Source organism: Hesperophylax consimilis, chromosome 14 (genome assembly GCF_061612785.1).
Source record: "Hesperophylax consimilis isolate HC1 chromosome 14, BYU_Hcon_1.0, whole genome shotgun sequence".
NCBI classification, from domain to species: Eukaryota; Metazoa; Arthropoda; class Insecta; order Trichoptera; family Limnephilidae; genus Hesperophylax; species Hesperophylax consimilis.
Genome location: NC_142849.1, coordinates 19,146,532 through 19,218,620, shown reverse-complemented (window position 1 = coordinate 19,218,620; position 72,089 = coordinate 19,146,532). Strand labels below are relative to the sequence as shown.

General features: G+C 35.1%; 3 protein-coding genes and 1 long non-coding RNA gene across 6 annotated transcripts; 2 read left to right on the top strand and 2 right to left on the bottom strand.

Annotated features, from left to right (window-relative positions):
* Window positions 1-5,621: 5,621 nt before the first annotated feature.
* On the bottom strand, window positions 5,622-6,432 carry LOC149418004 (uncharacterized). Its single transcript, XR_016303138.1, has 3 exons — window positions 6,322-6,432; window positions 6,060-6,176; window positions 5,622-5,926 (listed from the first exon to the last, which is right to left on the bottom strand). It is a non-coding gene; the product is annotated as an uncharacterized LOC149418004 (long non-coding RNA).
* A 7,516-nt stretch (window positions 6,433-13,948) lies between these two features.
* Tti1 (Telo2 interacting protein 1) lies at window positions 13,949-51,340 on the bottom strand. Of its 3 annotated transcripts, XM_089639583.1 has the most exons (17): window positions 51,239-51,340; window positions 50,551-50,667; window positions 46,959-47,170; window positions 45,304-45,446; window positions 44,531-44,708; window positions 37,717-37,900; window positions 35,480-35,841; window positions 34,261-34,463; window positions 31,161-31,358; window positions 29,746-29,952; window positions 27,733-28,158; window positions 26,426-26,568; window positions 24,946-25,041; window positions 23,851-24,142; window positions 22,800-23,112; window positions 21,966-22,194; window positions 13,949-18,879 (listed from the first exon to the last, which is right to left on the bottom strand). In XM_089639583.1, exons 2-17 carry the CDS (start codon window positions 50,560-50,562, stop codon window positions 18,403-18,405), a joined length of 3,675 nt encoding a protein of 1,224 aa, XP_089495709.1. In that variant the 5' UTR covers window positions 50,563-50,667; window positions 51,239-51,340; the 3' UTR covers window positions 13,949-18,402. The 3 variants fall into 3 exon arrangements, with proteins under 3 accessions (XP_089495709.1, XP_089495711.1, XP_089495710.1); XM_089639585.1 differs by lacking the exon at window positions 24,946-25,041; XM_089639584.1 differs by lacking the exon at window positions 50,551-50,667 and having other exon boundaries at window positions 51,239-51,337.
* A 286-nt stretch (window positions 51,341-51,626) lies between these two features.
* On the top strand, window positions 51,627-55,690 carry LOC149418002 (protein FAM185A). The gene has a single exon (XM_089639277.1). The coding sequence runs from the start codon at window positions 51,760-51,762 to the stop codon at window positions 52,873-52,875; it is 1,116 nt and encodes a 371-aa protein (XP_089495403.1). The 5' UTR covers window positions 51,627-51,759; the 3' UTR covers window positions 52,876-55,690.
* Window positions 55,691-65,742: 10,052 nt separating this feature from the next.
* LOC149418001 (uncharacterized) lies at window positions 65,743-67,952 on the top strand. Its single transcript, XM_089639276.1, has one exon. It carries the CDS (start codon window positions 65,925-65,927, stop codon window positions 67,608-67,610), a length of 1,686 nt encoding a protein of 561 aa, XP_089495402.1. The 5' UTR covers window positions 65,743-65,924; the 3' UTR covers window positions 67,611-67,952.
* Window positions 67,953-72,089: the final 4,137 nt, after the last annotated feature.

Here is a 72,089-nt window from a genome sequence, read left to right as displayed (position 1 = left end):
AGACATTCAAAGAATATGTGTGCATGAATGAAATAGATATTAAACCAGGCAGCGTTTACATACATACTTCAAAGTTGTGGCGAATACTACATTCTACATCACAGGTGTGACTGAGATGACAAGATATGCTTACTCACTTACACTAAGACGAATAAGGAACCTTGTATGAAAAGACCTACTTCCATTAGGTTGTACTTCTTATACTTATGTGTTGCTACGTCTCCTATCTCACTTTCTCTAATGGTGCTGAAAATCTTCAGGAAACAATCGAAATAATTGTAATTTTTATAATAATAAATAATTTGCATGTATTACGAATGAAATGTTTTTCCATGGCTTTTTCTAGTGTTTGCCGTGTAATGCGTGAATTTTGGCTATCGAGAGATGATTAATGATTTTTTATGGCTGGAATTGGATGGTATTGATTTGGACAATGTTTGCTTTCAACAAGCAACGAAACCATTGATCTTTTACGATTGAATATCAAAATAACACCTCTTATTGGAAAACCCTGTATATGACACCATTTGCTTGATTGCAAACCGTTGGTTGCACTATTTACGATATTTTCATAGGATTTAGCAGTGGCGGTTCTTCACAAGGGGACCGTGGGGACAGTCCCCACTACAGATATTCCAGAAATCTACCAAGAAAAAAAATGACAATTCTTTCAGTTCGCAAAAAATAATGAATGCATTCTTTACATGAAAGTAATTAACAGTTGCAGAAATTTCAACTAAAAATTCATTAGGGAAATTTTTAAGCTCGAAATTTGAAAAGTTTCTTCCGACGAACGTGCGACTAGCCTCCTCTGTTCCTTGCAGCATACTAATTACTAATATTACTAATACCAACGCGACCGACGAGCCCGAACGAGCGGATTCGGGACTAGCGTCCAGTTTGCGCAGAACGTTCTGCGCAGTTGGGGGACAACCCCAGCGATTTATTCCTACTAAAATGATTCTTCTACTTGGACTGAATACTCTTGTATGAGATTTTAAGAATTTGCGCATGCGTATTTGAATCTTCTAACGAAATCGCAGGGGACAGACTTGAAGATCCCCTTGTGATCGTTTGTTTTAGTTCTAATTATTGAAGTAGGTCAGTTATGCACGGGTCAGAATATGCGTTAGTCGTGTTAAAATCGTTTGTGACGTTTAAGTAAAATAATAGTATTGATATCGATTGATCGGATCATTTCTTATTTCTATAGCGCCGTTCTCGTGGTAAAAGCGCTTTAAACTGAAGTATCTACGATTAACTTGTGTTATTTTTTATTAAACGTAATATTTATGAATATTTGGTGTTTCTGGTTAGGTGCGTGACTTATCTTCCTATCTAATAATAATTTTTGTTAGAAATTATTCGAAAAAATGAATGAAGTCGACTTTTTACTGAAAAATAAATTCAGTACGTTAACATTTGGGTAAAAATAAATACTAGTAGTTCATATACCTAGGTAGTAGAATAAATATTATGTCATGTAGATAGTCCCCATCCCTGATTTATCTTAGACTTTAGACCTTAGAATTAGGCACAGTAAAAAACCTATTCGTGTATATATTTATATTGGATCTCGTACTCCCATTTTCTGGCAATGAAATGTCAGTATCTACACATAAAAAATAACAGTCCCCACCACCGAAAATGTGCTCGAGCCGCCACTGGGATTTAGGCACAACAAAATATAAACTGGCATTGAAATTTAATACGGTAAGTTCACAGACATATGAATATTAATAGACGAGAACCTAAAGGCGAGGGGTTAAACCATCTGTTGGGGAACGCAGAGGGGAAAGCTAACTGTGATTCGTCAATAAATCAATCTGACAGTATATAGGCATCTCGCATTATAATATCACCATTTAGTTCAAGTAAAATCTGCTTTTGAATGAATAGACATTTTTACATGGGAGCGCAAATTGCTCGCCACGTTATGAACAAATTTGCTAAGTCCAAATTCGACAAAAAAAAATTCTTCTATTTTCAGAGTCGAATATTTTGTTTCCTTATTTAGTTAAGACACTTTTACAAATGTTCATTATTTACTTACCCCAGTAAACAGCGACGAGCACACTTGACAATCGCCACATTCTAACAATGATCTAGGGTTGTCACAACTGCTCTGTTACTATTAATAATAAAATAATGTAATTATCACTTTTAATTAAAATTAATTTACGCGAATTATTTCAAACATTATTTAATCACAATAATATGTAGCATTTACATTATTATTTGCTCCTTGTTTTTGTAGATACTCTCAGTATCGCCCCAACTACTTGAAATGGCTTTAGGCGTGTTCAGTGACCAGATTTATATAGCTAGGTACTTCTCACCATCACATCGATGCATCGTGTAGGCAACAACTCCCCCCCCCCTCTACCTCTCGACTTATCGGGGTTCTGCAAGTTGGATCGTACGTAGCCAGGTGTGGGGTATTATTTGGGAGTATTTTGTCGATGAAGGTGCTTTTTATTTATTTTTTGTAGGTACATTTAAGCATAGTAATATGTCTGCAGAAAATTAGTCTAACAGTATTATATACGACATAATAACAGTATTCTAAGACTATGCATAATATTACTAAAAAATATACGAGTTATATATATAAACATATACGGACAATGGAAGAAATCAAAAGAAAAAGACAAAAAGGTTTATAATTAAAGTATATTTGTGAGAACAGCATCCAATAGACAACTTACAGGGGTTTAAATAATGTACAAAAATAACAGCACAGTTTAAGAGAAAACAAACATGTACAATAGTTATATTTTCGATGCTAGATAAATAATAACAGCTGAATAAAAATATATTTTAAAGATGAACCAACATAGAAAGAAGGTATTAATCTGTTGACTGTGATGACGCCCGTGACCGTGAGAAAAATTACACACCGAAAAATCAAAGATATGAAGGTCTCTAATATATATACTTTAATTATTAACCTGATTTTAGTTTGGAGGACTCCGGAGTCCCTCCCACAGTTGATAGGTTAATAATTGAATACGATCGAAAACAACATAATACGATAAACGATAATTAAAACAGAACAGACATTGTCTAGTGAGGCGGGTAACTTACTAACATTAACTAAAAAAAATATAATTCAATAAACGCCCTTTTTACCGGCAATTAAATAAATTAATATATATTTTTTCTATAGAATAGGTGCTGAAATTTCCAATTTTATGTCCAGGTTAAATCTTCCCCATAGGAAAAACTAAACCCTTTCACACACTTTTCCACAAATTATCATCTAGTCAAAATAATTATGAAAATAATTCACCGACTCCAGATATTTTCATATCAGAGGGTTCGGCTCGGTAGAGCTCTATTATTTGTTATTATTTCTAATACACCTGTGTGTAAATGGTAAATTAATCTTTTACACAGATGACATCTGCACAGTTTCGCAAATGAATATACCAAAGATAACATAACAGGTAAAGATTTCGATGCATAAAACCAGAATTTTTAATGATATTATTTTATTATTATTTCAAATAATTATTTTTGGTAACCTATTGTTTATTACTAAACCTTGTGTAAAAATGTAAACAACACGTACCCGTGATATGTATAAAATAAAATGAATAAAATATTAAGTAAATAAATATAGCAATTTCAGTTCCCAGAAAATAAAATCGCTTTCGCATAAACTTGTCTTTTCGATTTCCCTGAATTAGACATCAATTTTGAAAAATAATGTAGTCTAACATCGGTATATTTGTCAGCAATAGCTCTTATAAGGTCGTGAATGTGATTTTCGGTAGGAAATTGATCGAATTGATGACTGTACAATGAAATAGGTTTGTAGCTAGAAATGCCTTTAAAATTTTAACTACAATCCAAGATTTTTTAAATTTTGGTGAAATAACGGTTCCTCCACTTTGTGCCAGAAGTTTTTTTAAGAGGACTTCTGTTTTCCAACAAACATCAATTACATCCTTTGAAGGATAAAGTAATCCACCTTTATCTTTAATTACTATCAATCTATGTTCATGGTATATTTCATTAGAAAACAGAGCGTTAATGCACTGATTGCAGTGTAGTTTTTTTCCTAAGTGTCGAACGATAAACCCTGAAATGTATGTCACAAGAATGAGGTTCAATTGAACGGTAACTAAGTCTTGGCTTAAATAATTATCTATTTCGTCAAAATAACATATGCTATCGTCATTGTCGCTACAATTTTCAAAATATGTACCAGATGTAATATTTATTCTTTCTACTGCCGATGAACAGTTTAAAACTGAAATTTGTTCAAACGGAATACAATTGCCTGTTGTTGTTTGTTTTAGTTCCATGTGAACTAGCGATTTTTTATATATAGATATAAATTGCCGAGCTGTTGGGTTATTGTTAAATCCTCCAGCCGATCTGACGTTGCAAAAAAATAATTCTAAATGGTCTTGTGAGCATTTATACAAAGGTATGTATTTTAATAGTTGCCTCTCTTCTATTCAAGTATTGTACAACCGTTTTGTGCTTTCTATACAAATACAAAAACCGAGGAAACCTGTTTTTCGATTCGTATTTATAATATTTTTGTTGTTTGCTGCAATGCGTATATTTTGTAAGTAATATATGGCTTTATTCAAAAAATTTATATTTGTATTGTGATTTTCAGCATTTATCGGCTTTTTAAAACCAAACTGATGCAAATTACGCGAATTTAAATATCAAATAAATCATTTATCAGTCTTAAAAAGAATACGATTCCTTCTACACCGTCAAATTCTTTTAGTTTTAAATCGTTTCTAAAAAATTCTAGAGCATTAGCACAGCTATTGCCAAATAATTGTGAAGCTAAATTAACCTTCATTTTGTTGTAATGGAAATCAATATGAATTGGCCTCAATTTATTTGCGAAGTGGAGTTTTTCACGCACCTTAATCTCATTCAATTTACAAAGGTAATTCCAATTTATTTCAATTCCTTTACTATCAATCAATATCTTTTTGGCTTCGAATGCATTACGTACTAGCTTCAGCATGTGACAAGCGTCAAGAAAAATAGCCACTTCTTTTTTAGTAACCGGATGAATGAAGGATGGTTTCAAGTTATTACTCTCTTAGCATCTTAGCCATAGAAATATTTGAGGGACAACCATCGAACGTCATGGACACATATCAATACCCACTTTGTCAGCTTCCTCTAAACACTCAAGCACGAGGTCAGCTCTTTGCCGACCAGATACGCCATCCACAAGAAAGTAACCAACGGGTACTTTCCAATTGGTGTTTATAGCAACAATCATGAAAACGAGTGCCTCTTTTGAAACGGACTGACCATGATGGAGTTTGTCTCCGCCAAATCCAAAGTCTACGTAGCCATGATGATTATTTCCATCCCACTCCACAAGTTGCCTTATGGCCATCTCGTCTATGACCAAATTGCAAACAAGTTTATATCCTGTAGTCGACGCTTTTAACTCCAAAGCACGAAAAGACTCTTTTGTAAAACCAGGTCGTCCATCAATCACTTGAAGCCATTTACACAATGTTCGTGGGGCAGGAAGGCAAAAATCAAAATATTCTCTAACGTACTGATAAGCTTTGGGAGAATAAAAGTTACGGGTAAAAGCAAATTGTACTCTAAGTGATGCGGAATATTTTCTAGATAACTTAAGCTTTTGGTTTTTTGTTTCTACTCTTTTAACGAGCTCAAAACATTTAGAATTAGCTAAAATATCGCCATGTGAGGTTGGGTTTGATGTACATTTTTCCAGTTTGCAAGTAAGTTGCGAGATTTTACGTTTTTAAACAATGTTAATTTTTTTAAATTTTCTAATTAGTAACTTACTTTCTAATAATAAGTTTTCCATTTTTTTGTAATTGACTTCAATTGGTTTATTTTTTTGAGTGGTTTTTGATATTATAAGTGGTTCTTCCATAAAGACGGGTTGGGGCTTCTGAATCTGGGGAATAGAGACATAATATTATATTTTTAGGTATAAAACATTAAATCGGTTACTAGGGTGATCCGCGCACGACATTATAATACAATATGTCTTTGAAGTCATCAAAGGTCAATAATCAATTGGTACTCACAATGCTTTCTGGAATAGGAGTGGGTAACATACAACTGACGAGCACACATGACTGTGCAGCTGCAGCTACGGCCTCGATCTCCGTGAAGCACATAGTCATAGGTTCTGGTTCGCATTCCTTTTCGTAACAGGACAAAGTTGACAATATTAGGTATATAGTCATTATTTATAATTCAATAATTTACATATTTATTACAAATTTGTGAGATGCACTATCAATAAAATATTTATAAAAGAATTATTAAATATAAGAATGAACTCACGACATGTGTGCTGTGTAGAGCAGGTGAGCAAGAAACAAGAGAAAAATCAGAATTCTCTTGAGGGTTCATCCAATAAGTATTTTTTTTTTTAAACTTCCGATTTAGTTGTCTGGGTTAAGTCTTCCCCAAAGGAAAAACTTAACCCTTCCACTCACTTTTCCACAAATGATCATCTAGTCAATCAACATTATGTAAGTGCATTATATAAGCAAAATAAATACAAAACAATACAAGAACAACACGTCAAATCACCAGAGATCAAATGGGAAAATAATTCACCGTCTCCAGATATTTTCATATCAGAGGGTTCGGCTCGGTAGAACTTCTAACAGGGCCTATAAATCCTACTGATCCCTCAACATAAATATTTAAAAAATCTTTTGTTATCCTACATGTATTCAAAATGACCGACTTTTGCATCTTTATATATAATTTTTTTGATAGATCTAATACGCCTAAATTTTTAATTAGAGAGCTAGGTATAATGCCAGTAGCCGAAATAACGAATGGTAATATTTTTATAGTCTGAGAATGCCAAATTCTTTTTATTTCATTTCCTAAATCTGTGTATTTTCTTATTTTTTCACTAACAGATTTTTGAATATTACAGGAATTTGGAATAGCGACATCAATGATATAAGTTATTTTTTTAATTTTGTCATGTAAAACTATATCGGGTCTATTATGACTAATCGCTCGGTCTGTTAGTATAGTTTTATCATAATATATTTTATAAAATTCGTTTTCTAAAAATGAATTTGGTTCGTATTCATAATATGGTACTACATTACGGCAGTCAATCAAGTTATGTTTAATTACCAAATCTTGGTGAATTATTTTTAAAACTTGATTGTGCCTAAATGTATACTCGGACGGTGCTAATATAGAACATCCCGATATAATATGTTCTATAGTTTCCGGAAAAGCCAAACATTTTCTACACAAATCATCAATTTGATTTGTATCTTTGATTATATGCTTTCTATAATTTTTAGTATTAATGACTCTATCCTGAATGGCAAGCATAAATCCTTCTATTTCTGCGCTCAACTCTCCAATACTCAACCATTTGTTTGACGAAATTTTGTCAACATACGTTTGGTTGAGATAATTGAAGTGTTTTGCGTGTAAAATTTTATTTGATTATTATTTATTATTATTGTTTATTGTGTTATTTTAAGTAGGTACATAGTTATCTATGTCCTAATACAATCCTTATATACATATACATATAATTATGGTAACACATTTAAAATGAATCAATCACATATTTTCTTAATTTAATTTTAAATGTTTTTATGTTTTCTTCTGATTTTATTTCTTCTGGTAGCTCTCCAAATATCTTCAACGCTCCGTACATCAATGACTTTTGACTCTGTGTTTTTTTCCTGAAGGGGAGTCTCAATTCATTTCTTTTCCTTGTCTCATGTGTGTGTTTGTTCTGTAGTTTATCAATTTTTCTTAGGAATTCACTAGACGTATGGCCATTTACCATGTCTTCTTAGGAATTCACTAGACGTATGGCCATTTACCAAATCTTGTAGATGCCACACCTACTTATCTTGTAGATTAAAAATATGGTATTAAAGTAAATAATTTGTTTAAATGACAAGATATTTAACTCCTTCAACATGTTCTTAATTTTTGTGTATCTATTTTTCTTCAATATGGTTCTCATTGCTCTATTTTGTAGAATTGTCATTTGTTTCATTAAACCCTCGTTGGATAAGAATAGAATGCTGCTACAGTAATTTATGTGTGGTACAATAATTGCGTTGTACACATTTTTACTGGAAACTGTGTTAAGGAATCTTCTTATTCTTCCCAACAGTGAGATTTTTTTGGCTATCTTTTTAATAATTTGTTTTGTATTTTGAGCAAAAGTTAATTTGGAGTCAATTATTACCCCCAAATATTTCATTTCAAATACTTCTTTCAATACTTCACTGTCTATCAATATGTTTTTTTTTGTTTGCGTTACTCGTTTTCCAATGTTCATGAATTTTATTTTGTTTACATTCAATTTAAGTTTATTTTTCTTCAGCCATATTGATATATTATGTAGGTCTTCATTTAGATGGTTCATTATGAGTTCATAATCTTCTCCTGTTATATATATCAGTGCGTCGTCTGCAAATAATCTTATTTTACAATGTTTCAATACTTTTACCAAATCATTAATGTACATTATAAAAAGAATAGGTCCGAGAACCGACCCCTGTGGTACTCCCAATGTAATCTTTACTGGTTCGGATATTGTCTCACCCACTTTTGTGGTTTGATATCTATTACTTAAATAATCCTTGAACCATTTCAATGCTTTCCCTTTTATTCCATTTTTAGATAGTTTTTTAATAATTATATCTCTATCTATCGTTTCAAAAGCTCTTTGAAAGTCCAGGAAAACCGCGATCACATCTTTATTTTTATCTGAGTCTTGTTTCCAGTCCTCCAGAACTATATTGAGAGCCATTTCACAAAATTGGTTATTTCTAAATCCACACTGTTCATCACATAATATATTCCATTTTTCTATAAAATCAACAAGTTGTTTTTTTATTATATGTTCAAGTATTTGTTCATACTTAGGGAGCGTGTTCACTGGTCTATATTCTTCACATTTTTTTGTATTTTTTATTTTCGGTATTATGACTCTTGATATTTTCCATGATTGAGGGAACTTTCCTAAGGTGATAGATTCATTTATAAAATTAAGTAAGTAATTCTCAATGATTGGTAATGATTGAATTATTAATTGTATTGTTATTCCATCAGGACTGTGTTTTGATGGAATAATGTTGGCCCTTTCATCAGCTAGATAAAGACATATATATGATTTCTCAGAGAAGTTGTCGCTTAATTTCTGAAATGGATAGATAATAAAATTAAAATAATTATATGTAATGAATAACTACAAAAAATAATTATTAGTCATTAAAGAATTAATAAACTAACGATAATTCTTTCTGTAACAGGTGACAAAGAGACCGATGGGATCGCACCTACACGTAGCACATGTGTGCCATGTTTGTTTATTATAAAATCTGTCTCTTTGAAATGTTCTGAGCAGATACGAAGGTTACGAACACTTGTCTGCTCACTTTTACCGGATGAAAGCCGCCACATTGTCTTCAAGTCTTCTTTTTTGGGAAATCTTTAAGAAAATATATAACATTTCACTTTTAAGAAGATAATAGAAAAGGAAAACAATTAAAAAAACAAATGAAATTATATACAAACAGCTTTTACCAGCGATTCCTAAGAGTATTTGTAGTAAAAATTTGGACATCATTTTGCCGTCCGATGACACTTTTTCAATTAAAAACAAAAAACATGTTTTTCTATCACACATCGCCACTCGGTATAACCCAAAGATATTAGAAGAACGAGATATGCTATGTTGGCCGCCGGACCGTAGGCGGAGTACTACCTAATTAGGGTACTTTGAACGGTATCGGGACGTGTACGTACAGAAATCTGTTCTATGTATTACAGGGTGGCCACAAAAACCGGATTTCAAAATTCCCTGATAATTCCAGGTTTTCCAGGGCAGTTTCTATATTTTTCCCTGATATGTTTTATTTGGTATAAGGACATATCGTTCAAAATTTTATTTTTGAAACAAGATTTTCATCTACGCCAGATAATTAGAACAGATACATAAATAAAGGGAATTCCGTCATCTAAAGCATTTATTATTTCCTTGCACCACAATGATCTATTCAAAACAAAATACACTTATTACAAATTTTTGATATTTCGCCTGAAGACAATTTATGTACAAATGAAAAGACCAGACAAATAAACAAAAGTAAGTACAGTAGAACCCCGATAATTCGAAAAAACGCGTAATTCGAAATTTTCGCCAAAAAAATTTCCGCAGAAAAATTTTTTCATACAAAAATTTTTTTAATTCGAAATTCGTTAATTCGTAATTCGAAATTTATTTTTTTCCGCGCACGAAAATTTGTTCGTGAAATTCGAAAAAATTTGATTTTTGCGAAAATAAATCATAATATTTCGAAAAATTTGAATCTAAAAGTCAGCCGTGGCGGTATAACGCCGAAAAATGTATTTTTACGTGGTTATACATCGCCCTAATTAGTATTATTATTTTGTAAATCTGAATCGATTTACACTGGAATGTTGTATTTTTTAAAATTTATTTCGAATATCCGAGTTTGAAGGGCCGAGAAAATACGTTTTACGCGGATATATGTTGTAGTTTTACGAGTTTACACCAAATATCTGTATTTAAAGGGTCGGCCGCGACGAAACTCGGCGGCGAAATTTCGATTTACGCGTAAATGTATCGTATATTTACGAATTTATTTCGAATATTTGAATTTAAATGGCCCGCTGCGACGTAAATCGGGCGCGAAATCTCGATTTACGCGTAAATATATCGTATTTTTACGTATTTATTTCGAATATCTGAATTTTAAAGGGCCCGCCGCGACCGAAATCGGACGTGAAATTTCAATTTACGCGGAAATATATCGTATTTTTACAAACTTTACTTCGAATATCCGAGTTAAAAAATACGGCGCGACGGAAATCGGCCGAAAAATTTCGATTCACGCCGAAATATGACATATTTTTACGAATTTTCTTCAAGTATCTGAACTTAAAAGGCCGGCCGCGACGAAAAACTGCCGATAAAATTCGATTTACGCGGAAATATTTCATATTTTTACGAATTTACATCAAATATCTTAATTTAAAGGGTCGGCCGCGACGGAAATCGGCCGCGAATTCTCGATTTAAACGGAAATATATCGTATTCGACGGAAATCGGCCGCGCATTCTCGATTTACACGGAAATATATCGTATTTTTGCGAATTTTTTTCGAATCTGAATTTTAAGAGCCGGCCGCGACGGAATACGGCAGCGAATTCTCGTTTAACGCGGAAATATATCATATTTTTACGAATTTAAATACAGATATTTGAAATAATGGGCCGGCTGCGACGGAAAATTACCGCGAAATCTCGATTTACGCGGAAATATATCGTATTTTTACGAATATCTCAATTTAAAGGGTAGGCCGCGACCGAAATCGGCAGCGAAATCTCGATTTACGCGTAAATATATAGCATTTTTACGAATTTATTGCGAATATCTGAATTTAAAGGGCCCGCCGCTACGGTAATCGGCCGCGAAAATAAAGAAATAATTGGTATTAATACGAATTTACAGCTAAAATACCACCCGGGTTTGAAGAGGCGGCCGAGAAAATCGATTTTCGGCGTTTTTTTTTATCATAAAAATTCGAATTACGTGGGAATTCGTTATTTCGAAATTTGATCTTTGATGTCCCGTGGATTTCGAATTAACGAGGTTCTACTGTATTGACAATTTGTAAAAATGTTGATAATGATGATCTTTAAATTTTATTACGACCGTACTGGGTGTCCGACCCTTTTGACACTTTGTTGTAACTTTGCTAGCTTTTTCTTTACAGATTTCGCACCTACATAGTATAGGGGAAAAACCAAGGCGGGTGGTTTACGACATGATTGTGTTGCAAGGGCTATTTACGAAAATAATAATAAAAAAATACCTACTTATCTAGTTTGTCTTTGTCGGCATATCTATTGTTACACACGCCGCAAGTAAAAGTAATAAAACACAACTTCGGGACTTCACAAATCGTAAATAACGAATTTCGTTTTATTTTTGGAATTCCCTGATATTTTAAGAATATTTTAAAATTCCCTGACATTTCCCTGATAATTCCCGGTTCGGTAAAATTCCCTGATAATTCCCGGTTTTCCCGGTTTTCCAGGTCTGTGGCCACCCTGTATTAGTGCGGATACCTTAGCGTAAGCGAAGGTTTGCAGTAGTATTGGTGAACAAAACCGGCGACACTCGGCAAAACAATTCCACACAGTATGAACTGCTCATAGCACATCTCGTTCTTCTAATATCTTTGGTATAACCTAACGCATTACGTGATATGCACTCCTTCTTATTCCAGCAGTACCGTACATACGAAACAACGCGCATACCTAACACGTGGTCCGTTGCGACGTGTGATAGTATGATCCAAAGATAATATATGATCGGTGGCGACGTAAGATAGAAAAATATAATATTTTTAATTTTAATAGATAAAAATATCATCGGCCAGCAAAATGACACATACATTTTTCATTCCAAACACGCTCACTGTATCTACATTTTTCTTCCAAGCATACCAATTTTTCACAATTGATAACCAATCATTTATCCTATATTAAGTGTTGTTTATGAATTGTGTAAAATTCAAAACTCGTTTAGTAATAACGCCATTAAAGTGGAATAAATGTAAAAATGATTAGTTTATTATCCTTTATTAATACGATGGAGTTCCAGCAAGAAATAACAGATGAAAAAATAGACGTTCCAAATGATACTATTATGTCAACGACCGGTCAGTGGTTGAGTGGGCATAGCGCTTTGGTCTCACCCGAGCGTCGCGTGTTCGATTCCTCGGCTGGCTAAGTCCTCCATCACAACACAAGCAACATTTTCGGCTTTCTGTGGTGGTAGTAGGAGATTTTCAAACATTGTTGGGTTATTCGTAACCCGGGAATGTTTGTCTTTCTTTTTAAAAAAAAAAAAAAAAAATGTATTTTATGAAAGCGCAAAAGGCGAAGGCACATCCCTGATTCTTGTGCAAACGGCTTTGTGTTTCGCGTCCATCGCGTGATAGTATATGTTTCTAAAACTGATCCATACTATACGATGTGAATAAGCTTAAAACAAAGTAAAATAATGCTTACCTATGGAATGTAATACGACAATTGGGTTTATTCTCTTTTTCACTTCTATTTTTACAAGTTTTCATAGCGCAAGCCACCATTTTGCCGTGTTATTTCGTAAAATGAACTCGACCATAGCTCGATGCTAGTTCGCACAAGAATGATGACGTCACATTCTCTATATTCACGGGAGGCCATACGCGAGCACAGCCGGCTCCAATGGAACCGGAATGGGGAGTGGGGAATAATACGCTTTTAATCACTTAGGGCAGGTCTACTAATATTCATATGTCTATGGGTTAGTTACATGATAAAATTACACAGAAGTGAATTTCACATACCAATAAAAAGCTAGATTTACAAACAGACTGAATTAAACGTGACCGAAATTACATATGGAGAGTTTACATCTACTCAAATTAAGCCACCTGGAAATTACACACATCAAAACACCTAACCTAACTTTAGATTTTTTATCAAATATGAAATTTATTTAGCGCACAATTAAAATACTCGAATTTGAGAGAAAGTGTAATTCTCTCCGTGTGTAATTCTGGCAGAGCAATATTGGATTTGATACCATGTAATACACATTAATTTGATGATATAGATAGATGGTTTAGACATGTGGAGCGGATGAACAGAGAAAGGAGTGCCAGGAGAATACATATAACGGGAAAGTGAATAACAGAAGATATAGTGTGACCAAGTGAATCCAATACTCAAGTTGGGTCACTTGTCGAGTCGGAATAACAGAAGAGCATCTATGAGATCTACATAGCAAGCAAGTGGTGTTTGTAGTTAGGATAAATAATTAAAAACAATTTGCATTACACTTGTTTATTTTTTTTAAACATGCATAAATGTTTATGACACAGAAATAATGACTATATTAGCGACTCAAACGAAAATTTTCCGTTTCAAATTTTCATTTGAGTCACTAATATTGTCATGTATGACAAAGATAGACATTCAGAGAATATGTGTGTATGAACGAAATAGATCAGGCAGCGTTTATGAACAACAAAGTTGCGGCGAATACTACATTCTACATCATGGGTGTAAATGAGATGACAAGAAACGCTTACTCGCTCACACTAAGATGAATACGGAACGTTGCATGAGCTGACCTACAGACAGTAGGTTGTCCTTCTTATTTAAATATGTGTTACGTTTGATAACGAAAAATTGAAACAGAAAATTTTCATTCAGAGATTCGCTAATATTGTCTTCTATTATAATTAATTAAAGTCAATTTTTTATTAAAAAATCAAGCAAAAAAAATTTCTTCCACATGTAATCACCGGTCACTCAGCTTAGTAAACGACCAACACCTCAGTCCGATCCTGACTGATCAATACCTACTGTTTTTTAATGTTTAAAGCTAATAAAAAAAGTCAAAAGTCACCGGATTCCAAAATTTAATTTGCATCTTTACTCCAAATAATGACAGGAATCACTGGTCAAAATAAGTCAAGTACACCCCTTAACGCAATATGTTGGGGGTACAGTTAGTAAAATAATAAATACTCGTATGTATTTATTATTTTACATATATATGAAAAGGAGCTTATAGATATCAGGTAGTATGTATGTAAAAACAATGAAGTTATTTGGACAACTGTTTGTATAGATTGATATCCAAATTTTTTGGATCATCTATTATTCTTAGTGGAGTTTTAAAAATTTTGACTTTATTTTCAACTTGAAGAGGATTATGAAGAAATATCTGGATTATAAGTTGACTGATTGCATAGTAAAGCTTGAGGATGGTGCTTTGTTAATGCATTTTGTGCAAGAATATAACATGTGTGTTAAAAGCACCTTTAAAATATTACTCCGCACACTTTTCCAAATAAAATCAGTTACAACAGATGTCCTACGATGTAGGATGAACACATCTATTATTGTTATATCGATTTATAGACAATTTTTTTATAAACAAATAAGTTTTGTTCACTGTTTTTATTTGACGTTTAAGTAACAAATAAAAGAGTGTATGTTGCCTGACTTTACAAGCAAATCTCCCGTTTCAGCAGACCTCTCAAAAAATGGAAACATTGTCTACGGTAATAATTTTATCAAAATGAAAATTCAACACACCTTTAAAATACTTATGTAACCTATTTCACCTAGTTTTTGTTTCATCACTTTATATTACTTTTTGTATGTGTGTTGAATTGCCATTTGATGACATACCCGGTCACAGGTAATATCATGTATTTTTCACATTTAACATTTAAGAAGTTGTATTTCAATTATTCTGCAATAGTTCACGGGGTGAGGTTTGTCCAGGTCTTGACGGCGAATACGTCTGCCCTCCTACTGCGAGGCGGGCTGGATCAGGAGAGAGCGGTTGAGAGAGACCTTTTGACCTCTCCAGCTAGACTATCTTGACCCATCGCCTTGCGTCGCATTGGGAGAGATAGATTAATACATCCATTCCTCCAGGACACACTGACTTCCTAGAACTTCCTTTCCTTAAAAATACCCTTACCATAGCATCCCCAAAGATGGAGCTGATGTAAAAAAAAATATCTTGGCATTCTCTGACCAATCTGTCACTGCCAAAAACAATACCTCTTTGTTTTTAGTAGTTTACATCATACAAGTTATTACAAATCTTATTAGATGCAATACTGATAATTATTATTGATAATAAATTTCGCTACCTCGAAATGAATGGACGAATCAAAATATGTACAATTGTAAAAAGTAGAAACATTGAAATTTATTTATACATTATTGAAAAAAGTAAAGTCTGAATTCTCTACACAGTTCTAATTTTGAAAATGGCAGATCAAATCATTACAGACTTTAAAAAAATATATATGCAGTATATAATATATAGTTTATTCTTAATTTAAATTTAAACATACCACACGCACCATCTTATATCACTCTATGAACAAAGTTGTTCCAAAAATTCTATTTCGCTTAATTTTTTCCATTTATATGTTTACCTTTTACTACAACCATCTTGCGTCTCTTAAATTGAATAAACAATGCAAACAAAGATAAAATAATGAGAGTAAACAGCATTCTCAAAATATTATGATTTATGAATAAGAGTTTTAATACTGTCTTTCTATGAAATTAAATCAGTACAAGCACAATAACAATTTTATTCAAATTTGACAGCCTTTATCAATGACATTACAATTCATCTAGACCCGTTATGTCTCACAAAATTAAAACAAAATGTAATAAGAAATAAACACTCATATGTTTCTGGTAAATTCTTATTTCAAACATATATGACAAAGATAGACATTCAAAGAATATGTGTGCATGAATGAAATAGATATTAAACCAGGCAGCGTTTACATACATACTTCAAAGTTGTGGCGAATACTACATTCTACATCACAGGTGTGACTGAGATGACAAGATATGCTTACTCACTTACACTAAGACGAATAAGGAACCTTGTATGAAAAGACCTACTTCCATTAGGTTGTACTTCTTATACTTATGTGTTGCTACGTCTCCTATCTCACTTTCTCTAATGGTGCTGAAAATCTTCAGGAAACAATCGAAATAATTGTAATTTTTATAATAATAAATAATTTGCATGTATTACGAATGAAATGTTTTTCCATGGCTTTTTCTAGTGTTTGCCGTGTAATGCGTGAATTTTGGCACTTTTTATGCAATTTAGTTAGAGCATAGATACATAACCTTACGTGACTTGTAACAGTTTAGTACTAAAACCACTAAATCGAAAGTACGATAAGTACCATATCTTTCGTTTGCCACTTTTGAGATCTCTAAAACTAGTCTGTAGTGGTACAACCACTACTCGAGTCGGACGGTGTCAAGTACTACTTAGTACACAGTGCCAAAAGCGAAGGTACCTAGGCTGTCATAGAACATACTGAAAATTTCGGCCGTTGCTCAGAGTTACGGGTGGCAATATTTGTAGCCATAGCAACTAGAATGTTTGGAAATTTTCTTAGGTGCAACTTGAATCGTATTGGCACCTTAGATAAGCGACAGCGGGAAGGTACTCAGCCAGTCTACTACACGCTACGTTTTAACGCGGTAATCAAAATAACTTACTCCTTTCGATAAATAATCTTTGCTGTAATAAATCTATTATTAAATATTACATGGTTTACTTTCAACACCGAATATATTTTCAACCTTCGCAACAAGTCTATAGTTTGTAATGTCATTGGTCTTTAAATAAAAACAAAGAGGTAGGAATCTATTTACAAAATATTACATTTGAAGAATTCAATAGGAATTTAAGTATTCCTCCAACAATATAAGTATGTAACGTGGAAACATTGGGTGTGAAACTGGATATATTTAGTATGACAAGAAGACACGCAGGTCAACAATATAAAAAAAAACAGGAACATAAGATTAGGGTGTAAAAGTAATTTAAATGTCAAAATCACATCATTTTAATATAACTACATAACTATGTGGGTATTTTCCCCAAAGTTTGTACATGATTTTACACTTTTCATTCCATTACTTTTACGTTTAATTTTTAAGTTTTCACCAAGACCAGATTACTAAAAGTAGCGATTTTTTTTAGTGAAGTAATTCTGGGACTAAATATCAAAATATTTACTTCTCATTGCCCTGAATAATAATGGGGGGAGGGTTATAAAATGGATTCTTCAGTGGACATTTTCAATTTATAACTTAATAAATATGAAAGATTATTGCTGGGGCATATGTAATTAAAATAATAAAAAAATGTACAACAGTAATTTAACTGTTTATAATTTTATAAACCATTCCCAAGTAAAAGCCTGCAGCCAGCCAGCAGTTGTCATTATATTCGGCAGACCGTCGGTTATAATGACAACTGTGCATCATGGAACAGTGAGCGAAACAACTCTTACTCACTACCGCACTACTCGGCAAGTTATCAAGGCACTGATTTTCCAACAAAACATTATTTTCCACTGCGTTCGATAAAAACTTATATATTTAATCCAATACATAAATGTATTGCTGAGGAACGCCTAAAATACGAACTTTAAATGAATTTGTTTAGTATATTTACAGAGATATTGAAATAATTTTATATGTCTAAACATGACAGCACCGGGAAGGAAAAGTTAACAACATCATTAATGAATTGAAACACAGTCAAATAATAATGAATTCAAAAATATTTGTAAATCAAGTGAGATCTTTAAGATTAAATAAAATATAAGTATGTATAACATTCAAGATTTTTCTTTATTTTGACAAATAAATGAAAACCTAAATTGAGGTTTGCATTTCTAAAGTAACACATCTATTTCATGTGGAGGCCAAGTTAATTATACATACGATAGAATATTCTTATAAATTCCCTTCTCTTTTTGTTTAATTTTGATTTGTTTCCTCTTGTTTAATTTCAACTCGTTCAATTTCTTCCTTTGTAATTTCAATTTGTTCAATTTTCTCATGCTTAGTTTTAACGTGTTCAATATTTTCCTCTTGTTTAATTTCATCTGGTTTGACTTCCTCTAGTATGATTTCATCTGTTTTAATGTCATCTTGTGTGATTTCATCTGTTTTAATGTCGTCTTGTGTGATTTCATCTGTTTTAATGTCCTCTTGTGTAATTTCTTCTTGTTGGATTTTATCCATTTGATTTCCTTTATGGTATTCCAACAACAAGCGAACATTTTGCTGGTAGTCAAGTTTTTTCTGTGGGTCGGCCAGGACGCAGGTAAAAGCTGTGAATACGTCGTTGGGTGGTTTGACGTTTTCTTGCTCATTCCATAGACCATTCAGGTGGAGCCATATTGGAGCGGGGTCATGGTCCATGAACAGTTTGAACATGTTCATACATGCTTGCTGCAAAACATTAAAAACAATTCAGGTTATGTGATAATAAGTTGCCCTATTTTATTTTCCTCTTTTGACAGGTAAATCAACTAAATACAGTACTAATTCGTCGTTTGATTATCCAACAGCTACTATAATCCGCCATTATTTTTACTAGTTGAAAGCACAAAATCAAGCTTTATTATTCGCCGGTATTCGCATGAAAAATTGGAATCAATACTTTTCTTTCCAACCTCAATCCATGGTTTCTCTGCCAAATCTAGTCTAACGTATTCCGGTAAATTATAGTTATATAAACATGAATATTTTCCCACCTCCAGAACAAATTTAAGATACAAATCAGTCAGACAGTTTCTGTCAAAACAGTAGTGGATGTAAATGCAACTCACGTCACTACTACGTGCTACCGGCTTTGTTAGTATGTATCGCCCAACTTGTAACAATTTATTAGAACGGCATAGTAAAAACCACGTTTGGCCGCCAAATGTAACAATTAAAAATAATACTATGAACATGGCACGTTGGACGCCAATGTTTTTTGACCGGTCAGTGGTTGAGTGGGCATAGCGCTTGGGTCTCACCCGAGCGTCGCGTGTTCGATTCCTCGGCTGGCTAAGTCCTCCATCACAACACAAGCAACATTTTCGGCTTTCTGTGATGGTAGTAGGAGATTTTCAAACATTGTTGGGTTATTCGTAACCCGGGAATGTTTGTCTTTCTTTTTAAAAAAAAAAAAAAAATAAATAAAATGTAACAACTAAAATTATGAATGTATGGATTATAACAATTGATAGATCAATAATAGTAATATCCAAAAGTAAATGAAACACCAGAGTGAACGAAATATAATTTATTATAAGCATGAATTTATAAAAGGACTGTATTAGCATTTTATTTAATACCTCAAGGGTGGCCAGGAACTCGAAGATACTTCCGATAGTTAATTTACAAAAAATGTCACCAAAATATTATATTTAAGTTTGGTCGAATTGTTAATGAATTGATAGGGCGCCAGTTTGTTTAAATAACTAACTAACCATAACGCCATTTCCCCGCAGGGGTAGGTAGACAGGACGGACGGTCAAACAACTCGGTCTTGGAACACACTCCTCGCCTCATTCACATACATACATACTCTTCTATTATTCTGACTCTTGACATGGCCCGACTCAAGTATCTGATTCACTTCGTCTTGCCATGTTTTCCTCGGGCGTCCCCGACTTCTGCTACCATTCACATTTGCATCGTATATTCTCCTTACGCTCCTTTCTTCCCTCATTCGCTCTACATGCCCAAACCATCTAAGCGTCCCTTTCTTGATCTTATTCATTACGCTTACATCAGCCTTGCACTCTTTCTGGATCTCCATATTTCTCACACGATCATACATGGTTTTACCACACATACGTCTAAGGGATCTCATTTCTACAGCATTCAGTCTTGTTTAAACATAACATTCATTAATCTATGTGATAAACCAAAATGTATGAAGAGAAAAACTAAATAATATGATTATTTCTTTCCATGTCGAAATTCGTTGCATCACCATGATCCGGCAGTGGTCGCTTTGTGCCCGCAAGATGTTCCCTGTAGCTCTGCTGGATTGAACTCAGGGCTAGCAGCAGGCCGAAATGCAACTCACCTATTGTGTTGGTAGGAATCGATACAATTGTCCATGCCATCGATATTCGTAACGGTAGTTGGAGGTTGTTGTTTTAAACCGTTACAAACTAACGTCAAACTCGTAGTCGACGCGTCGCGTTGTGTAGGGACACTAGCAAAATTCTATGGCAGATACTCACGAGTGGCACGTATGCTACGCACACAAAACTCGAGTCATTTGTAAGTATGTATCGCCGTGTACAGATGGCCTTACACACTCAAAAAACCCTTGACTCTGTGCAGAAACGGGCGGTCCGTTTGATAGATTCCCCAATCTTAACAAACGGACTGCAATCTTTAGAGCACAGGCGTCAGGTAGGTATGCTGTCCTTGTTCTATCGGTATTACAATGGAAGATGCTCTGAGGAACTAGCGTCATTGATCCCTTCGGCACCGGTGCGTAGTCGGGATACACGCCAAACGCGCGCCCAACATTTGTACACAGTTGACACTTGTCACATGAGAACGGGTCGCTTCTACGATTCGTTCTTAAGTTCAACAGCTCGGCTGTGGAACGAACTGCCGGCCTCTGTGTTTCCTCCCTCCTACAACATGGGACTCTTCAAGACCCATGTTCACTCCTTCCTCTCCAAAAAAAGACCCTCCACACAGCATCCCCAAAGATGACATAGGCCCCGAGGGAAATTATTTTCTTCAGGGCCTCCTGTGTGGAGTAAATATAAAAAAAAAAAAAAAGTTACCATACCACTGTCTAGCTTGTTCTCGCTGTATACCGTTAAGGTTAATTTTTGACATTTTAGAACATTTAGGTTAGTCCTCTATGTATTCAAGAAACTGACACATGAGTTTCTGTTCATTTCGTTCTGCAACATTTTTTGTTTGAATAAGTTTAGAAAATGGAGTCTTCTCGCAAGCGTAAGCATGACACCTTAAGTTTAAACCAAAAATGAACGATGATGGCTTGTTTGTCTTTAGGAAAAGCTGTCTTAATTTTCAGCATATTTTGATTAGTATGCACCAAAGATATAAGAAGAACGAGATATGCTGTGTTGGCCGCCGGACCGTAGGCGGAGTACTACCTAATGAGGGTACTTTGAATACTATTGGGACGTGTACGCACAGAAATCTGTTCTATGTATTAGTGCGGATACCTTAGCGTAAGCGAAGGTGTGCAGTAGTATTGGTGAACAAAACCGGCGACACTGGGCAAAATAATACCACACAGTATGAACTGCTTATAGCACATCTCGTTCTTCTAATATCTTTGGTATGCACTATAATCTGCCGCTTTCAGTAATTGTCCAGTTTTATGGGTGGCGGATTAGTGACAGAGTACTGTACAGTTAACGGTCTGTAAAAACAGTTCAACATATGAATTGACTTAAGTTTCCCATCCCGTCCCAACGATTCGTAAAAGCGCTTATTGTTGTGTTGGTGTTGAAATACAATTTGAACTATGAATAATAACGAACCTGAAGCGGTTTAGGCTGTTTGCAGGTGAGATAAATCGTGACGGCATTAGTGACTTTGTAAATCTCGCGTTCTTGCAAGTTTAACGAGAGGCACAGGTGGCCCATGCCCTCCAGCAGTGTGAGCTGCAGTTTGTACGACTGGGTGAATCTGTAAGTCGAGCCAATATCCTTCATGTGGCTGTCACGGGCGGATTTCGTGAGGATGTCGCATAGAATTGGCATTACTTCCCTGTTGAAGAATAAAATAAAATAAAATATCACAAAATTGTGGAGCAAAGAGCACAGTCATTGTTTAATTAGGGTGCAATGTTGTAGTATACTGTTAGTTCAAAGTGAGTATCTGAAAATCAAAAGGCAAAAGTGGGAAAACTGAATAAAGGCTTAAATGTAATTAGCATGTTTTCAAAGTAAAGCTGATTTTTAACAAGCAATAACTTTGGAATTTATAAATCAAAAATGATTTTTTTTAATTTTCCCCGTTGAAGTTATCATAGCGAACATAGTTGCATTCAAAGTTGAAAAAAAGAAGTGGAAATGGTGGTTAAGTGCCTTTTGATTTTTAGGTACTCAAGTGTGTCATAGACATGATGATGTGCCACCAACGGGGCTAGCATGTTTAAGTCGATAACTTAACAATATTGGATCGATAGGCTTAGCTGACAACGATTTTATATCGATTTCCCGAGTACGGTTGTGCTCGTTAGGCGTGTTGACAGCCAAGCGGACATTGACAAGAAAAAAAATAATGCAAAATGATTGAGTTAAAATAGGACATTGGTGTGTTCAGTTAATATTATTATCAAAACGTAATTATATCAACTTCAATATTCTTACTTGAGAGTTCTGGTTCTGATGAAGTCTTTAGAATGTTCAGCAAGTGTCAAGAGCAGTTGGAAAGATCTGTTGATAATAATCGGCTGTGAAGTCTCCCGAAATCTATTGACTAACGGAGACCAGACCAGATGTACCAAGGGAAGAAGTTCATCTTCCCAATCCTTGATGGCCCCGATACCTTCCTTCAAAATACTTAAAGCCAGGAGTTTTTGTTCTCTGTCGTTCGATGGGATGAAATTCAATGTTTTTTTAAGTATTGAGACAACCATTGTAATGTGGATGGGCGGAGTTTTCTTTTCTGTTATGTTAACATCTACAAACAAAATATTGTGGACATTAATGTAGTATGTCTGAAAAATATTTTCTGTGCTGTTGGGGGGCATAAAATAGTTATTGCTTTTTGTTAGTTAATACCTGTTTTGACCACCTGCACAGAAAAAGTTTTGTAAATCTCTAGTGATACCCAATCATTGAATTAGATAAAGGAGTTTTGTAACATTTATGACAAACTCGCTGAAGTCCTCGGTGTTGCCCGGGCTTTACACAGAATTTTTCGAAATCAGATAATAGATAATCCTAATAATTTTCCTCCTGTTTTGAATGTCAAGCATGCAAAATTTTATCAATAGCTATCAAAATTTTGAGGTAAGGGATGGGAAAAAGGGAAGGGGGTTATTTCTCATGTATAAAGTGACCTTCCTCCTGTTTTGAAGTATGTGCCAAATTTCACCAATCTCGAAATAAAACTGTAGATTTGTAAACAAAACAAAGCCAGCTGCCACATAAATTTCAAAGCTCAGTATTTCAAAATGGAAGTTACTTTGTGAGGTGAACATAGTTGAATTGACCTCGTAAAATCCTGACAGAAAGAAGCTGTGCAAATTTCATGATGCCAGAGCTCATCTTTTGCAAGTTTTTAATGAGATATACCTACAGAGAGATTTTCTGCTTAAAAGTTAATACGATGGTATTGCAGGCAATCTATAATCTAGAAAGATTAAAATCCTTCAAACATGAAATGTTTGAAGTTTTGATTGAATGACAATTTTACCTTCAGTTTGTTCATCTATAATTTCCATATTATCTTCTTTGTACATTTCGTAGGCAGTTTTATTGGAGTCCTCATCATCAAAGTTGGTACTTTTGCATTTATTATAATGGTAGTCCATAATCTGTTCTATTATGGAATTCAGACAGGGGTAATCTTGCCGGATGTTTTGTCCTTCTATCACAGTTTCGTTTGAGGGGAATTTTGTTTTGATATACTTGATGAAGGTGAAAAACAGGCGCAGGAATAGAATCATGTTTGAATGCTGGTGCACGCCTATGCACTGGTCTAAAACCTATTAAAAATAATGACTTTGAGTTAAAAAATCACATTAATCAAATGTATAAGTGGTCATGTAGGCCTAATAAAGATTCGGGTTCATAGAAAAACGGAAAGCACAAAGGATTGTATGGAAAGGGTCATTAAGTATACGCGGTTACAACTGATACCGAGTACAGAGCACATTTTTAACGTTACATACATACAGATCTAAACTAGCATTGAAAAAATTATGTTTCTAATTTTCTCTTATTTAATAAATCATAACCAAAATTTTCTTTAAAATGAGTTTTGCAACTCATTGGGATTGCTATGACAAGAATCAAAAATAATAATAAAAAAAACCCATCAGTGAGCAACTTTATCTTTGTTTGCATTCAAAATTCTGCTTTCAAGAACTAGTATTTTTAATTACATATGTAAATTTGTAATAATAAAATTAAAAGAAGTAGTTCATCAGCTTTCAAGAACTAGTATATAATCTTGAAATATGTTTAGAAACAGCTAATTTTTCTGGAATTCAAGGACTGAATATTGATATTACAATGCGAGTTGCCTGTATACAGTCAAATCGCAGCTCCCGCTCTCCGCGCACTTCATTTGTTCCCCTTTCCTTGATTGGCTGGTCTATCAATTTGAATGTCTATGAGATATCGAGAGAAGACTGGGCAGCCCCAAAATTAGGTACTTACTTTGGGACTGGGCTGCCCCAAAATAAAGTACTTACTTTTGGTTAACATATCCAAGTTATATTCAGCATAAATCTTTACATTCAAAGGGTTCCAGTAAAGAAATAAAGAATATTACACAGTAACTTACATTATCAACAATTTCATAAAGACAGGGCAATACTGCAGTTTCACTGTAACGCATAACCACCAGCAACACATCCAAAACACCAATGTTTTCAGATATCTGTAAAAAAAAATTTACATTAGACTCAAAAATAATTACAAGTGTGTAAGAAATAACAGGAGTCAAAGGAAAGTTGTCTATTGTCCAATACAGAATCCTTCTTTTCCTATCTCTTCTAAAGTGTACATACAGATCCATATGAAATGAAATGTTCAAATTAACTAGTAGTTCAAATTAACATTAGACCTCGCGTCCAAAGAAGTATGCTTCCATTTCCTCTTCAAAATCAGAACCATTTCGAAATCAGAACCAAAATTTCATCTAAAATTATAAGATTTGTAAGTAGGTACTAAAATACTTACCTACTTAATTAATAAACACGGCTATTTCACATTTAAACAAAAACTTTGATAACCATCAACACGTCATACAGGGGTGTATAACTCTAATCAAAAATTGGAACCGAGACAAGACACGGTTATCTCCATGGCTTGTGACACACAATCGACTACCCACATCCACCAATGAAAAACTCTGAATGTCTTTGGAAAAACTGTTGACAGCCGAGTGGTATATCTATGGTTGTTTGATATCTTAAACTCGAACTACGCTGTTGTCGTCGAGTTTTATATTGTTTATCTGATATAAGCTAGATGTTCGTCAGTTTGTGGATCGCATTTCTTAATCGGAAGCAAAAGGCCGAATGGTTCGTTAAGAAATTACGCGTTGCCAATGCTTTAATCTTGACATCTCGAACACAAAATAGAAGACGTCGAATAGAGCACGTACCCAAAAAACAGGTGAGAATCTCTCTTTGTTTGTTCGTAATTTACTAATTTGTAATAGCCTTTATTTTTACTTCACCGCAGAAATGAATCTATTTTCTTTCTCAGACAGTATCCATGTTCCTGCCAGTATTGTGAGGCTGTACTGGATTGTGGTTGTATCATGCAAGGTTTTAAGAATTCCATCATTCTACCTTATTCATTAATGATTTAACCTGTTATCTACAATTTATTTCTTGCTGAAATAAAAATACTTAACAAGTAACTGAGTTTTTAATTTTTCTGTTACCTGCAGAAAAATGTCAAAATTCGATACTGTCGTAGAAAAAAACAATCGTTTTTGAAAACGTTTAAAATTTGTTTCATACAAAAAGCACGGAGTTATCGATCTAGTGAGTGGTTTATTTATGTCGTCGTGCGCCAGCCGATTTTCGTGTAACTTATGTTTTTTGCAAAACAATGTTTTTGTAAATTGTACCGTTTTACAAGTTAATGTGTTAGTAAAAATAGTATATAATCTAGCGGCAGTATTTTCCCTACTTCCACTGTTTAGAGAAATAATTTTTTTGATCGCGCCTATGGGTTACTACGGCGCACGATAGATGGTTGAGTAAAGACAGGATTTCGCTACACTCAGTCAATAAGAAAACAAAAATTACCCTTCGTAATTTTAAATTGACGTGATGAGTGAAATAATCTGCATTTTGCTTAATTAATCCTGTGACATCTTTCATTTTGCAAGCCTTGGTTATATCTGATAGCGCCTTCATTCCGGCAAGGTGGATCATTTCATTACTGCTCCCTGCAACAAAAACTCATCACTTTAAAAACAAAAACAATTTACATTAGCAACTCCAATCTAATTTAGAGAAATTCATTGACAAACATTGACCACAATTTTTTGATGTTTTGATTCTGAATGACTGTCAACCGTGTCGATATTGAGAGTACCTACCACTCTGGAACGATGTGCAAATATACAATGTATTTATAAAATAATATGTACATACATAGCTTACATAATATCTTCCAGAGTGAAATATACTCTCAGTAACGAAATATTCCTTAAAATGGCTTGTGAATTCTGCTTAGAGTTCGTTTTGCTTTGATCAACCCTGAACAGGACACAAGAGCGTGTTGAACGTGCAGGTACATTGAATGGAATCTTGTTTGGCAACTCTGGGCATATACAGTTTATAAATGAATACCAGCGAAACAAGTGTCTATGATATCTGAAACAGCGCCAGGACAAAAATAGAGATTACCGAGAAGCAGCCTACAAGGCAATTATGGAAGCCGTGGAGATGGCAACTGTAAAAGATGTTATTTGTAAAATAACATTTAATTTTATTGAATAATATTTGTTATTTATAATATTCCAGTACCTCAGGCAAAAATATTGATATACTACATGTCGATATTTATTATGACTGGAAACTATTTTCATTTGCTACCTAAATATCAGGAAACAGATATCAGATATCAAAAAAACAGGGGCGATTCCGGTTCAATAACGAAAAAATTGTTAATTATAAGGTTAACAACAATTCCTTATCCTTAACCTTATAATTAACAATTTTTTCGTTGTTATCTGAGAGAACTGAAATCGCAGTTAACGAAAAAAGTACTAATTTTAAGGTTAAAGACAAGTAGAATCGGAATTGCCCGTATGTAATGAAAAAGTGATAAATTTTAAGGTTAAGGACAATTCATTATCTATAAGTAGAACCACAATCGCCCCTCAGATTCGAAAAGCCAGCTACTTTTTAAACTTTCACTTTTTGTCCTATCTTCACCATTACAGCGCCCTTGAGGTGATTTTGCACAAAAATGGCGCTGTACAAATCATCCAAATATTATTACAAAATTCGCTCAATCGTGATGCCATAATTCCACTGGCTCTGGACTGTTATGCGGTATCACATCAAAAATATTAAAAATTAAAAAAAATCAACATTTAACTTACCCGCCCTTTCCAGAACAAGATAGAGAGTCTTCAACAAAAACTTATCAAACTCGACTCCCAAAAACAGAGCCATCTTCCCGATGCCTTCTGTCATCAGGCAGATCTTGATCACATTGTCCTGTGCTTCTGCTATAGTCTTGCAGGTTTCTGCCATGAACTCCTGGGCTTCATCCTGGATGTTGGAATGGTCGGGTCTGTAACTCAAGTCGGTGTATCTGGTCTCAGTAGCCCCTTCATACAGGTCGAAGGTTCGCTCCTTGATCCACTCTCGAGGGTTGTAGACTGTCACGTCCAGGGTTTCGTGCTTGCTTGGAGGTCTCTCCTTGCGGCACACTACGATGGGTAAGTACCAGATCTCAATGTCGATGTAGGTGTTGATCAGATTTTCAACGAGGTGTTCTTTCAAATCCTTTTCTTCGACAGGACCTACAAAACAAATTGATTCGTATATTGCATGGATAAAAGGATAATGCTGGCTGTTTCAACACAATCTATCTCAGCACTCCAGGTACGTTTTGACACAGTTTAGATCTGTGTTTTAGTGAAACTTTATTTAGGAAACATTCGCATATGAAGATAGTCGCCGACGGATCATATATAAGACAGCTGTGTGGATTTGGTTAAAATATAAGGACGGGTTGTTTCACAGAATTTGAACAATTCATCAAATTTCAGAGCTAAAATTCAAGTTCCATTATTATTTCATAATTCAAATTCTGTGAAAGTCCTAAGTGGTTAGTGGTTTCAAATAAACAACTATAAATGGTTGAATTCATCAATTTTATAGGAGTAAAAACAAAGTTTTTGATTCAGTTGGCAAGGTATTATGCATAAATGATAAATTGAAGTATTTTATATCAAAATAAGTATAGTACATTGGCATTTCAAAACAACCCCACTATCTTACGTTAATTTTGTAGGGAAAAACATAACTTCTTGTAACGAACCATGTGACTGCATGAGATAGTGAGAAGAAAGGACTATAAAAAAACTGTGAGCGGTTGTCCAGTGGCTCTTTATCATCACCTGCTATTCAAGATAATACATTGTGTTAATTAGTCATTTGACTATTATTCCGCCACCCCAATATTTATTTATTTATTGGACAATTTGTATTGTAGCGCAGCTTTAGTGAGATTTCACCTCAGGGGCGCTTTACAGTTGATGCAGGTATTACAAAAAAATATAAATACTACAAAAATAAATTGAAATTAAGTTAAATAAAATGAAGTACAGGAACAGATGATGAAGTACAGAAACAGGTGACCCGAAGATGGAGACTCTGCAACAAGAATCGTAGGTGGTGAGGAAACTGGACCAGCTGCTGCAGCGAGAGAGTGCACCGCGTCCACCAACAGTGCCAGCACGAGGTTTGTCATCCGTCCAGGTATGTGTCTGCTGCTAATTAAGCGCTGACACAGTATCCTCACATAGATAACAGACCTTGGCAGCACCGCTGTGACGTTCGGAAAATCCATCATTCATCTCCATGCAGTCTTGTTCCTGGTGATTGTGTTAGTGGTGCAATGTGCCCGCAATAAAAGGCGACGGTCGGGATAATAAATTACCCTGGGCACTTGTTAGGGCCTTCAGAGTTTCCAAGAATTCCGAAAACATCTGGCGTACCTACAGTTACCGATTCTCGTCACAAGTTCAACTTCAGCGAATTTCGAATATTTTTTAGCACAATTTTCGATTATTCATTTTTAACACACTGCACTCTAATCACATTACTATAAAGTTCTGATTACTAATTGGTGAGTTAATTTAAAATGTCGATTGACTGATTTTAAAAATAATTTCAAAGGGATGCTGGCTCATTTCCCTTGAAAATACTAAAAAAAACACAAAGCGGTTGGAGGACGGCATGACACGTCCGGCTGCCACGAAGGGCGCTACAATACTCAGTATACTATTAAAGAAAATCATTACACTTCTTAAGCGTAAAAAATTCTTATAGGGTAACCTTATGTGGGAGTTTTACAGTATATTGAAGTTTTTTAAAAGGCTTACTTGAAAGAAGTTCGTTTAGAACGAGCATGATTTCCTTCTTGTGCTCCGACTCTCTCAACTGCTCCAGCAGACTGTCAGCTACCATCTCCACAGCTTCTGAAGCTCCGAGTATTTGGCAGATCTCCAGAGCAATCTTTATGCAAGTTTCATTTTGCAAGTTCTTGAAAACTTTCCACGGGCAAGTCTGCATCATTTCAAATTCAATATCTAAAGAGTAAGATAGAAATTATGAACCATATAAAACCAGTAATCCGCCACCCCCAAAACCGGGCATTTTTAAGAATTTACTTGGAATATTTGAATTTAAAGGCCGCAAAAAATTCAATTTACATAAATATATCTTGTTTTACTTAGGCCACGTCCGCACAGGCAGGCGGCTTGCTTAGCGCCTAGAGCCTAGTGGCTTGCATTCTGGCTACTTGCTAGGATACACGGTGTCCGCACTGAAGGTGGTTTGCGTGGTGGGTCGCTAGGTGTCTTGGTCATTTGCTTGTCGTCTAGTTGACGAGATGTCACTTTCAAAAATAGCTCTAAAACTGCTACTTACAGAAAATTCATCTTTAAAATATACCATTTCACGGCCTAATCCATCATGTTGGGTTCATGACATAAATAAGTCACGGTCAAGTCATGGGCAGTTTAATGTTCTGTATAAATAATTGCGTAATTTTGACGAAAAATTTTACCAGTCCAGCCCAGAGAATCATTTGATATACTTCTTAGTATACATAATCCAACGCCATAACCATAATTAACGTCTCATTGTAAAAAAAATTATGACATAATTATTTTTTTTTTTTTTTTAAGACAACTACATTTTTATGTAGTTCATTAGCTGGATTCCACAGAGGTTCAAAAATGCCTCGCGCCTAGTGGCAAAAAACCAACACGTTCGTTCACTTCGATACCCGCAAAGCGACTAGCATAGCGACTAGCTAGACGCCAAGCGCGCAGTGCGGTCAGTCGCGAGTGTTCTAGAACGTTTGTTTTACTAAGCTACTCGCTAGGTGACTCGCTAGACTCTAGGCGCTAAGCAAGCCGCCTGCCTGTGCGGACGTGGCCTTAGAGTTACTTGCGAATTTACTTAGAATATCTTGAGTTTAAGGGGCCGGTTGGGAAATTTCGATTTACAGTGAAATATATCGTATTTTTACGAATTTACTTTGAATAACTGAACATGAAGGGCCGACCGTGGCGGTAAACTTCTGCATAAATTCGATTTACATATTACGATATCGAATTAACGAGGTTCTAATGTAATAAAAAGAAAAAAAAACTTTCCCTCACTAGATTAATACTAATAAAAGATTGACAGCTGGCATGACCCCCAGCTATACTAGCACCAATGGCTGAGTGCGCCAAAGTTTAACCAGCTCCAGACAAATTCATATCACGCAAAAATAAAATTTTCATACCTCTAACAGAGAAGTCCTCCAAAATTTTGATTCCACTGCATTCCATTTTGAAAACCTCAATTAGAACAAACACAAGTCGGTTGAGGATGAAAGAGCTACTTAAAATTTCAGTCAGTTTTTGTGGCTTGTACTTGGATGATGTCAGAAGCCGTACATAACCTTTCAGCAAATTCAATCCTGCAATGTGTTCCCGAGTTTCTAAAAGCAAAAACAATTAAATCTTTTAAATATTTTTTTATGAATTAAACACAAAAACAGCAATGAAAGATACTCTCAGTATCGCCTTGGTAAAAGACCACCATTCAGAATTCAAACTTTGCTTGAAATGAGTTTAGCCATGTTTCATGACCAGATCTGAACAGCTAGGTACTTCCCAACCTTTATCTCCTCTTCCCACTATCTTCAGCCTCACATCATACCCCAATTGGGAATACCATAGTCTCACTGGCTTCAGACAGTTCGTCGCTCTAGTTCGATTTTATCCAACAGACCAAAACGTAAATCGGGAGAAATAGCGCTTCAAAGTTTTTTTTACGAAAAACGCATATACAATGAAATTAGCTCAATCTAAGCTTAATAAAATGATTTAAAGTGATAGTAATTATTAATTTTAAGTAAAATTCGTTCCAAATGTTTAAAATTACGCAGAAAACTCGTTTTTAATTTGTATGTAGGACAAAGTGTTGGATAAACATGCTCGGAATGTTGATTAATTTTGGTGGACTTAAGACAAACTGCGTCTTGAAAACAAATTAATTTTTTTTTTCACTTGTATCGTATAAATAAATACTTTCTGAGAACAACTGCATACTTAACTCAATTTAGCCAAAAATGGACTGTTGGACAAAAACGAACTAGAACGACGAGTTGGCAGAAGTAGGGGAGAGTATGGTATATCGTACCACTTCGCACTTAACTCTAAATGCTGTATGATCGAAATGAGTTAGAGAATTGGAGTTAGGTTCAAATAAATACTTATTTTATTGGGTACGATATTTATTTAAATCATATTTTACAAGCATCTGAAATGTTTTCAAATTAAAAGTTTTATAAAAAATGGTTTTCGGTACGATTTAACGAACCGGTACGGTTAATCGTACCACCGGTATGGTAAATCGTACCTAGACCATTATTCCAATTTATATCGAAGAAAACATGGACGTTTTTAAGGCATGCATGTGTCGCAAATGTCTGGGTTACTGGTGCAAGCTTCATGCACCCATTTATGGCAACGAACGCACTAGATCCAGTCTTTTTTGGGTCCTGCCTTTTCAAAATAATTGCCAAAGCATAGGTGGCATACGTTTTCTTTATCGTCATCATCAATATCCGTATCCGAATCATTCAAAACGACAATACTGTCAGCATCTTCACTATCACTACTTCTGCAATTGGCCTTCTTTCGTCGAGCACACTTCTTACACTTAATGGGCATTTTATCAGTTTTAATAATCTTATTTTTCTTTTTTTCAATTTTTAATTTGGTTATTTTGACAGCTGAGCGTCTACCAGCAGCAATTTCTAGTCCTTTTTTATACGGACTTGCTGTTATTTCAGCAGCTTTTTATGCCGTGCGCGTGTTCTTTTTCCTTGGTTCTTTGGTATTGAAGAAATCTCAAGAATTGAAAGTTGAAAAGATGTCGACGCGTTTGAATTCGATTGCCCCAATTCAACTTTTTGAACTGCATCTGGTGGTGAAAAGGAAGATTCTGACGAGATCTCTGGTGTTTGTTGTACTGAACTCTTTAATTTAAAACTAGAAAATAATTTACTTAAAAAACAACTAACAAATTACGGTAAATCGTACCGGTACGATTTACCAAACCACTTGTGGTACAATTTAACAAACTCTGAGTTTTTATGAAAAAATGACAACAAAACATGTAAACGACAGGTGAAAATATGATTTTGCAATCGTAATTTGCAGAATACAAACATGCTAAGTGAACGTAATTTGAGAAAAAACTAACATACCTACCTTTGAACACGAAATCACCTTACGCAGGAGCCGAAAAAATTAGATGAAAATTGTGAAAAAACAAAAATACTCCACTGCCAGCGCACGCACGATCCAACACTAAATAAAAATGGCTGGACAACTATGACGCTTCTAACAGTTGGCAGAGTATTTCCAGGATTAAAAAATGGTGACCCTTAGCAAAAATATCGAGGTGGTACGATTTACCGACCGGTACGATATACCATACTCTCCCCTAATAATAACAGCAGATAATTACTGACATCAGAAGAGGTAAACATGCCCCAATGCAAAATCTGGGTAATATTTTGATGAGCTGGGGGCAAACCAGGTGACAATCTTTTTGGCACTACATCACTACATCATTCATACATAGATGTAACCAGACCCTAAAAAAGTGAAATTCGCTAAAGTAAAATAATGGTTTGCAGTGCAGTAAATTGTGGTAATTTTCTGTACAGGGTCTGAATATTCGTTTTTAACCGTACTGTCAACCGTTCATATGTTCATTTACTGCGATGAGTAAACTTTAAAACATATATAAGTGAAATATGATTTAAGGTTTTCACGGCCAAAAGTATTTTTATTGTTTGTTTTTGGGGTGTTATGCCGTGTTGCGCTAACTCCTTCTTTAGCCAACGTTTCGGACAGCATTGCAGTGTCCATCATCAGGGCAGATGTGTTATTTATATGTGTTATAAATAACACATCTGCCCTGATGATGGACACTGCAATGCAAACGTTGGCTAAAGAAGGAGTTAGCGCAACACGGCATAACACCCCAAAAACAAATAACAAACATATATAAGTGGTTTACCTAATACTGTAACAAAACATTCGTTTTTGGAAACAAGTCAAACTTTTTCACCAGATTCGGGATTCGTTGTTACTGTTATTAGGCAGTTAGAAATTCCCATGTTAAAGGACTACTTATTCGTAAGCAGATTTCATTTACGAAGACTAAAATAGTGATTCTACAATGTGGGTTCGCTGTAGACTGTTAGGATTCATTTATTGACAAATCCCTGAAAGGAACATGCTGACGCCACCTCCGGGGGAATTTTTTGTTCCTGTTGGTATCTTAGTTACTCTGTTCAGATAATATATGATAAGGTGAAATACCCAAAGCGTTGAGACATCTGGGCAGTTTGGAGAGGTCGTTGTAAAAGTTCTCTTCCAAATGACTGAGCAGGAGCTTCCCATTCTTAATCTTCTTGCTGTACTCCTCCAGGGCCTTATCGCTGGACCTCCTCACTTCCTCCATGTCATTTTCTGACATCGCTACAAGCATTTCCAGAATGTCCCTCAGAGATGGTTGCATATTTCTACAAAGGTAATATTTTTTTATGTGACAAAGAGCACTCCTGTCGGTACAGTGGAAAGACAGGGGAGCTATGTCGCCACCCGGTTAGGCGGGTTAAGGTAGGGGCTGTAGGAAAGGATTTATTATAGGATTGATATATAGGGTCTCGAAGAGGCCCGGATTATATGAATGACGAAAAACAGATGCTGGTAGCTCGTTCCACATAAGAGCCGACTTGTATGAAAATGAGTCAAAGAAACAACTCGTTCTCATGAAGCCAACATCAACTGTGAACGGGTGTTTCGCTCGTGTCCATCGAATTTCACGCACGTGCACCGGTGTACCGGGGGATCATTGCTGCTAGCTCCTTAAAATTTAAAATATTAAAACAAATGATTTGTTTACGCCTGTACATGTGCAATATGAATAAATAGTTCTGTCTGTCCGTCTGTATACAAACTTAATACTTTCAAGAAAGGCGTACAAATACAATATTGTATCGGTGATTCAATACAATTTGTATGCCTTTCTTGAAAGAACGAAGTTTTCATATGTATAAAACAATTTATTCATATTCATATAGTGTACATAAGAATGCACAAGAATGCATAAGAATACATAATATAATTCACCTAAATATTAAGCACAACTTGCAAAAAGTGTTTTTTCCTAAAATAATTAAATTAGCGCCATTTATGAAAGAGCATTATGAAGTATACCCTTAATAAAAAACATTCATTAATATAACGAAAACAAAAATAAGCAATTAAATAAAAGTGTCACCTGACCTCGAGTAGCGGATACACTAATCTTAATTTCTATTGTGCCGGGAATGCCAAAGTACCTACTACAACAGTTCATCAAGAAAGTATAGAAATTTAATAAAATGTAACATTTTTTCAATACCATGGTAACACCGAAGAAAAAATTACATATAGTAAATTCAAATTTGAGGTTATGATTGAGCATTGAATTTGACAGGAAAAATGGCAAAAGTCACATTTTAACAATAGATTAAGAAATATTAATTTTACTCACATAATACAGCAAGAGATAATATTCCAACACAAAAACGCCAACTCCAGCCGGACCTTTTCATGGTCATGGTTCTGCAGGGGCTTCAGACTCCTGATGAGAATCAGCAATCGATTGGCAGCCGCCTTATACCAGTCATCGTCCCTCTTGGCACTCTCCAGGTGTTCCAACATACCCGTGTGCCCCTTGTGCCGTAGTTTCTTGCCAAACGGATCGCATTCGGCCGGAGTCTCCTGTGTCTTCTTGGCTTTGTGGGCTTCGATGAGTTTGACAAAGTGCTGGTCAGTTATATTGGCCGCACTGCTGTCGCGCTCGCGGTCGTGCATCACGAGGCAGAGGATGTTGTTGATTCCTCTTATAGCCAACTGTAGATTAAAACAGTTTTTTTAGATGTAGAATGTTTCTTACTTTAACATAATAATTTTGTTACTTTTGCACTTAGTGGATTTTCATTGTATCCTAAATGAATCAAACACACACAAAAAGTGGTAAGTATTATTAAACCTTTCAGTTTAAAGTGGAATTTACCTATTATTACCCAACATTATTATGAAGCTCATTTTGAGCCAAAACTGGAATTGGTGAATTTAGTTGTAACCTGTAATGATAAAAATATAGCAAGAACAAAGATATTGATTGTATATATACTGTACTAGGTACTCATTTCTTAGGAAATTATTTTGACTTATCCTGTTATAATTGTCGCACAGAGTGGTAATCACAATAATGCTCTTTTTTTTTTTAAAGAAAGATAAACATTCCCGGGTTACGAATAACCTGACAATATTTGAAAATCTCCTACCACCACAGTAAGCTGAAAATGTTGTGTCTCTGGTGAGAGACCACCGTTCAGAATCAAACTTGAATGAAATGATTTTAGCCGTGTTTAGTGAACTTATTGGAATAGTGTTGGGAAGTAAGTTAGCTAAGAGATTCACAGATGCACTCATAGAGGGCAGTGCATAGAGCTTGCTTGGAAGTCCGCAAGATGGCAGCTAGTAGCCAGTAGTCGCCAGGACCAGTTAGAATGCTCCCAGACAAACTTGGTGTTTTCAGATCTCATTTAGCCAGCTCCTAGTTAGGTTGACTATCGAGTCACCATTGTAATACGCGAAGTATTTATAAATCCCTGATTTAACACCAAGAACTGATTATTTAAAATCTCCTTCCACGATGAGTTGGAGAACTGTTTGTGGGAACACAACAAATAGCCAGGTTATACTCAAACTTTCACTTCAACTCCATTTCCCCTCCACTTCATTCAACCTGACAACATTCCCCAAATCGCAGATGCCGTAATCCCAACGACTTTCGGCATTTGACTCATGAAATATATACATACTACCTGTCTTATACTTGGCGTCGCTTGGAGATGGATGGTTTCCATTGGATTTATTTTTTATTTTTTTTATTTATTTATCTATTTATCTATCAATATAAAGTTTTTTACGTGTATTTATCAACATCTGTCTCACTAGGGTACACCTGTGTCGAGACAGACGTATTCAGATACTTAAAGAATATTTACATGCATAACTAAATCAAAATACAGATTACAAAGTTGTATTCACTTTAAACTATGGAGTCAATAGAAAGATAATAGAAAGAGTAGGTACAGGTACGACAATATTATAAATAAATATGAAAAATAAATGCATATAGTTGGAGGACGTAGTTACAAAGGGGTTTTTATAGAATTATTGATTCCAAAGAAGGACAAAGAAGGACAAAGCGAATACCCAGAATACTATATTATATAAAGGGATGAAATATTATAACGCGCTGCCGGAAAACCTTAAGTCTGCCCCAATTGAAAAGTTCAAGATGTTGTGTAGGAGCCACATCAAGCAAGAAAAAAAAAAATAGTATATTTGAATGTAATAATTAATTAGTCATTTGTAAACTTAAATGTACATATTACTAAAATAAAAACAATAAATAAATAAAAATATTTTATTTTGTATTTGAATTGTTGTTATTGTTTACGTGTAATTTGGTTTACAGATGTTTGCGATAGTGGGACGCACAATACTTGTTGTCCATTTCTTCATTTCATGTTTGAATTTGGTTATTGACTCTGTCTAATCGTGGCTGGTAGTGTATTGTATAGATTGCAAGCTGAGTAAAGTTAATGCAGTCCTTCTTTTTACCAACAGGGTGAAAAGGTCACCTTTATACCAACTTTTTATTGAACATTCAAATTTATATATGTATATATAAGCTAAAGAAAATAATCGTACGCAAGTGACAGTGTGCCCCTGTTTGGGGTTCCCCATGGCTACCTCCTGCAGGCCGCCCAGCAGCCCCGGCAGAAAGAACATGAGTACCTCCCCCACCCGATCCACATACTGGTTGTCCAGCTCTTCCTTAATCAGGTCATCATGCACCGTTGCCAGGGCCATGATGCAATGGATGGCTGCTATTCTGTAATTACCAAGAGAACAAAAAATTAACAATTATATCATGAAAAATATATTAACTCTTTGCACGCGGCCGTATCAACTGTTGTTACGGCAGCAGAAGGGAAGTGGAAAGAAAGGCTGAAGAAGGTTTGCGAGCAATCCTCAGTTGGGGTGAGAGGAACAAGTTGAACTTTGCCCCCCAAAAAACCGTGGGACTCTTGATGAAAGGCACCCTCAGTAGAGGAAGAAATCCTTTCATCAGAATGGGAGCCTCCACTATTCAATTTGCAGACTGTGTCAAATATCTTGGTGTAACACTAGATCGATCGTCTTCCTTTTTAACTCATGTTAAAGAGGTCTCCAGCAAGGCCCAGGCCCTCTTCTTGAAACTGAGAGGAATCTCTACAGCTGAGTGGGGGTTGCGATCCCCAGCGCTGCGACTACTCTATAGGGGTACATACGTGGCGCAAGTCTCGTATGCTGCCTCTGTGTGGGAGCACCGTTTGGGGAATTCGCTTATACTCTCGGCTCTCAAGAGGGGTCAGCGAACCCCCTTGCTGGCGCTCTCCGGTGCTTATAGAACCGTTGCTTCAGACGCTTTGCCCGTGTTGGCCGGTATTTTGCCAATCGATCTAGAAATTAGGGAGGTTTTAACGAAGAAAAAGTTGACCAAGGGACTCCCCGCTACCCATCTCGGCGTAACTCTTACGCCATGCGGTGTCGGGACTCTTCCTGGCCTGCTTAGACAAATGAGTGATTTGTCACTCAACGAGTGGCAATCTCGCTGGGATAGGTCGAATATAGGAAGATGGACTTTCTCCTTCTTCCCATCAGTTAAAATCAGAATGGAAGGAGCCCACATTAAATTGGATCATCACATGACCCAAATTTTGTCAGGACATGGTGAGTTCAGGGGGAGACTACATAGACTCTCCCTGTCCCCACATCCAAACTGCGCGTGTGGTAGTTCTGATCAAACCGCTGAGCACATTTTGTGGCACTGTGAGATTATGATGGATGCAAGAGATGAATTATTGGCCGGTTTGTAAGTAACAACGAGACCGGTTTGGAACTCCGATCTCGTCTCGAACAAAGTGAATTTCGAGTGTCTGAGGAAGTATACAAAGATCTGGGTTGAGAGATGGTCTGATCTTAGAGTCGAGTACTAGACTAAAATCAATAGCTTTAACGCCAGGTGTTGCTCCTGGACACAATGGACTACGAGAAAATTGTTTTCATGTACTAATTAGCATTCTACAAATTTTCTGTTCCTGATTATACTTAATGTTTACTTTCTATCTCTTATTGCAGGTTATTTTGGAAATTTCGTAACAGACTGATTCTGCTTATAATATTTTTTTTTTTTTAAGATTTTCTTTTATTTTTATACACTGCTTTGTATCTTGTTCTTTCTTTTCTACTATAGAGTGACCTGCTTGCTGGTAGTAGCACTGAACTTATATTTTTCTGTGTCAGTCCGGCGTACCCCAACTCTGGGGTGACAGAAGACCTCGTCCGTGCATATCTAACTTCAAGATCAAATCACGATGAGGGATCTGTGTCATCGTCTGCTCGCAGCGCCTCCCCTGAGGTCAGGAACTGGACTGAGGATGGGCCGAACGTGGATTGGCGACCTTCCGCCCTGCCTCCAGGTATTCCGACGCTTTCTCCTCATGGTCTTCGGGATATTCCCAACCCCAACTCACACCTCTCGTCGAGGCACAACCGGTTTCCTGGCTTAGGGGCGCGGAACCTGATTCTCGTGAAGCCAATCCAACGCCCAGCTTTCTCTCCCTAGGCCTGCCTGTTAGTGGGTATCGACACCCCCTTCACCACAGAAAGAGGCGCATACTTTACCATTTTTCTTTTTTGTTCTTTTTGCAGGTGGCTGTGTATTATTTTAATTCTTCTCTACCTATTGTTGACATTTTGTAAATGTGTTTTTATTATATTAACCAAGTAGAATAGAACTTACTAAAATTATTAATACACAGCACTTGCATACTGCGAATAACATCGTATGCATGGACATTTTGGAGGTCTTGTTTTGAAATTTTAAATGTAGACTCGTTTTTTCAAAAAAATTAGCGTCCTTGCGAGAGCTCTGAAGGGGTACCATCAGTACCTAAAACAGGGCGGGGAAGTGGTGGGCCTCCTCCAAAATGTTGTTACGGCAAAAAGTCTATACTCACACGCGGCTGTATCAACAGTTGATACGGAAACTTTGACGGCCGATATTCCAGAGCTCTTTCGTCATAAATGTATTTCTTGCTCACTTGGACATTCGTAAAACTATCACGATACTGACATCTACTAGAATTTCTCAAAAATAAAATTGTATTTCATAAAAAAAGATCGATAGTCAAGTGCGCCTCTTCGCGCCTTTTAGTCCTTTAGTTTACATTTTTGTCAACGGATGGTGTTAGTACTAGTATGTCATTCACAACTTTTCATAACTAAGAATGATAAGTGATCATGGTGTCCCACTTGTGTCTATCAACGCAGTGGCCTAAGTACACACACGCCGAGAGTGGTTTATTTATGACGCCGAGTGAATGGCGGAACCACATTCAAAAGATACGGTACGTCTTTGTATGAAATTTTATGTTTTTGTTTTTATAAACATCTAAGAGTGTTGACACACGAGGATTTGTTTTCATATTGTGGAGAATAATCTGTTCTGTCTATATAGTCCAATAAATCATGCCAGAATGCTATAATTTGACATTTAATTGCGGACATAGGTATTTGAAAATATGTACCGCGTACGGGTATAGATAAAACAGAGCAAAATAACGCGTTCAAAAGGTTAAGGTGTAGATGAAAAAAAAAATCTTAGTTATACAATAAAAGCTTGCGTGCTGAGCAGCGAAAGCACTGAAATGATGGTGAGCTCCGGCACTATGAACAAGGGGCAAGTCGAGTTCCCATGTAAGATTGCTTCTTTGGACAGTGGTGTTTGCTCCTAAACTATTCATTTAAATGTTTTTTTTTAAATCGGGGAAAACTGACTTTACACTAGTTTTGGCAACTCCACGATGCAAATTGCGTTTCATATTTTTTATTAAAAACTTGGATGAAACCTGAAGACAAAATGATAATATTTGCCGTCTCTTTGGATAGTATAATATGATTCACAGTTCATAGTTGCACATACATTTGATTTGAAGGATATTCAAGGTAGTTAACGGAGAGTCAGTAGGTTCAAAATGCTTAATTTGAGGTAAATTTTACGAATGAAATATGCACTTGATCATGTCAATGATCGGACTGAATGCTGTAGAAATGAGATCCCTGAGGCCTATGTGTGGTAAACCCTGCATGATCGAGTGAGAAATGTGGAGATCCATAATAAAAGCAAGGCTGATGTAAATGTAATGAGTAAGATTAACCTCTCAGACAAAGACTTTTATCTACTATGTGTTCCTTTGAGAACTGTCAAAACGTGATAATTTTTGTGTTATTTACGAGTTTTGCTAAAAGCTTCATAACTCACGTTTTGGGAAACGTAGCCTCATTCTAAAAAATGTTTTGGAAAGATTATGAAATCCACTATAGCATTGTGTTGTTATACGTAAATATTTGCGTTTCTAAATATACATTTTATGAAAACGTCTAAAATATGTAAGAATCGCTTACAATTATTTCAAAGCCTTGAAAAATGTACTTTTTTCTGAGTATCATAAAGAAATAACACTTTATATATTGAAGAAATATATTTAAAAACTATTAGTCACCTCAAAATATTGACCGTCTAAACTAAAATATTTTTAATAAATTATTTAGAAACGCAATAAATTATGAACGAACAAGATGACAGATTCAATCGGCTTAGATAATGCACCTCTACGTTCCATAGATATTCTTGAATACAGACGCGTAGCGTTATTCATTATCGATACTCTGTTTTTTAAATCATGGCAATCCGTATACTAGTGATGGAAATAAATCGATTTTTGTAAAATCTCGCGCGTTTACGTGAAAAGACGTTCTAATGTCTTGACCGCTATTATCATATTTACGTCTTTTGACGTTCTAATGTTCTGAGTGGTTAAGAAAGGGAATCTTAGATGGTTTGGGAATGTAGAGTGAATGAATGAAGAAAGTAAGGAAAATATATGAGGCAAATGTGAATGGACCCAGAAAGTGGCAAATACTTGAGTCGGGCCATGTCATGAGTCCGAATAATAGAAGAGCATGTATGAATGTGAATGAGGTAAGGAAGTTAGTTATCATGCCAAAAAGTTACAAAACTGCTGCCAGCTGCTCCCAACCGTTTAGAGCCAGTGCGACTATGGCATATTGTGCGAAGGGGAAGGAGTTGGGGAAGAGGAAGTTGGGGAAGTAACTGACTATTCAGATCTGGTCATCAAACACGACTAAAGCCATTTCAAGCAAAGTTTCATTAAGGAATATTAGTAAAAAAATATTATTTTAAAATAATGAATTAAAATATGGCTTTAAAGATACATTTATTAGATCAGCAAATGCTGATTCTGAATCTTTAAGTTTTATTATGCAGTGAATTTTATCAATCGTTCCCGAATAATCGTTTTCCAGCATTTGTCGTTTATTTCTTCAGATCCCGAATTAATTTCATACAAACCTTGCAAAAAATAGATTGCATCTCTATGTATATATATTTCTATGTATCTCTTTACCGCATCCATCGTTTACAGCACGCAGTTTTTGTAATTTTTTTTAAATATTTTGCTCCATCAATCGTTTTTCAAAATGTGAACAGACAAAATCATATTTGTAGCTATATGCTTGAATTCAAGAAATGGTTCCCGTAAATAACAAGCGGAACTATCAACATTTTTGAAATTAGTCATTAGTTGTCGGTATGTCGTTGCAGTGTCAAACACGGCGGTGCACATGTTCGATCTTTTTACTGTGCGGAAAAAAAGACACATTGAAGTTAAAGGGCCAATCCTGCCACGTTGATAAAGAGTCAAAAGAGAGGATCTCTGCGTTGTTTTGCAACAATAGTGATGGAACTGACATACGTGAGCACCTCACACATTGGTAAATTGCTGAAGCCGGTGTTTTAAGAATATGAAAATTCTACTTGTAAAATATTACGCAAATAAAAATGCTTGGATGTTTAAGAACATTTTAAATTTGTTTTTGAGAGACCTTGACGCAGCAATGGGCGTAAAACAACTAAGTAGATATGTAACTGTGTGAAATTTCTATGAATGTAGCATTTTTCTATATTCCCGAATTCATTTTCTCAACAGGTCTCTTCAAAAACGATAAGACATATATGTTTCACTGTATATAATCGTGGAATTACTAAATCACCATTTAAAAATTATTAAAACCGTAAAAGACTTAAACGTCCTGTGATTGGTCAATTTTGTACAAAGTTGCGCTGCGTGGACTTGCACACGGATTACCACTGCGGTTTACAAATTATTTCAAAAGAATTCATGTTTTTTGGAAATCTTGTTAAATATTTAAATTGTAATTTGTTAATTTCGTACTGACCCAAGTGGGATTGACCTTATTGTTAACCAATAAAAATGAGGTATGTATGACGTCATGCTTACCCCATGAGACTTCAATTGTTTTGGCGGGCTTTAAAAAATGCAAACTTTTTCGATATTCTGTTTTTAAAATGTTTATTTTCCATACAAAAATATTTATTTCCCCATACAAACAATTCAACTTTTTAACATAAAAACTACCTACAAAAATTGGAATTTCGAAAAAAGGTTATTCTTCCTTCTTACTTCTAAAATCAGGTAGAATCATCCCACGAAGTTAGCGTACTTTATCCCCGGACACCCTGTATATTTTGAATGTTGGTTTTTCACGAGGGTGATACTGAGAGTGTTTTGGAACATGCCGCAAATAAATATACTATATGAGTCGTGTAATTTCTATACCCGCTATATCATCTTTCATTGATTTGGAGAAAACCGCAAAAAACTGTCACATCTCTAGCGTACATAAGTAAATGCATTACAATTTTTTATATAATGAATTGGAGTAATAAAATTTCGAAAAGCATTTATTTTTCTATATATGTCTAGCAATAATTAAGTTATTTCGATAAATAAAATGGATATAGCGGATTTTGATACTCACTTCGTGATTTTGAAAGTCAACTGAGCCGACATGGCGGGTTTAGAAACTCACGCGTAGATCATTTTGACACACAAGCGTGGCGTCAGAGCGGCGGCCATATTGTATTTTGGCAAAATAACTGCTTTTGATTCGTTGAATCTGATATAGCGGGTTTTGATAGTAACTTTCTGTATGATATAGCGGATTTGGTTTCTCACTCGCAGTTTAAACATGGTTTTTGGTCGCGATAAGGAGGGTTTTGAAACTCAATTTTAGGCTCCTCTTGTTGCTCGCAAAAATGTGAACAAGATGTCATACTCAGATCATTTTGTCAAAAAATCGGATATAGCGGGTATAGAAATTATAGGATTCATATATGTATTTATTCATGCATTTATTATGAATTAATTGTGAAACAACACTAAATAATTAATTTAAAAAAAACTATTTACTTGCACATGTCGAGATTTGTCGAGTCTTACCCCTCGACATGGCATCCGTCAATATTGTTAGTTAGTTCAGTATTAATAGAATACATCCTCTGTCATAATAATTTATAAAATAATTGATTACTTACTTTAGTGGCTTGTAAGTGGAACTTCTGGCGATCTGGACAGACAGATATATCCCTTGACCAATCTCAGGCGCTTTGCTTCGTGTGTACAGTTTGTTCCTTACTTCATGAGTTATACTGAGGGTCAAAGCGGTTATGGCTCTAATAAAAGATAGAGCACAATCTTCGTCAATGTGGGCTACTGTAATAAAAGTTTTACTCAATGAAAAATTATATAATGCAAAGCGAATTTCGAAGTACAGACCATGACGCACATAGTTAACCCTTTCAGCACCGCACTTTTGTGTTCTCATTTTATGCTTGTTAACACCTTAAATAATTATTTGAAAATTTTTGGTATACACATTTTTCTTTTGTGTAATAATTTAGATTTAAAAAAAAAGATTTTTATTATTTATAGGACTCAAAGGGATTTTTTTTATTATTGATTATTTCTAGGAAAAAACGCCTATCACACAAACAACTGTGTAATTTAAAAAAATATTAATTTTCAGTGTAACATTAAAAATATAAAGATATATCCAAGCAAAACAGACGAAATAGGAACTGTCATTTTATTTATGGTATTTGTCATTGGAATAAAGATTGCTACCTAGCAGAAAAAATAGACGCCATTAGGAATTACCTTCACAAGCGATATTCAAAATACTTGGGGAACATTGACTCACAAAATCAAGAGATATAATTTTTTTTCACATTCCTGTGGAAGAACTCTGGTATTAAAGAGATGATAAATAATGTCACCTAAAAATAATAATATTTCATGTTGAAAATACCTGTATTTGGAGTAGTTCTATCAAAAATTTGGTATATTAATAATGAGTAATATTTATGAAAGAGCTCTAAACTTCCAAGTCGGATTTTTGATAAAATTTCATATACTCCATCGGCTAAAGCGGCTTTCATGTCATCTTTAAAACTGGAAGACAAATAAAAATATAACATCTTGGTATTTAGCAGTAACTTTTTGCTTTGACATATTAATGAAAATAAAGCAATTACTTTGTTTATAACCAAGAAATTTTATTTGCTATGACCGACAGGTTTCATTTATTATAAACATCTGCAGGGTACAAAATTAAACTAATCCATAAACATAGTGAGTGTGTGTTTATATAAACATATAGAGGGAGACTAAACATAACATAAAATAACTAAAATTATAAAAATCTATATACATAGAAGTTCATGCTATCTCTCTGTTCTTTTATTACTCCCTCTATACGTATATTTAAACACACAAACTGATTAGTAATTTTGTACCTTGAAGATATAATAAGTGAAACCCGTTAGTCATAGCAAATAAAATTTTGTGGTGATAAACAAAGTAATTGTTTTATTTAAATAATATATATACTTTTGAGGATATAGTTCCGAGCACAGTGAAATCAGTTACTCTGTGACAGTATTATGCACTATTCAAATTTAAATGAAAAAATGAGTACCCTGCTGACGGACGCCTACACTACAAGTACGTAAACCTCAAATCTACTGAGAATCCCGAAATTAAATACATCTTTTGGCCAGAAAAAACATAAATTCTATGCAACAAAAGTGTATTATGCCCTTCCAAATGAAATTAGAAACACCATGGAGATAAAAAAAGTGTAAAAACGACATCAAAATATGGCTAACTAAACACGAAGATGAGGAAATCATAAAAATTATGAAGTAACATCAACACACCAGCCAACAAACATGAAGATTTATTTTTTGGAATAACTTAATGAGTAAAACCTCAAATTGTAAAATTTAATTATTGAAGACAATATTAGCGATTGTTTAACGAAAATTTGACCCAGATACATCAGAAAAAGATACGAGACGCCGCTTTACCAACTGAGCTAATGGGACCTTATCTCCTTCGGTCATATTTAACTGTATCATACTTCGAATAAGAACTACCAACATTATCTTCATGTTCTCATTGTACATTTTTATTGGCTGCTATCTTTATGTATGATCGCAAGATTCAACTTGAACTAAATGCAATCTAGACATTGTCTTGGATAAATATTTCCTATTTTTATTTTAATGTGCGACATCTATTGACTTTTCTGCAAGTCTAGGATGAATATTTATTTTTGGAATAACTTATTGAGTAAAACCTCAAATTGTAAATAAATTGTATCAAAGACAATATAAGCGATTCTTAAATGAAAATTTGATTAAGAAAAAAAAGAAAAAAAAAGTCACACAATAAATGGTTGGTTGATTTAAATTTTAAAAAGGAACATGTATCTTCTATGTAGGTACCTATTTACCCTTTTCCAACAGTATGACCTTTGATTTTCACACATTCTATTACAGGCACGCTGAGGCTCGGTTGAAATTTCTCTACCTGTTAAATGCACTGTCTATGAGAATAAAAAGTTACAACGGAGCCATCAGGGATACAGTCATAATGAAATTATACCATTTCATAACTTACTTTTCTTTTGCCCCTCTCAAATGAACCACAAAAGGAAACATGAGATATGTGTGCAGATCCTGAATGACTTCATTTGGCAGACTTTTGATCAGTTGTATCAGAGAAACAAGAACGCTTCTCTGAGGCTGCTTTAGAAATGAATCGCACATTGGTTTGAATCTCATAAAGGCCTCGGCAACTTGCGGCGACTCCATTTTGATAATCTCTGCTTGCTGAAAATAACAAAGATATAAATATTAACCACTACAATACAACGGAGGAAAGGTCGGAACAGCGAAAAACTTGATTTATTACCGTGGCGTCTGTATGGTAGGTTAGTTTAACTGACTAACTATCTAACCATCACGCCGTTTCATCGTTTTCACTTAGGCAGAGGACGGACCGCCAATTCGGTCTTTGCACACACTCCTTGACTCATTTACATTCCTACATACTCTTCTATTATTCTGACTCTTGACATGCCCGACTCAAGAACCTGATTCACTTGGATGTCACGTCTTTCTCGGGAGTCCCCGACTTCAGCTACCATTCATATTTGCGTCATTTATTCTCCTTACACTCCTTTCTTCGCTCATTCGCTCTAGATGCCCAAACCATCTGAGCGTTCCTTTCTTAATCTTACTCATTACGCTTTTATCAGTCTTGCATTCTTAGCGAATCTCAACATTTCTCACACGATCATACATGGTTTTAGCCTCAGTTAGGTTAAGACGGTAAAACAATAAGAATTCAGTGTTACATAACATAACCCCTGATTAATTATTACGAGAGTAAGTACTCGGCAAGTACGTTTGTTAATTCATTTGATTCTTAACACATTCACGGAAACTTGCCGGAAAATGCTAGAAAACAGAGGTTTGTGATATGACAAATACTATAACACATGCTTCGACACGGGACACCTTGTGTTTTGTGAAGTGGATGAAGTCAGTAATAAACAAAATATTGTCTTTGGGCAGGGCCGGCCCTATGCGGGCGCAATTGGAGCAGTCCGCTTCGGGCGCCGAATTGTCAAGGCACCAAGGCGCTGATAATACCTAACACCTAACAGTCCTAACACATCGCCCTTGAGATTATTTTTCACAAAAACGACGCTACACAAACATACAAATCATCCGAATATTGTTGATTACGGTAATCACCTACCTAGACGTATACTGGATTTGACAAAGGGTGTCAAAATTTTACTCGCCCCAGGCACCGTTTGGCTCAGGGCCGGCCCTGTCTTTGGGTGTGACACTATCAAGCATAGAAGTGTTCGTATTGTGACACAAATAGACATACTACACACTACTGCAATACCAAAGTTGACTACCCTGTCCATTGTGTCGTATCGCATCCCAGACTAAAAGACGTATGTGAACATTGAGTCATATCACATCTTTAAATAGTATAAAACTAAGTCGCTGTAGAGTGAAAAGTCACTAACAAATTGACAGCGATAATGGGTGTTTTGTCTATTTAAGGATGATATATTTAAGTCTGAGAATATAATAATTGTGGTTTCATTCAATCGTATTTAAGTCTGAGAATATAATAATTATGGTTTCATTCAATCGTATTTAAGTCTGAGAATATAATAATTGTGGTTTCATTCAACCGTATTTAAGTCTGAGAATATAATAATTGTGGTTTCATTCAATCGTATTTAAGTCTGAGAATATAATAATTGTGGTTTCATTCGATTGTATTTAAGTCTGAGAATATAATAATTGTGGTTTCATTCAATCATATTTAAGCTTTGGAATATAATAACTGTGGATTCATTTAATCGTATTTAAGTCTTAGAATATAATAATTGTGATTTCATTCAAACGTATTTAAGTCTGAGAATATAATAATTGTGGTTTCATTCAATCGTATTTAAGTCTGAGAATGTAATAATAACACGATCAGATCTTTAAAGCATATTTTGACAGCCTCCGTAGTCGAGGATTAAGGCTCTCGAATAATACAGTCTTCTAAAAGTGTTTTTGACATTCAGTTTATATTTATGCAGACCTTTATTATAAAACAATTTGTATTTAAAGTTAATAATAATAGCTAAACTAATTGTCATTATGGGAAAAAAAAATAAGAATGCAAAGACATAATGATAATAATAACAATATTTTGAAGTTGAAAGCAAACTTCAACCTACAAATTCAAAGAATCAATGAGCCCCAATGAATAAAGCAAAAAAGCTCTGATTTAAAAAATAAATAAGCTTAATATTTATACAGTCAAACTTGGTTATAACGAGCACATGGGGACCGGAGCATGAGGGGACAGAATAAAGTAGCTTCTCATAGCCGTTAATCATTATATCCAAAAAAGGTTTTTTTTAAAGGAAAAAAAAAGTATAAAAAGTACCTACCTATTTGCCTCTACTATCAATATATTTGCAAAAGTACAATACATTTTCGAAATAGGGGTACGCGTTTCTTATTAAAAAAATAATTAGAAAAATACACTTTTATTACTCAAATTTACTATCAATGATTGTTTTAAAGATTTCATGGTTCTCAATTTCCTCTTCAAAACAATCAACGCATTATAACTATCATCACCTGGTTCAAGGTTTCCAAGAAAAATATCACTAAATTGTCTATCTTATTTTCACTAATCGCAGCCCCATTCTTGTGGCCCGCATATCAATTTCATACGGCTCACTTGGCTGCAGAGAAAAATCTGGTGAAAAATTTTTTTGCTGAAAACATTTTTTTATAGAGTTTTGGTTAATTTACGCTGCATTTCCTAAATGGAATCAGTTTGCATTGCACAAAATTCAAAAAAAAAATCTACAGAAACCTTAACTCTTGAATTAAGAAGTTACAAGTGAATTTAAAAAAAAAAAAAAATCCACTAATAGGTCGCGGCCTATTTGAAAAATAGACAAAGCGGCCCGTCTGCTGAAAAAGTTGTGCATCACTTTCATAAATTTTCCCTGTGCAGGGATGCAGGTACTCGTAACTAGGTACCTTCATAAACATATTTATTGGTTTTTAAAAATAAATTGACGATGAGTTGTAATACAACAGATGACTTAAAAAGGGAATAAATTTGCAAAGCTCAAATTTCGCATGACTTTTGCAGATTTTATGACAATTTTACATTGTGCCTGATAGATAGCAATGGTTCACATAGCCGACAATCTTACACAGGTGGTGCCATAAAAATATTATGGGAACTTCCTATCCCTAACTTTGTGTGTTACTACTTACTTCAAGAATAATTCCCAACTATTTTTTCAGACCTAATGACCCATTCATGTTTTCAGAAATTGTGTTGACAAAATTATTTGCTCGTTATAGTCAACAATTATATGAAGATAAGCCTGAACTAAAATATCGTTTTGTAATTGCTCTTTATAGCCGTGATCGTCATAACCAAGTTCGACTGTACTTCTTGAATAATTGAAAAATTACTTTGTGGTGTCCTTTTAATTTAAATAAAGTAAATAACTTTGTAAACACCACTATACTAATATTACTACTTTGTGTAATGCCCCTAGGACATTTTCAATTGAGGCCACTATTGCAGAACTGCATTATTTACCTTATCAACACCCAAATACACAAAGAAAACACTAAAATAACAAATGAAAACATACCACATTGACCATGACTGCAGATTTAGGAGATCACTTATCAAGAAAACAGGTTATTAGTTGAATTGAAAGCTTCCAAAGGGGTGTTTCGTGTCACCAACACCAATAAATCACTGATAGCTACAAATATGCAGACACAACACGAGCAACAAGTAATCTACAATATTATTATGAAGAAGTGAGTTCTAGCAAAAGGTGCATGCTTAAACGTTTGCTGTGGTTTTATAGAAATATGGAAAACACTAGCTCAGTCACATTTCGTTCAGTGGCACCATGTTCTTCCTCCAGAAACCCGGTACTATTCTTTTATGTTTACTATCTACATGACAGGAAATCAATAATCGAGGACCGATTATCAAAGGCAAGGTTTTATTTCATATGCAAGTTGTTTTCTTGTCAATTAGGGAGCAAACATAAAGCTTGTATGTTTGAGTTGCCCATATGAACCATAACAACTATATGAACTAACTTTGAAAAACTGCGTATTTCACGATTTGAAACATAAATAAACCACTCACTGATTTGAAATAAAATTCGTAAACAAGCTGCGTAACATAACCGCTAGAGCGCTAAACTTGGCTGAACTAGATTGAGGAAAGTCTATTTTTGTTTATTATTTGTCGCGGTGCTTGACTAAGCAAAATGAGAAGTGTTCGTTAACCTATTGTAAAATATAAGGGCTGTGATTTACCAAAGCGGTAATAGCTGTCTACTTCGAAGAAAGGTAGAAATGTTATTTTTTTCCCAGTATTTGCGGAGCTCCCGCCGCATAAATAAACCAATCACTCCCGCCGGTTCACGTTGACAGATGTCAAACTTGATTACTTTATGCCCTGTTCGTAACAGCTACGTTTCCTCCGAACACGAACGTACAAAGGTAATTTATTAATTTCCAGGGTATATATTTTAATTCATAAATTACGTTATTATTTTTAAATACGCTTACGATAACCGATGAAAAATGAATATATTTTTCATTTATGGTAGTTACAACATCTACAATCGTTATAATCATTTTAAAAATAAGTGTTGTTCGTAAAATCACCCAAATATAAATAGATAACCCTGTTCGCGCAAGAGATGTTGAGAAATAGAGAACTGTCATTAGTAATTAAATTATATTATGTGAAAAAATAGTGCTTCTTCTAATTTTATTATCTTCTTTGATGCATTAGATTGGTTAAAGTTCATGATTAACAGATAAGATTGACAATGTTCAGTTTAAAGGGATTCAGTGTAGTTAAAAACATCTCAAATATTTTGAGGTTATGTCATGTTGTACCCGGAGATCAATTCAATATAAAAAAGTTGCAAGTGCTGAAGACATTCGACAAAACAGTGGATCCTTATTCAAAAATATACATCGAGACGCCCATGCATGTAAGAATACAACCGATAGATTTACAGGAGCATCCAAATGGCGATCGGTTGATTTTGTCTCTCTTCAGTGACAAGAAGCAGAACTCTTCAGACTTTGCTATAAAGCATTCGGCGAAGCGGGTTGATGTCATCGGTAGTAAAGACTCTCCCAGTTCTGATGCCATTTGTGTTATATATGCCCCTATTCGTGCCAGTTTTGACATACAAGCAACTGGCAAGTCATGCATTTCTATAGCCAAAATGCACTCCGACGATTGCACCCTTAAGACTGACTCGGGTTCCGTAACCTTAAACGATGTTCGTGGAAAGAATATACAAGTCCGTAGTGAGGAAGGCTCCATCACATGTCAAGGGACATTGCTAGCTGAAAACATAGATTTTCGCACAGATTCTAATGGCGATGTAATTTGCGAACACATCAGAGCAAACGTGTTCAAAGTAGCCACTGGCGACGGGAACATTACCACCGAGTCCTGCTACTCCGATGAGTCACACTTTACCACCGTCCTCGGAAGTTTGAGTCTAGAAAATGTCCATCGCAACTGTATGGTTGAAATTTTGAAACAAGGAGATTTAAAGATGACTGGTTTTGATGGGACTATAAAGGCCATCTTGAAGAGAGGGAATGTTCACCTGCAAGCCTCCAAGTTCCTCAACAAGAACAGCATATTTGTACATGAATCGGGAACGGTGGATGTCCGGATCCCGGAATCTTTTACCGAGATGTGTTTGATAGAAGTTATTGCCAACAAATTAACTATGGAAGAAGACATCTTGAAACATGGGAAGCTAGTGGAGGATCCTCTCCATCACAAGTTTACATATGGACAAGATAACAACGGGGAAAAAGTAGATGAACTTTACGTTGATTGTCGAAATGGAAGCGTTGAAATCAAATTGTCATCATGGAAAAAGATGTTGCAAGATAAAGGACTAAAGATTGATTAAAACATTGTACCTCTGCTTAAGTTATTGTGCCCAACTGTAGAAGATTAATTATAATATTGTAGTTGAGATTGATTAGAGTGTAAATGTTTGGTGTAAATTTTTTAGGCATATCTATTCACTTTTTACAACTGCAAGATTTACATTTACAACAAATACATTAAAAATTACCATTCTGATATTAATGTTATCTTCATGAGAAATGATGATCAATTATTATTATTAAGACAGTAATTATGATGTTCTTTTTACGCATTTGATAATACACAGGTCAATACTCATTCTTCATTTGAAAGAATCTGAAATATTTTTATTGACGATATTAATTTCTATTAGCCTCCAAAAAACAATTCATTAACATCATATCAGAAATCAAAAAAATAGCAAGCGATATGAGTTAGATAGATTTTCTATTTAAAATCTAATTAGAACTTTTATCGTTGTCAATACCGTTATTCTGTAATAATACTTCCTCGTTATTAATATTGTAATATTGTAGATTGACTGCTAGTTTTAAATATCGTGATAAGTTCACCTATGTATCTCACCCAACCTTTTTCAAAGCCTATCGATAGAGGCCTCGAATTGGGGTAGTCAATTGCCATAAGGCTTTATGTGTTAGCAGAACTTACCAAATGTTATCATCCAGTGGGTTTCCAAAGATTTTTGCTCAAAATTAAAAAGACTTCCGTAAACCTGTTGTAAAATATCTTTATTGATTGCTAGCAATGCCGTTTGCATTTTTCGTAGAGGAATATTTTTGAGTAAAGCTAAATGCATGTTCTTTGTCTCAATATATTTTTGTCTTATTTCAAATTGTCCCGTAATTTTAATGATAAAATATAAATTACCATGAATTGAACTCGATGAGAGCTCCACTGGCACTCAACATATAATTCCAAGAAGTGTGATCCACACCGATTTGGATCAAAACTAGTGTGTCCAGTTTACATAAGACCTTTCGACTTCTAGGCCCCAGACAGGCCAGTGAAATTGATAATCTGTTTGAGAATTTTGATTTTAGAAAATGTTTGTTAACTACTTCACCAGAAGTAAGGAAACATTAAGCTTCCTTTAGCCACACAGACATGCCAACAAAAAACTTCAATTGGTTCTGTTTAGTTCCCATCGAGCATCATCAGTCAAAAAAATCAGATGGACAAGGTTCATTTACATATTATAATAGTTTGTAATTTTAAAATCCATAATCTGTTTTCCTAGTATTCATGCTAGTGACAGACACGCTATACGCATCAAAGATTTTTTGGTTGTAGCCTATATAGATTATATGTTGAGGTGTCACACTACGCTATAATATTACTCTGCCATAGGGAGAGTGATAGGGGGATAGAGAGGGGGTAAGATCAATTGGGGAGCTCCTGTTGAAATATCATTTCTTTCTATGGGATCTGTTACCTTGACAGCTGACTGCCGCATGATCACGGCAGCTCCCTAAATTGACAGCATCATTTTCAAATATCGCCTGGCGAGCAGATCACAGCATGTCATCTTCGCCATGCCCACACTTATAACCCATCATCTGTCAAGTGTGACAGGTCTGTGGGATTGTATGGTGAGCAATATGGTGATATAGATCAAGCCCAAAAACGCTTTGGTGCGTATAGCGTAATGTGTCAGCACCCTAAATTGTTTTATTAAAGTATGTATCGGAAGATTTTTCTGTTCGGAAACCCATTGTAACAGAAATTAGAGGACAACACTGGTTATAACTATCTGTAGGAAGAAAACACTGTCTAATTTAATATTTATTGATGTTTGTATTTTTTTTAAGGATATATCTTCATTATTTACCATATGCAAAGTATTATAATGCAAAATTAATTAGGAACGCATCAAAAAAGCAAAAACAGGAATGCAACATGTATGACATTCCCGTACAGGGATAACCGGTGGATCACATATTCGACAGCCGCATAGATCAGGTTATTAATCTATCTAGTCTGGACTTATATAAGCAGAAATGTTGGAAAATTTAATCAGAAGTGATTGGATGTTTTGCTTCCCAAATCTTGTCCAAATATGTGGAAGAATCTGGGAGTGTTCATAATTTGTACCTATTCTAGACTGAAAACACCCCTGCATTATGTAAATAATATATTGTTACTATAGTATTTATTGCTTTATGTTAATCATTGTGTATATTTCATTGTTATTTATTGTAATAAAAATGGTTTTGGGTTTTACCACGCTGGTGGGCAGGTCCAATATTTTTTATTTGATTCAATTCTTTAGAATGTTGGAATCTTCAAATGGATATTTTTGATTCAATTCTTTAGAATGTTGGAATCTTCAAATGGATATTTTTGATTCAATTGTTTAGAATATTGGAATCTTCAATTGGATATTTTTGATTCAATTCTTTAGAATGGTGGAATCTTCAATGTATATTTTTGCATTATGGTTTTGCTTGATTTTAAGCCATATTAGAATATTTATCATCACAAATGTATAGTTATTTACAAACAATACAAAACAATTATTTATCTAATCATTTTTTGAATTGTCACTAAATATATTAAAAAAAGAACAATATTCAAATTAGTAAATTATTATTGATATAATTTGTATCCCAAAGGTAGGTAGGTAGGTACCTAAATATTAAATTATTGGTTTCATCAGTTTCATTTATTTATGGACGTAGGTACTTACATTTTTCTTTATTTGTGTGTGATTGTTGTGTTCACCCAACTTAGTCCATTAGGGGATGACCTGTTCCAAGGATAACAATTCAGAACTGAGATGGCTATAGGAAAATGATGTTTTCTAGGTATTAAAAAAGGTACCAAACTTACATATGTCCAACACAATTTTTTATAATATAATAACTCATTCGTACACGGTTTAAATTGACCACATGAGAATGGGTTGTTTCCATGATCCGTTTTTATATTTCACAGACATGATTTGCTATTCGCTACTCACTCCTGCAAAATATTCACTCCCCCCTTTCTCAAGACCCTTCACACAGCATCCCCAAAGATGACTTGTGTTTTATTTATTTTTTATATTAATCCCACACAGGAGGCCCACAGAAAAAATAATTTCCCTCAGGGCCTATGTCATCTTTTGGGATGCTGTGTGGAGGGTGATTTTTAATGAAAGGAAGTTCTGGGAAGGTAAAAGATATGAGGGTTGGGTAGAAATCTAGGGATCATTATGTCCAGGAGTGATGGACATATGAATATATCCCTCCCACTGCGGCGCAAGGCGATGGGTTGGGAGAACAGTTGGAGAGGTCAAAGGGTCTCCCCAAACCTGGAATTATCACATTGACAATCTTACAACTAGGGTAAGAAAATTTACTCACATTTTCTTTGCAGTGCGAAACATAATTAGACAAGTAGATCTAAGAAAAATATATTTCAGACTGTGCAACCCCCTCTTAATGTATGGTTGCATTGGCTGGGGAGCATCAGGAAGATCAATTCTAGATCCACTTATGAAGGCCCAGAAATCAATAATTAAAGTCATAATGCGCAAACCATATAGGTTCTCTAGCGATGAGCTCTTTAAACAATTTAATGTAGGTACTTGATGTTCGTCAAAACTATATAAAAAAGGTTACTATCCATGTACATAAAAATCTAGAAAATATTAATAAAATTGACCATAAACACATCACAAGAAGCCACACCAGAAATGACCTTATGATCCCAACGAGCAATACGGCAAAGTACCAAAAGACACGCACATACTTGGGACCTAAATTGTGCAACAAAATCCCCCCTGAATTAAACATTAAAACTTGTAATATTTCATACATAGGCCCAGTAATAACTAAATGGCTGATTGGACTGGGCAGAGGAGAATCTGAAAAAATGTTAAAAAACGTCACGTAATAAATAGACATAGACTAATCACACACTATATATATCTTCCATTATTCTAATTATTGCTCATACACAACAGCTCAAGTTCGTCTCTATCATAAGATTGTAACGATTAAACAAATTAAAACATTAATGAGATATATTATAGACATAGACAAATCACACACTTACTTTCACATATTTTTTGGTTTCTTGGAACGGGCAATTTGCCTAGTTAGGAACCAATAATTTCGACCTGATAAAGTACAATAATCAATAATCACAAAATATTTTAATTATATCTTGTATCATATTGTACTGTGTGTAAATTTAAATGAATAAATAAAAAAAAATTAAAAAAAAACCAGTCTCTTCCGATCTGACACGCCACGCAGCTGATGGGCAGGTGCTTCCTAAACACACCTCACCCGATGAAACCCGCGGACACACCTGCAAAATCACCAAACGTAGCGAGTGAGTTAATATTAAGAAAACAAGTATTGGTCAGGTTATTAATATCATTTTTCTATACCAAATAATAGACCAGAATTGAGCATTTTTTTGAAAGAGCTAATAATAGAGCGAAGATTACTTTAAAAAATGTTGTCTCTTTCGCGGAGCACGGTAGGTGGCGTGACTGTCCCACTTTCGGTGATTTGTCAATAAATTTATCTGACAGTATACAGGCAACTCGCATTGTAATATCACCATTAATATCGGTCCGTAAAAATAAAATCTGCTTACGAATTAAGTCCTGCTTCTACTAATTTAGTGCTTACAAATTGCTGGCTGCGTAACAAACTTAACTACATATCCCAAATCGGGTAAACAAAAGTTTGGGCTTGTTTTCAAAATTTTATACTTTGTTACACTATTAAGACACTTTTACAAATGTGTTATAATTTACCCGCCATACTCAATTTTAGGCGATTCGTTAAAGAAATAACATTCTGATCCATAAGATCAATAAGATCCTGCATATAAAAGCCTCATAATGGACAGCGTTGCAAACCTTTGCCTTACTTTAGCGAACTTTACTTGTCTACGCATGGTCTGATTATTTCAATGTGCGCTCTTCGGTGGTCAATGTACGACTGATGTCATAGTTTATTCAAAGCATCTTCGAACCCTGCTGGTTCCAAAAATATGGTCATGTGGTTTGCCTACAGCTCGTCGAAATGATACTTATTTCACGCTAGGGTAAGTCTATTAATTTGCATGTCTATGGTTGTCTCTTGTCTCTGCTAAATAATTCTACAAATGGTATTTTCAAGGGGGTATAACTGCGATCGAAAATTGAACCGAAATATTGTAACGTCATATGATTGCCTAACCATATCCACCAATGAAAAACTCTGAAAGTCTATGGAATAAACTTTCAGAGTTTTTCATTGATGTATAGTATAATAGGTAGGCTCCGAATGAAAATTTTACTGTCAATATATTGGCATATCTATGGTTTTTTAGGACTAATTTGTTTCATTCGAAAAGCCCGAAGATATCGATCTAGTGAGTGGTTTATTTATGGGCATGTTCTTTGATATGTTAAAAGTATACATGGCATTATCATGCTTCCATATTCTATTGTTATCGCAGTACTGAATTCAAGTAAGCTGTACATTTCAATTAAATAAAAAAAAAACATCAGAAAATAACTAAGTGCTGTATTTGAGGACTTTGTCACTAGTTATTGTAATTTAGACCAACTCTAAATCGGAGGAAAACTCTTTATCTTGTTATTTATATATATTCATAGGGATCAGTGCAAGAATCTGATGTTTGTTAATCTTTTATGTTGCATTTCATTTATTCAAGAATATTATTTTTTAATTATAAACTGATGTTCATAAGACAAGGTTTTTTTAATGCAGAGTTACCCTTTGTGCTATGCATAAAAATCCTTGTCTTAAAAACATTAGTTTATCATTAAAAATAATAATATTTGGCCAGTCAAAATATTTCACCAACAAATGTGGATATAATATGTCTCGACGCCATCTAGTGGGGAATTCAGCACTTACAAAGCCTGTCCTATAAAAATAAAGTTGGTTGTTTACAGGTGAAAAATGTAATAATCAATAATTGTTGAATGAAATACTAGTACATATTGAATTATTTGGTGGGTTGGGAATAAGCCGACGTAGCTTAGTGATTTAGAGCACCTGACCGGCAATCAGAAGGGTGCGTGTTCAATTCCCGTTGGCGGCATTTATTTTTACTCTGCAGATATTTTCAATTTGTATGGGTATTTCAGGCGAATTATTATTGCTATAAATAATTTGTTTTACTTCGAGACTGATAAACTGCAATTTTTGTTTTGTCTGAATCAATATTATGATTATTAAATGCAGCTAACATGACGCTGCTCTTTTCAGTAAGATACATTTTGATGAATAAACGGTAGTTGCATGATATTGAAAAAAATGTCTTTATTACTGTTAATTATAGTAAAGTTAAAAAATATGACATTCTCATTTGGGGATTGTTATGAGGATAGAATTTATTTGATGAAAAATCCTTGATTATTTCAACATGACTTCCATTGATATACTTGGTGTAACTCTAAGTGACCAGCTTAGGCATAAGGTTCCATCGAAGCCAGTCAAGTTAGCCTCACAAAAGCTGGGCGTTTTGCACGGGGCTGCAGATATTTTAACCCTTATGATACGACCAACTATAATAGCAGGTCAGTAAAATCATGACTATATTCAGGTGCAATGCAATGTTCAGTGTATAGGGTAGGTTTTAGAAGTTCTTAACACATTTCAATAGTGTCCATGAAAATTCCTAAGTAAAACGTTGACATTGTAGATGACGGTCAATTATTTCAAATATAGTTTTCAATATTATATTTGCGTTTGAGATATTTAAAAAATATTAGTTGTCTTCTAAGGGTTAATAGTACAGAACTGCTGATCCTGTACAAATCAAAAGTGTTAAATTTGGCAGCCACTGCTGGTCTGGGGCCCCAAAATATTGGAAAAAAAAAAGTTGCATTTTGAGAAATAGGTGGTCCTATATGATTTAAGATTTTCACGGCCTAAAGTATTTTTGTTTTTTGTTTTTGGGGTGTTATGCCGTGTTGCGCTAACTCCTTCTTTAGCCAATGTTACAGTGTCCATCATCGGGACACATCTGCCCTGATGATGGACACTGTGTGTTTTCTCCCTCTTACAACATGGGTCTCTTCAAGACCCATGTTTCTTTAAGACCCATGTTCACTCCTGTCTTTTCTCAAAAAGACCCACTAAGCATTCTCAAAGATGAAGTTTACAGTACTGAGGTTTTTACCGAGCATTACTTAAATGAATTTCTGAAATGGGAGAGTCAGTAACCGCTGTGAGATTCGAACTCGATCCCTAGAACTGCTAGCCAAGTGACCTCTCCACTGGGCGATAGCCCAATATGTTGATAAACCACCTCAAATAATTTATCCCATTTATCAGTTGCAATTAAAATTTTTAGAGTTAATAATTTTTTTATGAAATAATATTTTTGTAGTACATAAGTCTCTTTGAAATAATATTTTTGTAGTACATAAGTCTCTTTGAAATAATATTTTTGTAGTACATAAGTCTCTTTGAAATAATATTTTTGTTGTACATAAGTCTCTTTGAAATAATATTTTTGTAGTACATAAGTCTCTTTGAAATAATATTTTTAGAGTAGGTACATAATTCTCTTTGAAATAATATTTTTAGAGTACGTAATTCTCTAGGAAATAATATTTTTAGAGTATTTTATTTTATTTTTTTTTATAGTGAATACCTCACAAGAGTCCCAACTGCTCCCGTCTGGAGCCAGTGAGACTATGGCATCCCCAATTGGGGGATATTGTGAGGCTGAAGGTAAGGGGGGAAGGGAAAGAGGAAGGTGGGGAAGTACCTGGCTATTCAGATCTAGTCACTAAACACGGCTAAAGCCATTTGGAGCAACGTTTCAATTCTGAATGGTGGTCTTACACCAGGGCGATACTGGAAGTATCTTCCACTCTGGAACGTGCTGCAAATATGCTATATATTATTTTAATTAATTAATTGTGAAATAACACAAATTAATCAAATAAAATTTATTAGCGCACGCCGGGTTCGAACCCGCGACCTTCGGAATGGCAGTCCAATGCGTTACCAATGGACTATGCCGGCCGTCGATTTTCTTTGAAATAATATTTTTATAGTACATAATTCTTTATGAAATAATATTTTTAGAGTACATAATTCTCTTTGAAATAATATTTTTAGAGTACATAATTCTCTTTGAAATAATATTTTTAGAGTACATAATTCTCTTTGAAATGATATTTTTAGAGTACATAATTCTCTTTGAAATAATATTTTTAGAGTACATAATTCTCTTTGAAATGATATTTTTAGAGTACATAATTCTCTTTGAAATAATATTTTTAGAGTACCTACATAATTCTTTATGAAATAATATTTTTAGAGTACATAATTCTTTATGACATAAAATTTTTTATGTGGATACTGCACACGAGATCCAATTGCTCCCAACCGTCTGGAGCCAGTGAGATTATGGCATCCCCAATTAATGGGGGTATATTGTGTGGCTGAAGGAAGTGGAGAGGTGGAAGGAGATGGGAAGCGGAAGATGGGGAAGTACGTGGCTATTCAGATCTGGTCACCAAACAAGGATAAAGCTTTTTCAAGCGACTTTTCAATTCTAAATGGTTGTCTTGCACCAGGGCGATACTTAGAATATCTTCAACTCTGGTACATGCAGAAAATATACTATATATTATTTTAAGTTAGTAAATTGTGAAATAAAACAAATGATTTGAACACGCGACATCCGGATTGCTAGTCGAGAGCCCTACACCTCGACTGTGGAGGCTGTCACAAAAATCCTAAAAATTAAAGTTTGATTTTCTCTTCTGGTTCATACCTTATTTCTGAGTTTATTTATTTTATTATTTACTAGCTTTACCCCGCCACGCATTGCTGTGGATCAGTCTATCTGTGCAGATAGCGAAACAATAACGCATTTTACTTCTACTTCCAACGGATGGCTCTATTTATTAAAAAAAAAAACATGTTTTTATCTGTCACCGGTGACATCTATATAATAGAGGTATATAAAAACACATGCGTATTCCAATGCAAAGTTATGTCAAAATTTAAAAGGTGAAGAACTTTCGGAGATTTAAGATTTTTAACAAACAAACATTTACATTTTTATTTATATGTATAGATAAAAGATAGATTATAATTAAGGAAATATAAATAAAAAAATCTCTGACCGCGTCCTCCATTCACTACTATATATAACAATGTTACTGTTAAAAAAACAAACAATACATCGACTTTAATTCGCTCCGTGTCTCATTCCGGTCCAGAGATATTTTGTTTTAAGTATTATTCCTCGGGCGTCCCCGACTTCCACCATTCAAAACACTATCGAAACACTCCTGTCACTTATTATTTAAGATTTTCACGGCCAAAAGTATTTTTGTTATTTGTTTTTGGGGTGTTATGCCGCGTCAGATAACACATTTGCCCTGATGATGGACACTACAAGGCTGTCCGAAACGATGGCTAAAGAAGGAGATAGTGCAACACGGCATAACACCCCAAAAACAAATAACAAAAAACTCCTGTCACTAATAAAAAAAAAAAAAATTTCAGCGATATCGGTCGACTACTCTTCGAGTTTAGCGAGCGTAAACATATGCAACTGAATGTTTGTAGGGGAAGGGAGGGCAAGATGGAAGGCTTAACGTTAAGATGTAAAAAAATATATAACAACATAATATCAATAATTTATTTTAATAAGTCTTCAGAGATATCTTACATGCTTATAAAATTGAGTTATTAAAAATAATTAAAATTGAGTGTAAAATCTGTTACGACCCATAAAACAAAAACAAAAAATATTCCATCTTGCCCTAACCCTGAGGGCAGGATGGAAAGCTTATAAGGGCAAGATGGAATGAATAGGATATCCTTACATTTTACAGTTGACACATAAAAGACAACCGTTTTCTATGTCTGAACATAGTTCATGTGCCCAACCACAACACTGTGGACACTGTACCAAGTCCTCTGTGGGCGGTTCCACATATGCTTCTCCACATAATATACACAACACATCGTCTTGTGTTGACTGCTCCGGATGTTGTAGTATGTTCTCATCCTTTTCTGTCATTTTCCCCTTTCTTTTACCCTTTCCTTTGCCCTTTCCTTTGTTTTCCTTGCCATTGATGACCGGATTAAGGACTAATTTTGGTTTCGCTTTCAGCTCCTTATTTTTTTCAATAGTTTCTTGGAATGAAGAACTAGTTAGGATTTCTGATTTTTCACATCTCAATTTTCGCTTCTTTATTGTAGGAGTAACTTTTGGTGATGGAAGTATTTTAATTGGAGAAATTTAGTACGAGGTGGATGGTTGTTCCAAACTCTTATCAATAACACCTAAACTTGTTTTAAATATACTGTCTTCTCACATCGTATTCTGTGTATTATCAAAATTAAGTTGCACTTCTTCATCCTGTTTTTTTTTTCATAACCATCATGGACAGTAGATGTTTCATTGGTAATATTGTCTACAATATTGACGTTTATTGACGAATAATCATTTGTGTCGGCATTTTAGTCTCCCTCATCAGTCACAATGAAATTTTTTTCGCCTTCAATTACTGGAGCGTTTTCATAAAAAGTGGCCGATGCAAAGTCTAAATCTGTAAACAAATGTCTATATATGGGAAGATGCCAGCCTTTCTGAACCCACTAGTGGCATTTTGCACAGTAGCACTTTTGTTCATAGGCGATGCATACTAGCCTAGCTATATCAAACTGATTTAATCTTTTTCCAGGATGATTCTTTTGAAAAGTGTCAGGGCTTGCTCAAAAGCCACTTCCAAGAGACGTCCAATGGTTGCAGCTTGTGGCTTAGTGGGGGGGGGAATACTGAGCATGAATATATATTTTTCTCGAGCTAAATTTAAAGCTTCTAGATTTTGATGAGTAACATGATTATCTGGAATTAATTAAACAAGTCTATCTGCTGTTGGTCTTGTTTTCTCAATAAATATTTGTAGCTGTAAGCTGCGCGTATTGTAGTAGTTACAGCTTCGTCCATCACTATCTGCATTGTTTCTTCAGTTCAAGATCCTATGTTTCTTTTTGTAATATACTTGAAAACCATCTATAAAGAGAATCATTCTCAATTAGTTGGAAAAAATTAAAACAGAAATCAAAATAATTGCACGCGGGCAAAATGGAAACTATTCCATCTTGCCCTAAAATGCAATTTTCCATCTTGCCCACAAGCTAACTTCTAATAATAATATCAATTTCTTAGAAAATCCTTTAATTTTTTTCCTCTTTAAATATCGATTCATAAATCTATTCCTTATAGTTAGTGTTTATAAAAACAAAATGGTAGTATTACTTACTTTCTATGCGTAATCACACTTTTAAAGTCCACTGATTTTGTAAGAATTCGTCGCGAAAATACAAAACACGCGTGGAAATTGCTTGGTGGCGCGAGCCGAACCGAGTCACCGGACATAAATACAACATGGCCGCTTATATCTGTGTGCGTAGAGACACGGGCACTTTGTCGCGTGGTTGGCGATAGGTAGATAGTTTCCATCTTGCCCGCTCCTTCCATCTTGCCCTCCCTTCCCCTATATTTAGAAGAAAATAAAATATACATAACAGTAATAATTTTACACAATATAACAAAATACATAAACATCTAATCCTAACAATCACGCTGCATTAGAGGACTCGAGATTGAAAACATAATTTTTTGTTTATTATACATAGTTAAAGAAATTAAAAATATTTCACTTTCTACATAAATACAGCTATTTATGGCGTGAATATATCTGTAAGCTGAAACGCGAGCCGAGCCTTGTATTAAACAGCAAATGGCGCGAAACACCGCTTGCGGTCGCTTCGTTCCTTTTCATAATTCAAGGCTCGGCTCGCAAATATGCAACACACACGACAATAATAATTTAACATAATAGAATAATAATACAGAATACCTTTTCAGTTATTCCACATTAGAGAACCTTATAATTTTGTGAAATTTACTTATTCGATTCTCCGTTTCAAACTTTTTTTATTTTATAAATTTTAAAAGATTACAATTTTTGTGATTTTCTCAGCTACCATACTAGGCTCATGCCTATTTATGAAAGAATAACATTTTTTTTTGTAGAAACAATAATAAAACATAAGGTGAAAAGTTATGGTAAAAAAATACACATATTACTATAGAAACCAAATTAGAAATAAAAATCAAGATTAAACTGATTTATAAAAGATATTTTAAAGAAAATAGATTAAAAATCAAAATTAGTAAGATTAAAATGCAGGAAAATTATACTAATAATTTTAAATCATCATTATTATTTTTTTCGTTAAATATTTTATTGGGAATTGGGCGATTGGGAAGGAAATATTTATACCCTAATTAGTTTAAATCTAAATGAATTGATATTTTTTTGTGTGTTTATTATAAAATAAAATTGTAACTAATTTTAATCTCCTCGACATTTTCATAGTAAGGTGAAGATAACTATGACAGATGGCAGTTCATCTACTCTTGACGCGTCCCTTCCCAATACTATACCTACTGCTTAAAGGGGTTGGCATCTTTAATTCCTTTAATTCCTGATGCAACTCGTATCCTTACTGGGTCATCGTACTCCACGCGGATGCTTAAAGTTCACTCATATAATTCCAATAGATGTTTTCTTGTTCATAGGTCGCCAGACGCCGGCGCACACTGAAGATAAACTTCACGATTGAATCATTTTATTTATGACCTTATCAAATATTTATCACTCCGTTCGGATAATAGATTTTTCCCGGCTTTTGCATTTTATCATAGGTTATGTTTGAGTTATCACTTTTTGGTCGCAAGCGGCCGCCCTGTTTACTAGTCACAGTTACAGCCACATCCAGTAGCCAGAATCAGAAGCGGAGAGCGGAGTGAGCCGTAAGGGGACATTATCTCGGGTCAGAGTACACTTTGTGTTTTCCTTACAAATGAGACGGTACTTAAATGATACGCGATTCACTCAATGACTAGTCTGTCTCCGCGCTTTCGCTAGAATGTGTGCTCAGAGTGGATTGTAAATTTGCAGTGATACAATCTATCGTAAATAAATAAATCGAATATAATTTACTTTGCAAGAGTGATCTGACATTTGTTAAGCTGTCTTCAGTTAGGAGGAAAAGTGTTTCGAAGATGCCGGCCTCCGCTACCGACAACTTCCACCGGTTCCTGCGCTCCCAGAGTGATCTGTCAGGGACCTACTCCGCCCGCAACTCCAACGGGGGCAGCGTCTGCAACAGCCCTCTACACTCCCCCCTGTCGCCATCTTCTCCCATTTCTATCTCTCCAAAGTCTTCCGCCCCCATCTCCACCCTGAGGAGGAGCTTCTCTAGCACATTCTCCTTGATACCAGAAGAGGAACTGACGACGATAGACGAATTTGAAGAAAACAAAGGAAGCCTGATCTACAGACTTATCACTTGGTACCCGTTCTTCTTGCTGAATTTGGCCCAGACGGTGATTTCGACAGTGTTCCATCCTTCCTGGGGACAGATGCTAGTTGTGATTCCGACTTTATGGGTTTCCGCATGTCTGTGGATATTTTGGAAATCCATACAATGTCCTCTCAACTTAGTGAAGTGGTTCCTAACCGTGATTAGTACTCCCTCTTCCGATAGAAACAGAAGGAAGAGGACAGTTCTGATCAGCGGTGGAAGCACGGTCCAGACTCTGCACCTCGCCAGGAACTTTTACTGCTCCGGATCCAGGGTGGTCGTCGTGGAAATTGAAGGGCTCTTTGGACTGGCGAAATTCTCTACTGCTGTTGATAAATTTTACACGATCAGCAAACCGAATGCAGAGACTCCTCAAAATTATATCAGAGCCCTTTGTGAAATAGTTGAATTGGAAAGTGTGAATTACTACGTGCCCGTCTGTGCTACTAATTCGGCATACTACGACGCGATCGCAAAGCCTCACATGGAAGTTCTAGGATGCTCCTGCTTCATACCTGGAACTAAAGAGGTTACCATTTTGGATGATGTCGCTGAGGTTTTACAGCGTTGCCAGTCAATGGGGAAACCGACTCCTCTTTTTACGGTAGTCAATTCTAAAGAAGACGTAGCCAAATGGTATGAAAAAACCGACATTCCCCGTGGACAAAAGTTCTTCATGGCCAGTTCCGGACTTCTCGGCATTGTGGAGCGAGTCAAATTTATAATGCCGAAGTTAAGAAAAGAATTCAAACTGAGCCAAGAAATCAGCCCAGACAAGCCTTGGGTTATCGTTCAGGATATGCCCGGTGACCACTTCTTGACGTGCACAACAGTGAAAGATTCTCTAGTTATCACTAACGTTACCTGCAAAATCGATCAGAAGAGCAAGAGCCTAGTTCACGAGGAGAATAAAGAAATCAACTCTTGGCTGAAACAGTTCTTCACCAAAGTGGGAGTTCAAAAGCCCATTACCGGACACGTGAGTTTCCGTTTCGTAAGGGACAGCAACACGGGGATAGTACTGCCCCTGGGCTGCAAGGTGGGTGTGTCACTGCCCTACATATGCCACACCTCAGTGCACCCGCGGCTGCTCTGGAGGCCGTGCCCGCACTTCAGCCGGACTCGCTCGGGCCCCATCGTGGCCCCTGCCGGCCGCTATTGGATGCCCGATGCCGTGCTGAGCTCTCTGCGCCACCCGGGCATCGAGGCCGTGGGCAAGCTGATAGGAACCGTGCTGGACAAGCGTGAGGCACTCTTTCTGTACTGGGACCCGCTGCCCTACTGCGCTTACTACCACCTGCAGGTTCCCTTCACCGCCATCAACAGCTACGTGCAGAAGGGCGACTCCGTGATGACGGGTAAGGGCGCCACCCTTGTAGGCTGACCTCCCTTCTCCACTCCTCAGGAGAGAGAGCCTAGACTAAGCCAGGACCTGGCTAACGGAAAATACCAGCACGTCGCTCGGGCTGCGGGCACGGTTCAAAAGAAAGGTGTTATGTACATACAGATATAGCAGTGTGATATGAAAGAGTAACGAAGTGGAACCATGACAATAAAAGTGTAGATCTTGATTACTATTAAAACATAGTTCACTAAGAATCTTCAACTTAAGTTAAATTATTTAAGTACCTAAGAGTACAGAAGTACAAATTTTAATATTTTGCATTATTTATAAGCTTGAAATACATATTTTTTATTTATATTTAAATAATACTTTTTGCACAAAATAAACTTTGTTTTTTGTTCTCTTACACGCGCCTATTATTTGGGTCACATGTAATCTCACAAATTCTTGTTGTACATTTACGTATCCGTATTTATAAGTAAATCTAAATATAGCTCATTTAAAATTATCGTCAGAAGATGAAATACAAAAATAATTGCTATCTTGTCCACAATTGTATCCTGATTAGAGATATTCAACTGAAGACTTGATTTAATCGACAACAAAATGTTGTGACATTTTCTTTATTTGCAAATAATAATCGTAGATATTTTTACCATTTCAAGCAATGTTTTAATTCTGAATGGTAGTCTTACTGAAGGTACTCCAGTACACCAGGGAGATATGGAGTATCGGAACGTGCCGCAAATATAATAATACACAACAAATTAATAGTACACAACTTCAAACCCTGCACAAATCTCAAGTGCGCCCCACTGTCGAATTTGGCATTCATCTCTGGTCTGTAGCTACAAAATACCCTTGACTCTTTGTAGAAACGGGAGGTCCTTTTGATAGATTCTCACATCTTAACAAACGGATTGCAAGCTTTAGAGCACTTTCAGTGGAGGTATTGAAAGATGCTCCGAGGAACCAGCATCATTGATCCCTTCGGTACCGGCACATAGTCGGGAAACACGTCAAACGCGCGCCCAACATATGTTCATGGTTGATATTTGTCACGTGAGAACGTATCGCTTCTACGACTCGTTCTTCAGTTAAACATAGGTCTCTTCCATAAGACCCATGTTCACAGCTTCCTCTCCTCAAAAACACCCTCACAGCATCGCCAAAGAGGACATTATTTTCCTCATGGCCTCCTGTGTGGAGTAAGTGTAAAATTATATACTATATATAATTCAAAATGAATAAATTGAGAAATAACACAAATTCCAAATCAATTTTTTTTGCGTCCGCCGGGATTCGAACCCGCAACATCCGGATTGCTAGAGGAGAGCCTTAATCTCGTCCGCGGAGGTTGTCGAGTAAAAATAACTGTCCGTAACTGGTAAAATTCCGTCAATAATTGTTTGACGGAATTTGAACAATTCATCAAATTTCAAAGTTGACTTTCAAGTTCTGTATGTTGGCCAGGGGCTTCACAAAACTGACATAATAACATAACTTGAATAGAATCTTAACAGAACTTGAATATCAGCTTTGGAATATGATGAATTGTTCAAATTCTGTGAAACAACGTCCTTGGTGTTTAATTTGCATTAGTTAAAACAAGATCTATTGAATCTGGTAGTAGTTTATTAAATATTAATGACAGTTCCGTCTAAATTTTAAAATAGAATTTCTTATTGCAATTATTCTGCAGCGGCGTAAAACTGAATCATATTATCACCGCCATCTTTTTTATTAACACAGGCCGTGCTGTAGAAAACGAACTGACAGTCAAAGAAAACTGTTTTCGGACTTTTGCATTGGGTTAGTGTATGTATAGTAGTATAGTTAGTATAGGGTAGTAGCAGGGATTAGTACCAAACCCTGCTAAACCCAGTGCAAATGTCCGAAAATAGCTCTCTAACTGTCAGTTCATTTCTACGGCTTGGCCAGTATTAACGAAGATGGAAGACCGGTGATATTATTACACATCCATGAAGTTCCATCTGTATCTTTTGTATATAATGTGACACTTATGATTAGCTTTGCTGTAAACAATACCAACACAATAACATCGCACACTAATGCAACGCCATATCAATGACTTTATCGTCTTTTGTTCGTGCAAACTAAATGGTTCTCGAATGCTGTGAAATAACTCATGATATTAGCAATAAAAAATAATTGTGTAGGTGACTTATTATTATCCACCATTCTTGACCTGTGATCGATTGACCTCTTACGGATCGAATATAAAACGCAATGTAGTATTATATTGTTAGGTATTTATTTATTATTTTACTTTACGCTCGTGTAGTTATCTATGTAGGCACAAAACAAGATAAAGTTTTATAGAAAAGGTCACCAGAAATCCGCATTCTCTCAATAAACCATAAAGATAGGAGAAATGTATCTTATGATATACCTATAGTTTAGACACGATCCAGCCCAAGTATTTTATTTGCCATGTCTTCCTCGGACGACCCCGATTCCGTTATATATCCGTAATACGTTATTTCTAATTGTAGTACTTATCACTAATTTCCAGTTAAACATGTAGTCCGTTTCAAATTACGACCCATGTTGCCCATTTTACAAGTTCTTTTATTTATCTAATAAGGAGGCCAATGAAAAATTTAGCGTTCTTACTAAAAAACGAGGTGAAAAAGTAATTCAATTGATGAACGAACGTGTATATGAAAACCTTACTAATAGAAACTGATATAAAATAGTTCATTGCTTATCAAGTCAACGAGGGTTGTTTATCTGTTGTCTAAACTTGAAATAATTTCTCATCGAATTTCTGAATTTTTCGAAGGTATTTTAAATGTTCTACATATTTCTTCATTTTGAAAATGTCGTAAAAACAAATACCATTATTTTAGAAACTAGAAAACATTACTTTTTGGATTTTTCAATATTATTAAAATGTTCAATATTTTCATTTCAAACACACAAAAAAGGTGAAAAATAAGCTTACCATAAACATTTTAAATCAAAATTTCATAGAATTCAAAATAAAACAGTGCTCTTATTGAATTTGCAAGAAAATTTTTCACTTCACTTTTTATCTCATTCATATAGTTTAAATTGATAAGAATAATTCCCAGATCGATACATCTTAAACCACAAATCAGAACTGTCAAACTACTCATATTGCCATGAAAATGCGCTAGTCTGAGCGAGCGCAAATCTGCTAAAATGCAATGTTGCAAGACATTTTTTATTAGTACTAATTCGAAATAGAAATTTTACTTTAGCGCTACTAATTTTACTACTACGCTACTAATGTTTTGGCCAGCGAAGGAGGTAGCGCTACACGGCATAATACTCGTACCTAAAAAATCACTATAATACTTTTGGCCATGAAAATCTCAATATCAGAAATTGTACGGTCTTTTTACATTGTGTAACAAATACACCGTCTACGGTTGGGAAGTGATTTTTTTTATTTGTAAGTATAAATAATGAGGTTTTTTTTTCTAAAAACGTGATGTAAATATTACGCGGCGCGTAAGGTAGGAACAGTGAAAAGCTTGACTTATTACCATGGCGTTCGTTTGTCAACCTCATCAAATCAACCTCAAGGCTGGCTTTACTACACCAACGAATGGACAGAATCTAATTAGTAAGATGGTAAGCCAATAGTAAGAACGCTAGAAGTTGCGTTAGTCAAAAAAAGATTCCGCAAATTGTGTCTAATGTTTTTGATTTAAATTTGTAACTAACATTAACATATTTATTATCTTAATGTACTGTATACATATAAACGACTAGTATATCACTTACTTACTTTCACATATTTTTGGTTCCTTGGAACGGGCAATTTGCCTAGTTAGGATCCAATAATTTCGACCTGATAAGGTACAATAATCTATAATCACTAAAAATATTTTAATTATATCTTATATCATATTGTACTATGTGTAAATCTAAAGGAATAAATAAATAAATAAATGTCTAAATTAATTCAAAATGTTTAAAAATATATGGTTGTAAAATTATTTGGTTTATTTCAAGTAATTATTTTGAATGAAACAGACTTGAATGAGTCCAAAAGGGCTTCCCGGATTGTGAGCTGTTCATTTTCCGAAAAAAAATTATGTATTTTTTATTTTTTGAAATTTATTTTTGATTACGAAATCTCGAATTAAAGTGTGATTGCATTGTTTGATTTTTGACCTCTTTAATAAAATACATTCTAAAGCCACTTATATCTGAAAAGCTGTGATTTCTTTGATTGCAAACTGATATAAATCAGCTGTTTAAGATATGACATGACAGTATATGATGTATGTATATTCAGATAACCCATTCTAAGTTTTCAGAATGTCAAATAATATTAAGTGAATCATGATCCATGTACCCTACACCTCATGTACACAAACATAAATAATATTATATTCTTAGGACTGAGATTCTGGAAGGAATGTCTTGGTCCAAATTACAAAGTCCAGCAGACAATTCATGGCAATTATTTCATGTTTGTTACGTCTTAGTACCCCGTTATTGAAAACAACTAATACAAGA

Coding starts and splice junctions, on each gene's coding strand:
- Tti1 (XM_089639583.1), bottom strand. Junction 28,159..29,745: donor TCTAAACGAACTTCTTTCAA/GTAAGCCTTTTA, acceptor TTTGTTTTGTAG/GTCCTGTCGAAGAAAAGGAT. Junction 23,113..23,850: donor TATAGATGAACAAACTGAAG/GTAAAATTGTCA, acceptor TTTTGTTTGTAG/ATGTTAACATAACAGAAAAG.
- LOC149418002 (XM_089639277.1), top strand. CDS start 51,760: ATGTTCAGTTTAAAGGGATTCAGTGTAGTTAAAAACATCTCAAATATT.
- LOC149418001 (XM_089639276.1), top strand. CDS start 65,925: ATGCCGGCCTCCGCTACCGACAACTTCCACCGGTTCCTGCGCTCCCAG.